Source organism: Heterocephalus glaber, unplaced genomic scaffold (genome assembly GCF_053883595.1).
Source record: "Heterocephalus glaber isolate CG9 unplaced genomic scaffold, H.glaber_assembly_v1.0 deba00001538, whole genome shotgun sequence".
Taxonomy (NCBI): Eukaryota; Metazoa; Chordata; class Mammalia; order Rodentia; family Bathyergidae; genus Heterocephalus; species Heterocephalus glaber.
The window spans coordinates 4,805,517-4,877,605 of NW_028258333.1; the positions used below are offsets into that span (position 1 = coordinate 4,805,517).

Sequence of the window (72,089 nt, forward strand, 5' to 3'; positions counted from 1 at the left end):
GTTGGTTGGCCTTGTTGCTTTCCATCATGGTGAGAGCATGAGGCTGAACAACATTTCTCACCTCAGGGCCAGGAAGCAAAAGGGAGAGATAGGAGGAGACTGCGGTTCCACGATCCTTCGCAAGGGTCCACCTCCAATGTTCAAAGACCTCCTACTAGACTCTACCCTTTAGGGTTTCCTGCGACTCCCGGAAGTGTTATGCTTGGGACCAAATCTTGATCCCATGGTCTTTGAAGGACATTCTTGATCCACACTATACCAGGGGGTTAAATTTCTAAAGTAGATAAAAGTCTGATTTGTTGTCTGTTCTTCATTAAGGGCAGAGTAAGCTTTAGGTTTCCTTTTAGTAATTTCCATCACCTGCATCCTCAGCAAAGTGGCACTTGTGTGATTGAAGGTGACACTGGCCAACTCCGAGAACACAGGTATCTCTCAATACCCTGCGCCCTCTCTTGGGCACTGCCTTATCCATTAAGCTATTGATTGGACAGGGCTCATTCAAGCGAGGCAGAGTCGGACTGCTAGGTGAGGAATGAGCCTTGCAGAAGAAATTGCTGTGTGGAATTCAATAGAGAGGCAAGCTGTTCTCTGGCAGACCCTAAAGGAGCGACATCTCTTTGCCTGTGAAAAGCAAATGTCCTTGAGTTCATGTGGTGTGTGTGTGTGTGTGTGTGTGTATGTGTGTGTGTGTGTATACCGATGCAGAGGACTTTTCAAAGTGGAAAAGTACCTTGAACAGAAAATGAACTGAGATGATAAAGGCAAACTGATATAAACAATATCACCCACTTTGTAGGGAGGGCATAGTGATGATCTCCTATAATTTATTTTTCACTGAAAAAATCACAGATATATTACCAAGCTCTTCACAAATGTAGTTTTCAATTTGGCTGGTTTAGATCTGGTCTTTTTCCTCACTGTCTCTACCATTCAGTGAACACTGGAAACATAGCTCAGTGGTAGAGCATTTGATTGCAAAGAGCACCATGCATTTTAGCTTTGGTGAAAACTCCCCTTAATGAAAATGAAAGCAGTAATGAACAGTCTCAGTAGCACAGCTGCCAAGAGTCTCCAAAGGCCATCAGGTGCCACATACCACCAGCCTACTGACATACACCAGCCTCCTTCCTCTTGTTTTCTATGTGGTTAGAACTATTTCAGGATCACTGATATTTAATCGCATGGTTTTAGAGAATTTTCATTATACTAGAAAACTGATGCATCAAATAGGTCTCTTAAATGCAAAACATACTTGTAAGAGGCATTTCAATGAGATGCTTTATATAAGGGTTTTGTCATCAGCAGTAGTCTTGAGGTGGCCAGGCCAGTATGCATACACGTGTGCTTAAGTGCTGGAGTATGCTGGCTCAGTACCTAACCATCCAAGGTGCAGCATTTAAGGTCTTACTCTCAGAGTTGTGCAGCTACAAGATGGCCACCTGGTAGTGAACACCTCCTTAAATTTTGGGCCTAGAAGTCTCTTGCCATACTCTAGTTCTGGCCAAGTTGTAGATTGTCTAAAGGAAGGTGTCAGGGGTAGAAGAATTGCTGGCTTAATTTCTTTTTTTCTTCTGGATAGTGAAACACAGCTGAGTAAATCTGTGACCTGGATTAGAAGTGGCAGGTTCTTATCTTTCCTGAGATATTGAAAATGAAAGAAGCAGGCTGGGGATTTAGCTCAGTGGTTCCACCGCTTGCCTCACAAGCACAAGGACCTGAGTTTGATCCCCGGTACCAAAAAAAAAAAAAAAAAGGAGGAAAGAAAGGAAATGAAAGAAGCTAAAGCAGAGCTGCAAAATTTGTGATGTAAAATGTTTGCGATTTAATTCACTGGTGCTTCAAATATAACTTACCAAACGTCATAGACTACAATTGTGCCATTCACAAATTCCATGATTTATAAAATAGGAATTCATAGCACACTTAGTTTACACAATTTATTAATGTCATTAGTGTTTAAGGTTATGAGTAAAAATATTCTTTCAAACCCAAGAGTGATTCTTGACTGCATGAATCCAACCGGCTTGTTGATAAAGCCAAGTGTCTACATTTGAGACTCCCCACCTATATGGGGCCAGAAGGAAGTGGCCATCAGCCCCTTGCTTCCTTTGCATAGGTCCCAAATTAGGAAGAAATAACTGGTGAACATCTATGGGCCAAGTCAGTGTTGAGAAAGAAACACCCAATCTGAGCAACCTTTCTCTCAAACTAGCTTCTCAGAGGAGCAATGCTGGGGGTGATTCCTTATCAGCAGCAGAAGGAAACTCTAGACAGGGTTTAACTTCAAGGGAGACTAACAGAATCATTTGCACTGAAAGGTGGCGACCTTCAAGTCAGGCAGTGGGCCTCCCGGAACCACCTGAGGAGCTATAAAGTATGTGGATGCCCAAGGGTCTCCCCAGACCCACAAAATCAGTCTACTGAGATGAGTTGGATGTTTCTATCTTTACAATGCTCTCCAAGTGATTCTCGTGTGCAGTGGGAATTGTAGGGTACCTTAGGATCAGCTAGCAGAGGCTGGGCAGGTTCCTTTATCACTTTTCTTTCTACAGAAATTTGTGACCTCTGTTTGACAGAAACAAGGAGAGAAGACTCTGGAGGGCAGGGAGAAAGGAGAATTATTGGAAAAGGTGCCATTTCCTGGCAAATGCAGCCTAGTAGATGGGAGCAATTATTTGAGGATGAATGAGAAATCCATCAGTTCTTTCAATGAGACATGGATGGAAAAAGGAAATCCTATTTCCTAGTTTCATTTCTAATCTTCTAACTTCCTTCCTACAGCTGCAATAATTTCTGAACACTATACCTGAAAGATGTGCAAGGACAGAGAAAAGCAGATGAAGCTCTTTCTCCTGGTAATCCAAGGGAGCTGGAATGATTTCACCTCCGTCATTCTCAAATGAGAAAGATCAAGTTGATTGGAGGTGAGGTGGGTTTCACGGTTTGAAACTTCTCCTCATCTCTCTGCCTTGGCTGATTTCAAAAGCAAAGGCAGGGCCAGGGATGTAGCTCAGTGGCACTGTGCCTGCCTCGCAAACGCAAGGTCATGAGTTTGATCCCGGGTACCAAAAAACAAAAAAAGCGAAGGCAGGTGCTGGGTATGGTGGCACACATCTGTAATTCTAGCACTTGGGACGATGTCTCAAAGTAAAATGAAACAAAGACAAAGACACACACACACACACACACACACGCACGCACGCACCCCCCCCCAAGAATTACATGAACTATTCTGGAAACCAGTGAAGACTTTAGGTTGTATGTGGAAAAGATGAAAAAAATTTCCAAACATACTTTCCCCATTGCTTTTCTTAGAATCCCAGGGACTGAACTGAAGTGTTTGTGGCAGGGCTTTGGTTAATACACGTTAGAGGTGGACCTGTCCTATGGTGCTATGCTTCTCGCACTGTGACCATGCAATTGCAACCTGGTGGCTTTGCCTTTGAAAATACTGTGCAGGTGTATTTAAAAACAACCAAGGGAAGCCCCTCAGCAGGCATAAGTGCCTTAGGTGACTAGGCAGGGGTTTCCTTTACAAAAGAGAGAAAAAATTCCTATTCTATATTTGACATTTTTCCCCCAGTAAAGTGTTCGTCTGCTTAGGGCTGTGTGCTGTAGAAAAGCAATTTTTCCAGTGTGTACCATGAGTGTTTGGAGGAAACCAGTAGAAAGAAACATGCTGGTTCTGTAAACCTGCTCTCATCTCCGACTGGGCCATTTACCAGCTGCGAGACTTGTTCCCTCCCCTCTAAGGTGTGATAAAGCTGGTAAGTAGCCCACTGTGAGTCATGCTCTCCCCTCAAAGGTGAAGAAGGAAAGAAGACCTGCCTGGCATTTGGTAGTCGATCAATACAAGCTATTTAATTTTTTCTCATCCAACATTAAATGAGACAACAGTAAAGTGCTTAGTACAGTGCTTGGCACATAATAGGTGTCCAGTAAATGGTATCATTTTGCCTTTGGCTCAAAAGCATTGCCTAGCATGCAGTATATACCAAAAGCCTTTTCTCAATGACTGAATTAATCTCCGTACCTTAATATCTAATCCTCAGTTAGTGAGCATTTTGTGCTAGGTGCTATTAGAACTGCTTAGCTTCTGTGGACTAATGAAATCTTAGTAGTCCTAACACATAGATAATATGAAAGTGTTTTATAGAAGGCAACATTAGGGCCACAAAGGCTCCATAAGTTTTTCTCCAGAAAAGACACCTGCTGTGTTTTCACCCCCATCTTTTGAAAACAAGCACAAACTGACCAACACAGTGAAACATTTCCTGGGGAAGACTCGATCCAGGGTTCAGAGAAAAGGGATCGCAGATGGGTAAAAGGTTTTTTCAGACTGAGATGAATTTTTTAGCTTTCCTCATATACATATTTAAGGGTTTTCCTAGTGTGAAGTCAAGTCAGTATCAACAGAACTATTTGCAGTGCTGGCAGTGGATCTGCCCTGCCATATAGGGACTTTTCTCCAGGACTATGTGCTCCGGTGACTGGTGGTCTCTGTCCTGGCAGCACCTTTCATTGTGACTTAGTGGGGGCACTGGCTGAGCACCTGGCCCCGCTGAAGCTGGCTGTTAGCCACAGTTCCCTGGGGCCAGAATTTTAGCATGTGAAATGCAGGGTGTCAGGGTGCACAGAAAAAACAGGTCCCAGTATCACATACGGATGGTGTGAAGAACCCCGATGAAGTAGAAATGAGTACTTTCTAGTGATTGGTACAGCTCGAGTCACAGTGCCCCTGACCTCTCTATTTTGACTCTCTGTGCTTCTCACTATCAATAAATGGAAAAGGTCTGGGTAGGTTTGGGTCATAGTGGGAAAAAATTACAGGTTTCACTGTCTTCCATTATCTAGCCTTTCTTTATACAAATCTAAGCCCTTGTCTTTTCCCCTCCCAAGCAAAATGCAGAGAGAGAGGGAGAGAGAGAGGGGGAGAGAGAGAGAGAGAGAGAGAGAGAGAGAGAGAGAGAGAGAGAGAGAGAGAGAGAGAGAGAGAGAGACTGTGCCTGTGTGTGTCTTTTCAATCTCAGCCAATAAATAAGAAGTTTGAGGAAGAAAGTGCTACCAGGTTAATGTTCTAACTGTGAGGAAAGGCAAAGGGTCAGTCTGATTATGATGCTGTATGTGGTAAATGGAAAGTTCTGATTTTTCTTTCATCAATCATCACTCTTCAAAAACAAACACATCACTGGTCTTTTGTTCCTTTCTGGCCTAATCTAGGGAATTACATTTTCTCAGTTTGTTCATTTCTTTTTTTTTTTTTTGTATTAAATTCTTTTATTGGTGCATTGTAGGTATACAACACAATTACATTTCTCATTGGGAATTGTACCTTTACATAATGCAACTTGGTTCTTATTTTTTCCCCATTCCTAGCCCTCCCTTCACTCCCTCCACCCTTCCCTATTTACAAAGACTTTATTTCCATTTTCTCCATTTCTCATCATTTTTCCTTTCCCTTCTTTCCTTTCCCCTGCCCCTCCCACTACCCCTATGCCTTTGGACCTTTTCTTCCTATTTTACATTATCGATTATTCATTCTAATCATTGGTACATTTTAGGTATACAATAAAATGACATTCATCATTGGAAATTTGCACCTTTACATAGTCTCTATTGGTTCTTATTTTTTCACCCTTGCCCAGCCTTCCCTTCAACCCCTCCAGTCCTCCCTATTTACAAAGATGTTGTTCCTATTTTTCCATTTTCTCATATTAATCCCATTCCCTTCTATCCTTTCCCATAGCCCTCCCACTTCCTTCCCCTTTGCCCCTTTTCTTCCTATTTCACATTACCTATTATACATTTAGTCCTTATTTACACTTTCAGTTTCTCACACTAGAGAAACTATTCGGTATTTACACATGTGTGTCCTATTTATTTCACTTAAGAGTATCACCTCAATGTGCATCCACTTAGCTATAAATGTCTCTAATTTCTCATTTTTTATGGCTGAGTAGTACTCCATTTTATAAAAAACCCCACATTTTCTTTATCCAGTCTCAGGTTGATGGGCATTTGGGCTGTTTCCAAGTTTTAGCTATTACAAACTGTGTTGCTATGAACATGGGTGCACATATATCACTGTGGTATGATTCTTTTAATTATTTGGGGAAGATCCCAAGCAGTGGAATAGCGGGGTCAAATGGGACTTCCAGTCCTAGTTCTTTGAGGTATCTCTATGCTGATTTCCACAGTGGTTGCACCAGTTTACACTCCCACCAGCAGTGGAGAAGGCTTCCTCTTTCCCCACAGCCCCACCAGCATTTGTTATTGGTTGATTTCATGATAGCAGCCATTCTTTCTGGAGTGAAGTGGAATCTCAGCATTGTTTTCATTTGCATCTCTCGAATGACCAGGGATGTTGAGCATTTTTTCATTTGCTGTTTCTACTTCTTTGTGTGAGAAATGTCTGTTCATTTCAGATGCCCATTTTTGGATTGGGTCTTTAAATTTGGGAGGTCTGATCTTTTTAAGTTCTTTATAGGTTTGAGATAGTAGACCTTTGTCTGAGGAAGAGCAGGTGAAGATTTTTTCCCACATTGTGGGTTGTCTCTTCACACTGCTGGTGGTTTCTCTTGCTGTGCAGAAGCTTTTTAATTAGAAGAGATCCCATTTGTTGATTGTTTGTGCTAGTTCATGGGCAATGGAGGTTTTGTTCATAAAATCTTTTCCTACACCTATGTCTTCAAGGGTTCTACCTAACCTCTGTTCCAACTGGTTCAGAGTTTCTATTTTAATATTTAGATCTTTAATCCATTTTGATTTTAGTTGAGTGGATGGTGAGAGATATAGGTCTAGTTTTAATCTTTGGCAAGTTGAAGCCCAATTTTTCCAGCACCATTTATTAAAGAAGCTATCTTTCCTCCAGTGAGGGTGTTTGGCTCCTTTATCGAAGATGAGATGGCTGAGTGTGTCTGGCCTTGTTTCTGCATCTTCTAATCTGTTCCACTGGTCCTCAGGTCTGTTTCTTTGCCAGTACCATGCTGTTTTTATCACAGTAGCTTTGTAGTAGAGTTGCAGGTTGGGGATTGTGATACCCCCTGCCATGTCTCTGTTACCTAGAATTGCTTTTGCTATTCTGGGTCTCTTCTTGCTCCAAATGAATTTTTGGATTGTTTTCTCGAGGCCTATGAAGTATGCTGGTTGGATCTCAATTGGAATTGCATTAAATCTATATAGCAGTTTTGGAAGTATGGCCATTTTCACTATATTAATCCTTCCTACCCAGGAGCAGGGGATGTCTGCCCATTTTCTGATATCATCTTCAATCTCTCTTTTCAGAATGCCATAGTTTTCAGAAAAGAGGTCTTTGATTTCTTTCGTTAGGATGATTCCTAGGTATTTCAGTTTTTTGGATGCTATTGTGAAAGGAATTATTTGCCCTATTTCTCTCTCAGCGAGTCTGTCATTCATGTAGAGGAATGCTATAGATTTTTTTGTGTTAACCTTGTAACCAGCTACTTGACTGAATTTAGTTATTAAGTCTAGAAGACTTTTGGTGGAGTTCTTGGGGTCTTCTATAGAGAGTATCATGTCATCTGCAAATAATGACAATTTGACTTCTTCATTTCCTATCTTTATTCCTTTTATTTCTTTCTCTTGTCTAATTGCTGTGGCTAATGTTTCCAGAACTTTATTGAACAAGAGTGGTGATAGTGCACATCCTTGTCTTGTTCCTGATTTGAGTGTGAAGGATTTCAGTTTGTGACCATTTAGTATGATATTGGCTGTTGGTTTTTCATAGATGGCTTCCATCAGTTTGAGGTAGAGATCATCTATTCCAATTTTTTGTAGGGTTTTTATCATAAATGCATGTTGGATTTTGTCAAATGCTTTTTCTGCATCTATGGAGAGAATCATATGGTTTTCATCCTTGGCTCTATTGATATAGTGTATTATATTAATTGATTTTCATATATTGAACCATCCCTGCATCCCTGAGATGAATCCCACTTGATCAGGGTGTATGATTTTCTTGATGATCTTCTGCATTCTGTTTGGTAGTATCTTATTAAAGATTTTTGCATCTATGTTCATTAGTGAGATTGGCCTATAGTTCTCTTTTTTCAGTTGGGTCTTTCTCTGCTTTGGGGATCAAGATGATGCTTGCTTCCAAGAATGAATTTGAGAGTATTGCTTCCCTTTCAATTTCATTGAAGAGTTTAAACAGTAGTGGCAGCAGTTCCTCTCTAAATGTCTTGTAGAATTCAGCAGTGAAGCCATCAGGGCCTGGGCTTTTCTTAGTTGATAAGTTTTTAATTACATTTTCAATTTCATTGGTTGATATTGGGTTGTTCAGAATTTTTAGGTCTTCTTCTTTCAACTTTGGTAATTCATATGTTTCTAGGAATCTGTCCATTTCTTCTGTGTTGCCCATCTTATTGGCATATAGGTTCTGGAAGTAGGTATTGATGATCCTCTGGATTTCTGCTGGGTCTGTTGTCATTTCACCCTTTTCATTCCTAATTGCATGGATTTGGGCCTTTTCTTTCCTTTTTCTGACAAGGTTGGCTAAAGGTTTGTCAATTTTGTTGATTTTTTCGAAGAACCAACTCTTGGCTTCATTGATTTTTTGTATCATTCTCTTAGTCTCCATTGCATTGATTTCTCCTCTGATCTTTATAATTTCCTCCCTTGTATGAGCTTTGGGGTTGTCCTGCTCTTCTTTTTCTAGAAGCTTGAGGTTCAGCATCAGGTTGTATAATTGGGTTCGTTCTATTTTCCTAATATGCGTATTCACTGCTATGAATTTCCCTCATAAGACTGCTTTCATTGTGTCCCATAGATTCCGATATGTTGTATTGTCATTGTCATTTAATTGAAGGAATTGTCTGATTTCTTCTTTAATTTCCTCTGTGACCCATTGGTTATTCAGAAGTGTGTTGTTCAATTTCCAAGTGTTTATGAAATTTTTTGAGTTTCTTTTGCTATGGATCTCCAATTTCATCACACTATGGTCTGATAATATACAGGGGATAACTTCAATTCCTTTGCACTTACTTAAACATGTTCTATGTGTGAGTATGTGGTCTATTTTGGAGAATGACCCATGTGCAGCTGAGAAGAATGTGTATTCTGATTTTGTGGTGTGGAAGACTCTGTAAACATCTGTTAAATTCATTTGTTCAAGAGTTCAATTGAGTTCTAGTATTTCATTACTTATTTTTAGTCTAGTTGATCTATCTATTTGTGACAGTGGGGTATTGAGGTCCCCCACTACAATTGTATTAGTGCATATATGACTTTTCATGTCCGTTAGTATTTGTTTTATATAGTTGGGTGCACTAGTGTTTGGTGCATAGATATTTATGATTGTCATCTCTTCCTCTTGGATTCTTCCCTTTACAAGGATGTAGAGTCCTTCTTCGTCTCTCTTCATCAGTGTTGGTTTGAAATCTACTTGATCTGCCAAGAGGATAGCTACTCCTGCTTTTTTTTGGGTTCCTGTCTCATGGAGTATTGTTTTCCACCCTTTAACTTTCAGTCTATGAGTTTCCTTTTGAATTAAGTGTGTTTCTTGTATGCAGCAAATTGTTGGATTTTGCTTCTTGACCCATTCTGCCAGTCTATTTCTTTTGATTGGTGAATTGAGACCATTAACGTTGATGGTTAGAACTGAAACATATTGACTTGTCATTGCCATGACTTTTTCTTTTTGTTGGGTTCTCCCCCTTTCCATTTAATTTCTTGTCATGCCAGATGGGTTCATTCTGCTTTGCTTCCTGGGGTTGTGATCCTCAATGTCTGTTCCTAGGATATTGTGTAAAATTCTTTGGAGTGCTGCTTTGGTATTCACAAAATTCCTCAGGTGCTCTTTGTCATGAAAGTATCTTATTTCTCCATCCATTTTAAAAGATAGTTTTGCAGGGTACATCAATCTGGGTTGGAGGCTGTTTTCTTTTAGGGCTTGGAATATGTCACTCCAAGCTCTTCTTGCCTTGATGGTTTGTGTTGAGAAGTCTGCTGTGATTCTGATGGGCTGTCCTTTGTATGTGATTTGTTTCTTTTCTCTGACTGCTTGGAGGACTTTGTTCTTCTGTTATGTTTCTGGAATCTTAATAATTATATGCCTATGTGTAGATTTTTTTTGATCAAGGCTATTTGGAGTCCTATATGGCTCACTTATCTGTATGTCAAGCTCTTTTCCCCTGTTTGGGAAGTTTTCTGCCATTATTTTTGTGAAGAGGTCTTTTATGTCATCTCTACTCTCTCCTGTTTCTTCATTGACTCCAATCAGTCTTATGTTATTCTTTTTTGCATCATCTAGCTGCTGCTGGATTGATTTCTCATGTTCTCTTATAATTTTGAAGCAATTTTTCTTTTCCTGGTCACTAATTGCAATCTTATCTTCTATATCTGAAATTCTGTCCTCACATTGGCTCATTCTGCTGTGTCGACTTCCAGTGGAGTTTTTCATGTCCTGGAAATCTATTTGCATCTGTTTTATGGATTCCATTTGTTTCCTATGTTGGGATTCCATCATGTTCCTGAGTTCCTCTCTAGATTTATTAATCATGTCTTGCACTAGGGGCACAATTTCTCCTGTTATCTGAGAAATTATTTCTGATTTCATTTTTTCCAGATCCCCTTTTGTTGCCTGTTGAGTGGGTCCAGGTGGTTGAGTATCAGAGTGTTCCATCTCATTTCCCTTTGGGGTTGCTGTAGGTGATCTGGAAGTCTGGTTTTGAGATGTGTTTTCTCATTTTGACTGGGGCGTGGGGCTGTTAGTGCCTGCACCGATTACCTCTTCTGAGCTGGGTGAGGTGGGACAGGGGCTGGGAGCAGCGGTAGGGATGGTGACCCAAAAGCCCTTTCCTGTGGGCTGGGAGCAGCGGGAGCGATGGTGACCGGGAAGCCCCTTCCTCTGGACCAGGAGCAGTGGGATGATGGCTCAGAAGCCCCTACCTCTGGGCCGGGAACAGTGAGACTCAGTACCTTGGTCTGGTGGTCTGGTGTCCTCTGCGTCTTTGTATTGTGGAATCAGGTGGCTACCTGTCTGCAGCCAGGTGATTTGGTGTCTTCTGCGCGACTCAGGACCTCGGTAGTGTGTGGGCAGACCTGCCTGTCTGCAGCGGGCTGATTCGGTGTGTGTTCCTGTTCATTTCTTTATCGATGGCAGATGTATTCCCTCTCTGCCTTTGCAGACAGTGTTTTAATCCAAAAGTCACTTGTTTTGATTGCATTTTGCTCATGAGATGAGTCATAAGTGAGGGGAATGGATGCATTTTTAATTTTTCTCCCCATGCCTAAAAGCATATATGAGAGGCAGCCTTCGGGGCACTTACAGCCCACATGTAACTTGTTAAATGTTCATTCAGAGACTGTTAAATTGAATTTGTTTATGTAGCCAGTGTTTGTATTGCTCTAGTTGATGATTTATCACAGCTACAGTAGCACAGTCCCCGTAAGACATGTGCAAGCGGTGGGCTTGTGGACTGTGACTCAGACTTGCCCATATTTCTTGATGTCCTGATTTTCAGGTCACCTGGATGTGGACCATCCAATTTGCTTGGAAGTTTCCTGGCTATTCTTCTAGAAGGAAATGTCCTTGAAAAGGCAGATTCTGTAATATAGGCAGTTTCAAGCACAGGGATTTAAGAGAGCAAATTAATGGTTCAGCCACTTTGTTGGAATAGTGGACTGAAATGTCATGATATTCTTTCATATGATGGGCTTAGCAGATCTGGAAAAATGCAATTTGCCCAGCCCTATTGCATTTGTAAAGCTCTTTCATGCACATAAATTCTGAGCCCTCCAAGCTCAGAATGGTGAGACAAAAAAAAAAAAAAAAAGAATGGTGAGACAAGCAGTCTGGGGACTGTTGTTTCTTGAATAAATGTGCAAAGGTTTCTTAAAGGTTAAGAGGCTGAACTCCATTCACTTAGAAGTTGCAGGGTTTCTAAATGGGTAAAGTGAAGTTTGAATAGAACTCTTCACTTCCAGGCTAGTATCTTTTATAGTAATTTTTGCTTTCCTCATCACAGCTGGCAGTTTTAGAATTTTAAATCCCACCAGGAAATGGTACTCTTATATAAAAGTGGAGGTGGAGGCCCCCATTCCCTTTACTTTGTTTTCGTGTGAAGCGGCTTCCACCAGGGTGCCGTTCCTGGCTTAATACTTTTGCTATTACTACAGGTATCTTACAAATTTGGGTGAAGTAACCATGCATACTTATATCATTTTTTTCCCCAGTAGTAAAGTTGACAACATGATACATGTCTATTAGATTCTGGCCTGGGAAGATGTGGTGAGTGATTCTTATTGGAACTCCCAATCTTTCTCCTTATTCATGGTTTATAGAACTGCAGCAAAACACAACAGTTGCTTTATTTTTTCTTCTCTCATCAAATTGTTGGCTTGCTAGTCATTGAAATTTTCAGATTCTCAGGGTTGGGAGAGTTTGGTAAGATTTTAAGATTTTTTTTAAACTTGTTATTGATATGTTGGGTTGTAACCAACCCAGGAACATTTTTTGGCATGGGTAGGGACAATGTCTTAGTCTTCTTTGTAGCTTCCTAGGCATAATTTACTTCCCATTGTTTAGGAGTTTGCATTGAATTAAAGGAGAGTGGTAATTACCATGACCACTCTCCTTGGGTATAATTATGCTAACTGAAAATTATGCTATCTATTTTTTTACATTACTTAAGTTATATCTTTTTCTGATTATGTAAGCTAGAGCTGCTTGTTGTAAAATGTAAAATATTTTAAAAATATAACAAAGTTATGAGCAGTCCTTTCAGAGACAACTACTATGAACAATTTGGTGTGTTTCTTTTTAGATTTTCTCTGTGTATATCTCACTGATATTTCTCTGTATTTGATTCCCCTTGTTTCTCCTGTTTGCTTTGCCTAAGTATCAATACCATTTTTGGTTATTTTCTCATTTACCATTATGAGATATGCATTTTTCTTGATTGTTAAATATTTCCTTGAAAAATAAATTTTAACAAGGTATCTTATCCCCTCATACTGTATTTTGAGTTCCATTTTGCTAGATGTTTAAGTTGTTTGGACTGTAAATGATGCTGCAGTGAACATCTTCAAGTATAATTTTGCATCAAAGTCTTATTTCCTTAGCTATGGTGTTACACAGCAAAATGATATGCCTAATTATTTTTCCCATTTTAGTTATTGGCAATTAATTTTCCTAAGCTTTGTATTCTGGGAGGAATAATCTAAGTCTTTTGATCTGGGTGCATTTTGAAAAGTCACCACCATGGGCTCTGGTTTCTCTTGTCACAGGGCTATTGGAATTCCCCTGGTCTAAAAAAAATATGTTTATAAGCAAGTAAAAAAAATGCATAAATGCTTTTCACTTATAGCGATCATAAATGCTCACAGAAAACCAATTTACAAAGGTTTATCTTACAACACATTTAATAAACAATAGCTGTAGTTCAACATTTTCACAATAGCAAAATGTATAAAATTCTCCAACTACCTTTCGTTCTGTGAGCTAGCAGTTGGAGGCTTCAGGAGATGAACAGCCAGAGAATCGTCCTCTCCAGCTGTCAGAGTTGTTTCAGTCTAACTGTTCCAAGGAGCCTTTGAAATGAAAACAGGACCCCACAAAAGTCTCCTCACTTGTTTAGAGTCAGAAGGTTGACAGAATTAGGCATAACCCAGGACAAATGGGATGAATGTTTTTGTATTTGTGTTTCCTCCTCATAGCTGAAAGAAAGCAAAACTGTATGTCTAAATGTTATTCTGTTGCCCAGGAAGGACCACCCCTCTTGGCTCTTGAAAGTAGAGAAATGTTAAGTTCATGGTGATGGCATAGTTTCCATTTTTCTATAGTGGGAAGTTTTCATTAAGTTCATCCCAAGTGCTTATGTTGGTTTTAAGGACACCACTGTGGTGGAAATGATTACTAAAGCATGGGTGGCAGATAATTGGCCTGCAGGCCACCAGCACCTCCTCGAGGCCATGGCAGAGATTGTAGAAATTTGCTCTATTTATACCAGAATCTTCTGCAGAGGATGCCAGAGCAATCAGTCATTGATCAGCCGGCCCAGAACCACTCCGTGAACTGGAACACGTTTGCTCTTCCTTATGTAAGCTCTGCATACACCAAGTTTGGAAAGAAGAGGTGGCCAAAGACACCTTTGCTGATGTCTTTCAAATAACATTAGTGTTTTTTTTTTAACTTTTAACTTTAAAAAGTTTAGTTGTGAAAGATACACATGATATAAAACTTACCATCCTAGTCATTTTAAAATACACACTCTGGTAGTCTTCTTGTGCATTCTTATTTTTGTAGAAGTAATCCACAAGACTTTTCATTTTGCAAAACTGAAACTTTATACCCATTAAACAATGTCCCATTCCTTCCTCCCTCTGGACCCTTGCAAATACCACTCTAATTTCTGTCCTTAAAATTTGAATATTCTAGGTATCTCCTACAAGTGTAATTGAACTTTGTCTTTTTGTGACTGTCTTATTTCACTTTAATGGCTTCAGGGTTTATTCATGTTGCTTACAAATTAGATCTTTTAAAAAAAGAATTTAAGTATAAAATAATTTTAAGTATAAATATTGTCACCAATAATTGTACGTGGTGCTTCTATATTTTGGTGATTGTGGGTAATGCTTCTATGAAAATGGGTATGAAGGTATTTGTTTGTGACCCTGTTTCCAATCCTTTTGGGTATATATGTAGATGTGAACTTGTCAGATCATATAATAATTTTTTTTCAATTTTTTGAGCAACAGCCATACAGTGTTCTGTAACTGCAAAATTTTCATTCCCACCAATAGTACAAAAGGGTTCTAATTTCTTCACATCCTTGCTAACACTTGTTGTTTTTAATAGTGTATACAAGAGGGTAAAATGGATTTTTAAACATTGGTATTTTTTTCCTTTAGAGTTGGGTTTCTTTTCCAACTTCTTTAGACTTAGAGTATAAATCACAACTTCATCATCTCCTCTTTGCAATAAAACCTCTTGCACACCTGAACACAGTGAGATGGAGATTTGAGGTAATAAGAGGCTCCTTTATCTGTTTCAGTGCTACATTTAAATAAATCTATCTTTCCATCAAGCCTTCCATGTTTCTTGGGGAGAGGAGAGGAGAGGAGAATGAATCTGATCACTCAGTAACAATAGCTGGGTAACAATAGTGAACATTCTAATGGGTGTGAGTTGGTATCTCATTGTGGTTTAGATTTGTGTTTTCCTTATGATTAGGGATGTCAAATATTTTTTCCTTTGTTTATTAGCTATATTTTCTTTGAAGAAATGTCTATTCAAGTTCTTTGCTCAATTCTGGATTTGTTCTTTTTGCATTTTGCTGTTGAGTTATAGGGGTTCTCTATTCTGCATCGTAACTCCTTATCGGCAATATGATTTGAAAACATCTTCTCCCATTCTATGGATTTCCTTTTCATTCTGCTAATTGTTTCCTTTGATGCATGAAAGTTTGTATTTTTAGCTTTATGTGGTCTCATTTGTTTACATATTCTTTTGTTGCCTGTGTTTTGGAGTTACATCCAAGAAATTACTCCCAAATCCAATGTTAAGAAGAACATTTTGCACTATACCTCATTATAAAAGTTTTTTAAAAATATAGTTTTGAGTTTTTCATTTAGGTCTTCAATCCATTTTGTGTTCATTTTTCATATAAAGTAAGGAACTTCTTGCTTTTGAAAGTGAATATCCAGTTTTCCCAGCACCTGTTTATTGAAGATTTTCAATAATTTTGACTCCTTTGTCAAAAAGGAATTAAACATATATGTGAAGGTTTATACCTGGGATCTCCATATAATTCCATTGGACTATATTTCTGTCATTATGCCAGTACATACTATTTTTATTATCATAGTTTTATAATAAATTTTGAAATCAGATGAAACCTAACTTTCTTCTTTTTATTTTATTTATTTATTTATTTTGTATTAAATTCTTTTATTGGTACATTGTAGGTATACAACACAATTACATTTCTCATTGGGAATTGTACCTTTACATAATGCATCTTGGTTCTTATTTTTTCCCCATTCCTAGCCCTCCCTTCACGCCCTCCACCCTTCCCTATTTACAAAGACTTTATTTCCATTTTCTCCATTTCTCATCATTTTTTCCTTTCCCTTCTTTCCTTTCCCCTGCCCCTCCCACTACCCCTATCCCTTTGGACCTTTTCTTCCTATTTTACATTATCGATTATTCATTCTCATAATTGGTACAATTCAGGTATACAATATAATGAGATTCATCATTGGAAATTTGCACCTTTACATAATCTCTCTTGGTTCTTATTTTTCACCCTTGCCCAGCCCTCCCTTCAATCCCTCCAGTCCTCCCTATTTACAAAGATTTTGTTCCTATTTTTCCATTTTCTCATATTAATCCCATTCCCTTCTATCCTTTCCCATAGCCCTCCCACTTCCTTCCCCTTTGCCCCTTTTCTTCCTATTTCACATTACCTATTATACATTTAGTCCTTATTTACACTTTCAGTTTCTCACACTAGAGAAACTATTTGGTATTTACACATGTGTGTCCTATTTATTTCACTTAAGAGTATTGCCTCAATGTGCATCCACTTAGCTATAAATGTCTCTAATTTCTCATTTTTTATGGCTGAGTAGTACTCCATATTATAAAAAACCCCACATTTTCTTTATCCAGTCTCAGGTTGATGGGCATTTGGGCTGTTTCCAAGTTTTAGCTATTACAAACTGTGTTGCTATGAACATGGGTGCACATATATCACTGTGGTATGATTCTTTTAATTATTTGGGGAAGATCCCAAGCAGTGGAATAGCGGGGTCAAATGGGACTTCCAGTCCTAGTTCTTTGAGGTATCTCTATGCTGATTTCCACAGTGGTTGCACCAGTCTACACTCCCACCAGCAGTGGAGAAGGCTTCCTCTTTCCCCACAGCCCCACCAGCATTTGTTATTGGTTGATTTCATGATAGCAGCCATTCTTTCTGGAGTGAAGTGGAATCTCAGCATTGTTTTCATTTGCATCTCTCGAATGACCAGGGATGTTGAGCATTTTTTCATTTGCTGTTTCTACTTCTTTGTGTGAGAAATGTCTGTTCATTTCAGATGCCCATTTTTGGATTGGGTCTTTAAATTTGGGAGGTCTGATCTTTTTAAGTTCTTTATAGATTTGAGATAGTAGACCTTTGTCTGAGGAAGAGCAGGTGAAGATTTTTTCCCACATTGTGCATTGTCTCTTCACATTGCTGGTGGTTTCTCTTGCTGTGGAGAAGCTTTTTAATTAGAAGAGATCCCATTTGTTGATTGTTTGTGCTAGTTCATGGGCAACGGAGGTTTTGTTCATAAAATCTTTTCCTACACCGATGTCTTCAAGGGTTCTACCTAACCTCTGTTCCAACTGGTTCAGAGTTTCTATTTTAATATTTAGATCTTTAATCCATTTTGATTTTAGTTGAGTGGATGGTGAGAGATATAGGTCTAGTTTTAATCTTTGGCAAGTTGAAGCCCAATTTTTCCAGCACCATTTATTAAAGAAGCTGTCTTTCCTCCAGTGAGGGTGTTTGGCTCCTTTATCGAAGATGAGATGGCTGAGTGTGTCTGGCATTGTTTCTGCATCTTCTAATCTGTTCCACTGGTCCTCAGGTCTGTTTCTTTGCCAGTACCATGCTGTTTTTATCACAGTAGCTTTGTAGTAGAGTTACAGGTTGGGGATTGTGATACCCCCTGCCATGTCTCTGTTACCTAGAATTGCTTTTGCTATTCTGGGTCTCTTCTTGTTCCAAATGAATTTTTGGATTGTTTTCTCGAGGTCTATGAAGTATGCTGGTTGGATCTCAATTGGAATTGCATTAAATCTATATAGCAGTTTTGGAAGTATGGCCATTTTCACTATATTAATCCTTCCTACCCAGGAGCAGGGGATGTCTGCCCATTTTCTGATATCATCTTCAATCTCTCTTTTCAGAATGCCATAGTTTTCAGAGAAGAGGTCTTTGATTTCTTTCGTTAGGATGATTCCTAGGTATTTCAGTTTTTTGGATGCTATTGTGAAAGGAATTATTTGCCCTATTTCTCTCTCAATGAGTCTGTCATTCATGTAGAGGAAAGCTATTGATTTTGTGTGTTGACCTTGTAACCAGCTACTTGACTGAATTTAGTTATTAAGTCTAGAAGACTTTTGGTGGAGTTCTTGGGGTCTTCTATATAGAATATCATGTCATCTGCAAATAATGACAATTTGACTTCTTCATTACCTATCTTTATTCCTTTTATTTTTTTCTGTTGTCTAATTGCCATGGCTAATGTTTCCAGAACTATATTGAACAAGAGTGGTGATAGTGGACATCCTTGTCTTGTTCCTGATTTGAGTGTGAAGGATTTCAGTTTGTGACCATTTAGTATGATATTGGCTGTTGGTTTTTCATAGAAGACTTCTATCAGTTTGAGGTAGAGACCATCTATTCCAATTCTTTGTAGGGTTTTTATCATAAATGCATGTTGGATTTTTGTCAAATGCTTTTTCTGCATCTGTGGAGATAATCATATGGTTTTCATCCTTGGCTCTATTGATATAATGTATTACATTAATTGATTTTCGTATATATTTTTTCTGGTTATAATATTTATTGACAAATTGTTAAACTGTTCAAGAAGGCAGAACATCACTTTTTTTGGGTTCTTCTGACCAGATCCTAACTTAAATTCTAAACATAATCCTATTTAACAAGGTCATCATGGCTTAATCTAGAGATAGTACCCAGCAAAATGAAGAAAATTGTTATATTTTTTTCTTCTCTTATAAGAGGCTGGGATTTGTAGAGAAGGAGGAATATCTCAATTATAGAAATAATAGAAATTATGGCCATAGAATTGGTGTTTCCTCCCTGAATGCAATTTATGTCTGAGGTCTTTATGGTCTTCTAGAATTGAATTATGAAAATGTTTTTGTGCGCCAGATTTTGAGAAAGAGTTCTTATTAAGATCCAGCAGGTTGGTGTGAGGCTTGGTCACTCCAGCTCTGGGAATCCAACCCCAAATAGGACTTGTTTCTTCATCACTTTCTATGTTCATGCCCAGCTGTTCTTTTGGTGTACTTAAAAAGTGTTCTAAAGTGCAAGCTTCCATGTCTGGCATATTTTGTAAAAGACTAGGCTCACTAAGGTTACTACAGTTTTGATATATAGTATATGGATCACGTAGAGTAGACTTAAAGTGTTCATAGTTAATGTAATCATTTGATTTACAGTAATGTATGGGTGGGGGTTTTAATGACAGCTGTCTCCAATACAAATCTTCTGTCTTTTGAGTATCTGTGATTTTTGGAAATGGTTTTATGTCATAAATGTTCCTCAGATCTTTTGTTGAGTTACCAGATGGGAGTGTATAGGTAGACAGCAAGCTTTGTTCCTTAATCTTCTCTTCGATATCCTGGTTTCTGTGGGTCACACTAGATGGTATGTTATTGCTTAGTGCCAGCATTTCTGTAGAACTGGGTAAAAAGCTATGAAAAGTACACAAGACTCTAGGAGTACAGTCTGGACAGGAAGCTGGTCTTTGCTGGACAGTAGCCTCCAGAGGACGTCGGTTCTGATTAAGTTGGGCAATTCTCCCTTCCAAGGGTCTGGAAGGCTTAAAGACAGGATGAAATTTTTCTTGAGGCAGTGGGTCAAATTTTCTCTGTTGTGTTAAGTCTGCTACTTCTTTTTCATGGTAATCATCCAGTTCAAGGGGGTTCATGGGTCCCAGACCTGTAAAATCATGATTGTATGAAGTGATCCAATGTGACCTTTTAAGATTTCTTTGTATGTTGGCTTCTTTTGCAGAGTTAAGAGCATCCCATGAGTTTAAAGAAGTGTTAGGAGCAAAGGTTTTAGGTGGCTTTGGGTAGAACACTGGCTTATTTTTCTCAGCACATTTAGGAAAGTCATAATACACACCCTGACCTGGCCAACTCAATGCTTTCTTCTTTGAATCCATAGGAAAATCAAGTAGTTCATATCTGTAAGGATTACCTCTTGTCTTCAAAACTGTTGTATCATAAACCTTGATTGGCACTGTGGGAGGAAATGGCCATTGGGTGTGGGCTTCAATGCCTGTGTAGAGCTCCTTTGGTAATGTGAAGGTTGGGAACATGGCACCACGAGAGGTGTGTGTATGGTATGGATGTTCGATTGGATATGGAGAGCAGATTTCTCTAATGATCAGTGAATAACTTCCATAACTGGTAGAAGCAGATGATATATGAATTTTTTTTGATATATGAATTTTGTAGTTTTTAGAATATACAGGAAGAATTTCTACTTGCTTTTAATTCTTGTTTTTAAAGGACCAAGGGACTTTATTTTATGGAATGTTTTGGGTGTTTAAACTCAGTAATATAACCACCTTGGATTAAACTTTTATTCCAGATTATCTACTTCTTGAAGCAATCAACTAACAAAATTATACTGCTCATTTCCATACACAGACTGTTTTGAAACAAAAAAGCCAAAAATAGCTAGGCCACTGTTATGGTTTATATCTACATGTCCCCCCAAAGCCTCATGTGATCATAGGTGGAGCTTTTTGGAGGTGGCTGGATCTAGGGTGTGTGATGCTGGGATTGATTCAAGATGCATGCTAGGATTAAGGCTGCCCCCCCACCCCCCCACCCCGTGGGTAGCCTGGATAAGATATAGGGGACAGAAAGGGATGCTGTTGTTTGTTGTTTGCTGCTTCTGCTGCCTCCTGCCTTCCACTTTCCACACCACGAACTGTTTTTTCTCCTCTGTGATGCCCCTCTGCCATGTGCCACCCAGCCCTAGAGGAAGAGCTGATTTTCGTATATTGAACCATCCCTGCATCTCTGGGATGAATCCCACTTGATCAGGGTGTATGATCTTCTTGATGATCTTCTGCATTCTGTTTGCCAGTATCTTATTAAGGATTTTTGTGTCTATGTTCATTAGTGAGATTGGCCTGTAGTTCTCTTTTTTCAGTTGGGTCTTTCTTTGCTTTAGGAATCAAGGTGATGCTTGCTCCCAGGAATGAATTTGGGAGTATTGCTTCCCTTTCAATTTCATTGAAAAGTTTAAACAGTAGTGGCAGCAGTTCCTCTCTAAATGTCTTGTAGAATTCAGCAGTGAAGCCATCAGGGCCCGGGCTTTTCTTAGTTGATAAGTTTTTAATTACATTTTCAATTTCATTGGTTGATATTGGGTTGTTCAGAATTTTTAGGTCTTCTTGGTTCAACTTTGGTAATTCATATGTATCTAGGAATCTGTCCATTTCTTCTGTGTTGTCCATCTTATTGGCGTATAGGTTCTGGAAGTAGGTATTGATGATCCTCTGGATTTCTGCTGGGTCTGTTGTCATTTCTCCCTTCTCATTCCTAATTGCATGGATTTGAGCCTTTTATTTCCTTTTTCTGACAAGCTTGGCTAAAGGTTTGTCAATTTTGTTGATTCTTTCGAAGAACCAACTCTTGGCTTCATTGATTTTTTTGTATCATTCTCTTAGTCTCCATTGCATTGATTTCTTCTCTGATCTTTATAATTTCCTCCCTTGTATGAGCTTTGGGGTTGTCCTGCTCTTCTTTTTCTAGAAGCTTGAGGTTCAGCATCAGGTTGTTTAATTGGGCTCATTCTGTTTTCCTAATATGTGTATTCACTGCTATGAATTTCCCTCGTAAGACTGCTTTCATTGTGTCCCATAGATTCCGATATGTTGTATTGTCATTGTCATTTAATTGAAGGAACTGTCTGATTTCTTCTTTAATTTCCTCTGTGACCCATTGGTTATTCAGAAGTGTGTTGTTCAATTTCCACATGTTTATGAAATTTTTTGAGTTTCTTTTGGTATGGTTTCCAATTTCATCGCATTATGGTCTGATACTATACAGGGGATAACTTCAATTCCTTCGCACTTACTTAAACATGTTCTATGTGTGAGTATGTGGTCTATTTTGGAGAATGACCCATGTGCAGCTGAGAAGAATGTGTATTCTGATTTTGTGGGGTGGAAGATTCTGTAAACATCTGTTAAGTTCATTTGTTCAAGAGTTCGATTGAGCTGTAGTATTTCATTACTTATTTTTAGCCTAGTTGATCTATCTATTTGTGACAGTGGGGTGTTGAGGTCCCCCACTACAATTGTATTAGTGCATATATGACTTTTCATGTCCGTTAGTATTTGTTTTATACAGTTGGGTGCACTAGTGTTTGGTGCATAGATATTTATGATTGTCATCTCTTCCTCTTGGATTCTTCCCTTTACAAGGATGTAGTGTCCTTCTTCATCTCTCTTCATCAGTGTTGGTTTGAAATCTACTTGATCTGCCAAGAAGATAGCTACTCCTGCTTTTTTTCGGGTTCCTGTCTCATGGAGTATTGTTTTCCACCCTTTAACTTTCAGTCTATGAGTTTCCTTTTGAATTAAGTGTGTTTCTTGTATGCAGCAAATTGTTGGATTTTGCTTCTTGACCCATTCTGCCAGTCTATTTCTTTTGATTGGTGAATTGAGACCATTAATATTGATGGTTATAGCTGAAACATATTGACTTATCATTGCCATGACTTTTTCTTTTTGTTGGGTTCTCCCCCTTTACATTTAATTTTTTGTCATGTCAGATGGGTTCATTCTGCTTTGCTTCCTGGGGTTGTGATCCTCAATGTCTGTTCCTAGGATATTGTGTAAAATTCTTTGGAGTGCTGCTTTGGTATTCATGAAGTTCCTAAGGTGTTCTTTGTCATGAAAGTATCTTATTTCTCCATCCATTTTGAAAGATAGTTTTGCAGGGTACATCAATCTGGGTTGGAGGCTGTTTTCTTTTAGGGCTTGGAATATGTCACTCCAAGCTCTTCTTGCCTTGATGATTTGTGTTGAGAAGTCTGCTGTGATTCTGATGGGCTTTCCTTTGTATGTGATTTGTTTCTTTTCTCTGACTGCTTGGAGAACTTTGTTTTTCTGTTGTGTTTCTGGAATCTTAACAATTATATGCCTATGTGTAGGTTTTTTTTGATCAAGGTTATTTGGAGTCCTATATGGCTCACTTATCTGTATGTCAAGCTCTTTTCCCCTGCTTGGGAAGTTTTCTGCCATTATTTCTGTGAAGAGATTTTTTTATGTCATCTGCACTCTCTCCTGTTTCTTCCTTGAGCCCAATCAGTCTTATGTTATTCTTTTTTGCATCATCTAGCAGCTGCTGGATTGATTTCTCATGTTCCCTTATAATTTGGAGGCAATTTTTCTTTTCCTGGTCACTAAGTACAATCTTCTCTTCTATATCTGAAATTCTGTCTTCACATTGGCTCATTCTGCTGTGTAGTTTTTCAATGGAGTTTTTCATGTCCTGGAAATCTATTTGCATCTGTTTCATGGATTCCATTTGTTTCTTATGTTGGGATTCCATCATGTTCCTGAGCTCCTCTCTAGATTTATTAATCATGTCTTGCACTAGGGGCACAATTTCTCCTGTTATCTGAGAAATTATTTCTGATTTCATTTTTTCCAGATCCCCTTTTGTTGCCTGTTGAGTGGGTCCAGGTGGTTGAGTATCAGAGTGTTCCATCTCATTTCCCTTTGGGGTTGCTGTAGGTGATCTGGAAGTCTGGTTTTGAGACTTATTTATGTGTTTTTTCATTTCAACTGGGGCGGGGGGCTGTTAGCACCTGCAGGGATTACCTCCTCTGAGCTGGGTGAGGTGGGACAGGGGCTGGGAGCAGTGGTAGGGATGGTGACCCAAAAGCCCTTTCCTGTGGGCTAGGAGCAGTGGGAGGGATGGTGACTGGCAAGCCCCTTCCTCTGGACCAGGAGCAGTGGGACAATGGCTCAGAAGCCCCTACCTCTGGGCCAGGAACAGTGGGACTCAGTACTTTGGTCTGGTGGTCTGGTGTCCTCTGTGTCTTTGTAGTGTGGTATCAGGTGGCTGCCTGTCTGCCACGGGGTGATTGGTGTCTTCTGCATGACTCAGGACCTCAGTAGGGCATGATTTTCTTCTTTTTAAAAAATTGCTTCAAACTATCAATATTTTAAGCAACATTTTAAATGAAATTTTTAGTATTTATATCATGGCAATTTTTCTGCTCTATTCAATTTCCCACTGAGATGAATTTTTTAGACTCCAAATAACTAAAAATCTCCAAATAACTCTTGAGATACATTGCTTGTTTGAAATTATTTGAATGTTTTTGTGGCTTATTGTAAAGAACACTGCATGGGCTCCAGGCCTGAGTCTGCCATCAACAAGCAACTGTGCCTTCATACAAATCACTTAACTTGATAAAGTTCTCAGGTTTCCCCTCCATGAAATATGAAAGTTCAACAAATTGAGCCTTAGGGCCTTTTTGGCTCTCAATGTCCAAGACTTTATAAGGGAGGTCAGAATTCAGATATTTGCCAGAAGATTCTCATGTTACTATAAGTGTTCATGTTCCTGTTAAACTTTTCTACTTGTTTATTATAACGCAGAGACAATGATCTCCACATATGTGGATTTGTGATCTTTGAAACTCTTTTTTAAAAAGAAGTATAACCGGGAACCTCAAAGTGGAAGAACCCACTAAGGTTCTAAGCTGCAAAGAGAATGCAACTTTATTCTTTTTCACCACTCCGCATTAAACTTAATCCAAGGATTAAGCTCTTTCCCAGCTCTGGGAGAAGTCTTGGGCACCCAGCACACCTGATCTCTTCTAGACAAAAGTCCACTCTACTTAAAATACCAATAATACCACATATTCAGTTCTCCTTTAGAGTTTCTACTCTTCTCTGGCTTAGGATAGCTTCCTAAATCAGACTCCTGTGTTGGGGAAATGCTGTTTCTTTCTCTATGAGAGAAACTGCTCCACCTGATTCTTCACTCACAAGCTGCTGTTGGGAGCTCTGGTAGATGGTTTAGAAGTCAAGGTACAGAAGGTTTTACTTTTTTGGTAGAGTTGTTATCAGGTGCTGGCTTTGTATTCTTTGATAGCTTCTAAATGTTGATTCTTTCTTAGGCCACATGCATCTTTGTTTCTACAAACACTGGAAGTTCAGGTCCTTACCTGAATGATCCCATCTTCTCATGTTTAAATAGTCATCTAAAGACACTTTCAGGTAATCATCTTGTCTCCCAAAGTCTAGGGCAGTGGTGGCAAACCTACGTCACGCGTTCCACAACAGGCTGTTTGTTGTCAATGAAAACTGAAAGGTTCGCCATCACTGAGCTAGGTTGATGTAGCCAGGCTATGTATGGAGTTCTCTTGACATCCTCCTAAACTGGCTTCCAGGAAAGAGCAAACAGCTAGAACAAATCGGGACAAGGGCTGCAAAGTGGATCCTCCTGATGAGACTCTTCAAAGATGCAGAGGATTCTGGCTTCTGTTGCACAGCTTGGAGGGCGACGAAGGTACTATATCTACACAGCTGATTCACAGTCTCCTGGCCTCTCTCTCTGAGGTGCTCTAGACTCTTTCTTTTCAAAGAGCAGTCATGGAACATGAGGATTGGCTTCACCTGGGAACTTTTTGGTTATGTGAACATTGCACTGTAACTAGATCACCAGATAATTCTCATGCATGCTAAAGTTTGAGAGGCATCAACCAAAAATGCAGAAATAATGGCACCCATGGAATGTGCCTAGGAGTCTGCAGTGGTCAGGAAATGTGACAACCATCAGCACTCTGCCATATGAAGGCAGCATTAGATTATAAACAATGAAATATTGAGACAGAAAATGGATAAAGTGAATGAAAAGAAAAGACGAGGTAGCAAATCTCTTAACACTCATTAGGCCAGATGGGATGAATTTTGGGGGTTAGGAAGAGTTGCAACTGATGCCATCACATCGGCATTTGTTGAAGTCTTAGTTTCAGCTTATTTTTCACTTTGAGTCTTGGTTGCATGTTGTTTTTTTCCATCTTTTTAAATTGCTTTTCCTACCATGTCTTAATGTTCACCCTCCTAACCCTCTGATGCTAAGTCAGCAGTTCGAGTTCTTTATTTTGTTTAGTTTATATGATTCAAGGATTTCTTTTTGTAAACTTGGTAAACTTTTCCATATTTCCAGTTATATTGTTAGTGGGTTTGGAGCATTTTTCCATTTATAGAACCCTTGTTGAAGTTGTTGAGTCTTGGAACTCTTAAACTATTCAGTTGTCATGAAAATATGGCATGTGTGTGTGCATGTGTGTATTTCTATATGAGTGTTTGATGAGAGTAAGTTAAAATAATTACAAAGAAATTCCCTGAATTAGAATCTTTTGGTTGAGTCTAAATAAAACTTCAATTTGTCACTTTGTCAGTAGGCCAGCATTCACTACTTACACATTAAAAACGTACACATTAAAATCATACACATTTCAACATTTTTGTTTCCTTTAATTTTAACTGACTTATCTGAAAAGCTTTGGGCTGAGCTTAATTTCTGCACACCATCTGTTACTACTGGATTTTAGGCCATTATGTTTGGCTCAGGCACCAGAAGTGTAGCTAATTTCCCCATCATTCATCTTAATGCAACTATTTATATTGTAATTTGTCAAGCTAAACTTATTTCATTCTATTAACTTCTCCTTTTGGCCAACAAAGCCTTTACTTTGGAATTTTTAATAGTTAGAGATGTTTAAGGTAAGTGAGCACCAAGAGAGATTAAGACTCCTCTTTACTTAGCCTTGTTAGACACACACTTGCTGAAATGTGTCTCTGACATTCAAATATTATAATTTTCACTTTGTTTCTCTCACTGTCTGTTATTGAAGGACTAGACTGGAGTAGAACTATACAATTAGTCTTTTGCAATATGTCTTTTTTTAAAGGCCTTTTTATTTTGAAATAGTTTACATTTACAGAAAAGATTTCCCATATCCTCTTCACCCAGTTTCTCCTATTGTTAACATTTGACATAATTGTGATATATGTATCACAACTAATCAACTTGGTTCATGACTATAACCAAACTATGTTTTATTTGGATTTTCTCTTGTAGGATCCCATCCAACAGACCCCATTACACTGAGTTTTGTCCTCCCTTACTCTCCTCTGTCTCTGGAATTTCTGAGATTTTCCTTGCTTTTCATGACCTATGAGTTCAGGGATTTTATAGAATGTTCCTCACCTTGGGTGTGTCTAGTGGTTTTCTCATGGTTGGGCGGGGGCGGGGTGTGAATAGTTGAGAAGAATACAACAAACACAAAGCACCCCTCTCATTGCATCTGTGGGGCAACCCTGACCTGACTCTCCACTGGTGAGGTTCACTTGCCCCTTGCCTCAGGTTGAGTCTGCTAGGGGAGCCTCTTATTTTTAATCTTTGCTCCCTGCAGCCCTCCATCCACGCCAGGTACCCCTCTCTCTTACACAGGGCAGAGAATGATACTCTTTCTCACTGTAACATGTTTTTCAGGAAAATTTTTGAGAGACAGACATACCCAAAAAACCATTTACATATTATTTCCTCTTCAGGGGTATTAGATCCCCAGCTGTCTTTGTGGTATATTTATTACTGCTAATAAATTATCCATTTTGTGCTACTATATCAGAGTACCAGAGATTGGACAATTTTTGTAATAAATAGAAGTTAATTTCTTATCATTCCAGGGACTGAGAAGTCCCAAATTGCAGGACCTGCCTCTGGAAAGTGCCTTCTTACTGTGTCATCCCTTGGGAGAAGGCAGAATGGCAAGAACACACACTTGGGGAAGAGAGAGGAAGAAAGATAAAATCATCTTTTTATCAAGAACCTGCTCCTGTGGTAAGTGACCCAGTCTTATGCTAACAGCATGAGCTCTGTCATCTGGGCAAAGTGCTCAAGACCTCATCACCTCTTGAAGGTCCAGCATCCCAACAATGGTTCATGGGAGAGTAAGATCCCAACACAAGGACTTTAGTGGACACAATCAAACCATAGCAGCAGCCTCTCTCTAATGAGGAGTTCATGGAGGAAATAGCTTTGTCTCTTGCTAGAATTACTTTAGCCACCGAGAAGTTTGACGTGTTTCTAGGCAAAGTTTAAGCCTTTCCTGGACTACGAAGCAGGCTCAGGGGAGGAGGGAGAGGATCTTGGACATCTGGGTTTCCTTTGTCAGAGCTTTGGACACTACTCTAGTTAATCTGCTGACTTCTCTTTTAAGCGGGTGGTCCTGTTCTAGGTTCTCATCCCTCATTTTTAATGCTCCTTAGAAAAAGTAGTAAGCTATGGCCTGGGGCAAGGTCTAAGTGAAGTCAAGTTTCCGTTTGAGAGAGGAACAGGCTGGGGAGTGTGGCTGCAGGATTGGGTTTCCCAGCGGGAAAATTACATAATGCAGATGTTTTCCAGGCATCCTCCTTTGGTATCCAGGCAGTTCATTGTTGTTTTGACCAGGCAGTGTGTTGTGCTTTGTCTGTGACTGTTTTCTCAGATGGTTGCTTGCTTTTTGCCTTCTTCCCTTCCTCCTTTTCACTTGGCCCCCTACCCCAAATCTTTGTGTTTTTCATGATTTCTGATTTGAATGTAACTGTAGCAGACCCTTGGTGTCCCACATGCCTGCCGCCACCTAGAAGTCGCCTGCTGAAAATACTTCTACACTCAGTCCCTGTATCTCTGCTTGAAAGAGGGCTCTGGCAGAGGGAGCAGGCTGAACAGTGAGGCAGCCAATGCCTCACGAGTAACTCTTCCAATACAGATGGACAATTATCCCCTTTTCCTGCCCCTCAGATGAGGCATTTCTATGCCAGGACCGACACCAGCACAGTCTCATAGGACTGTCCAGCGTCATAGCCACTGATCACATGTAGCTCCGGAGCACTTGAAATGTGGCTAGTGTGAGTATGAAACTGAATTTAAATTCAAACTTCAGTAGCTGGGTGTGACAAGTGGCTTTTAGGCTGGAGAGTGCACACAGTCTGCCAGAAGGTGTCCAGCACGATGCAACCTCAGTTTCCCGTTGTGGTCACGCACCCACCACCCCTCACTGGCTTTCCTTCTCTCCTGCGCTTCCCTGACTCCTCTGCGCTTTCCATGATCACTTCTCAAGTAAACTACAAGCTTAACAACGCTTTTTTCAGAGACTACTTTGAGGGGTTCCTCATCCAAGGAGCACTTGTACTCAGCCTCTCTTAGTTCCACTCTGTCTCTCACATGTGTCTTTGACTTCCCCTCTGATTTCTACAAGCCCTGGGGTATAAATATGTTAGGGTGCCAATGGGGAACTTCCCCCCCACACAGCAGAGGCACAGATACAGCATCGTGACAAGCAAATACAAATCATGCACGTTTGTACACATTCTCAAAGGCCACTCTCTGAAACCTGGAGTACACTGCAGAGAAAATACAAAGGAGATCCTTTTCTTTATTCCTTCCAATTTTTATTTTATTATCACTGAAAACTATGGAAATGAAGTCATCTCTGCCCTTGGGCTTTTGCAGTCAGTCAGATTCATCTCTTAAAGGGAAAGTAAAAGGCAGTGAAATGGAAATAGCTGTTGCATATTCAAAGAGAGATTTTTCAAAAGACTAGAGCAGTCTCCTTGTTAAGAAAGATGTATTACCTTGTTCAAGCTTTCCATTTCTCAGCTCTTGACTTGCTTAGGATCAATGTTTGCTGTAGGGAAGGATATTCTCCCCCAGGAGGAGCACCAGCCAGGGCACTGCAGATACAGGAAACACCAGCTTCAAAGGCACTCGATGCTCTCACCTCCGTGCACACCCGTAGGTGCCCCTCAGTTTGCACTGGGCAGGCCCTCCCTCCTCGGGCGGTACTCATTTCTCTACCTGTTGACTGCTCATAGTCATCGCAGGTTTGCAAAAGCAAAAACTTCTAAGCCAAAATGCACTCTGGGAATCCCATGATAACATAGAAAGCTACAACAATATGGAGAAGGGGGCATCTGAATTCCAGCCGAGGTGAAGTGTGGCCAGCCAGGAAAACCACCACGCAGCCAAAACCACTAGGACGTGAACATTGTCGTGAACATAAAGACATGTTACTTTTGAATTTGTTTGGAGTTTTCTGTTATCTATTATAATTTTTCCTGCTATCATTATGCCTTACTTATTTTAATTCTAGGATTGGAAAGAATAAAACAAAATGACCATTATTTTCAGATGATATAATTGGGTATGCAGAAAATCTAAAGAATCTACAGGCAAAATATGTGAACACATAAGTGAATTTGGTGTGTATACAAAATCTATTATATTTCTGTATATCACCAGAAAAATATAAAATTGGAAATCTTATTTAAAATAAAGCATACCTTCGAAAACAGCATCAAAAACATCTGATATGAAACTTGGCATGTTATTATTACATATTACAAGTATATACTAATAAAAATTCACAAAAACATCTGACAAAATATCTCTTCACTGCAATCTGTAAAATGTTATGGAAAGAAATTTAAGTCTTATAAATGGAAGGGCACATTGATTTAATGGACTAGAAGACAATATTATTAAGACATCAATTATCTCCAAATTGATTCTTAAAGAGATGTAACCATAATTCTAAATCCCAGTAGGGTTCTTTTCTTAGTGGAAATTAAAAAACTGATTATAAAATTTATTTGAAAATGCAAAAGGCCAAGAATACAAAAGGCAGCTTTGAAGAATAAAAGCAAAGCAGGAGCACTTAACCTAAATTATGACAACTAGAGCTGAGTTATTTGTGTAAGAAGAGACAAACTGACCAATAATGGAAGAGAAGAAGCTATAAACAGAAGCCAACCTATACATTTATTTTTCCCATTAAGTGTATTGATACATTTTAGATATAAAATACAGTTACATTCCTCATTGGGATCTTGTACCTTTACATGATGTATCTTGGTTCTTACTTTTTTCCCCATTCCCCTGCCCTCCCTTCACTCCCTCCACCCTTCTCCATTTGCAAAGACTTTGTTTCCATTTTTCCTTTTCTCATATTTTTTCTTTTCCCTTCTTTCCTTTCCCCTACCCCTCCCACTTCTCCTACTCCTTTAGACCTTTTATTCCTATTACACAATATCAATTGTACATTTTTAAATTATATTATCAAAATTTAGAGGAAATTACCACAGATTTTACAGAATTTAAAAGGATATAGAAAGTGTGTTACAAAAATCCTTTTTGAAATAAATTTGACAACTTCTAAGAAGTACCTTAGAAGACAAATTAATGAAACTGACTCTGGAGGAAATATAAAATTTGAATAGCACCTATTAAAGAAAGTATATTCCTAGCTTGAAAACCTACCTATATGACAACAGGCTCATATACATTTTAACTAATGAATTATAACAAACATTTAAAGCAGAAAAAGGAAGAAACACTTCTCCCCTCATTTTAGGAAATCAACATTGTGCCAATCCTAAAACTGGATAAAGATAATAGAAGAAAAAAGTATGAATATAGACAAAAATTTGTTTAATAAAACAAACTATTAGAAGTCAGATCTGGCAGGATGTAGAAAGTGGTTTTGTTATAGGGATGGCAGTGTTGGTTCAGCATTGGAAGATCCACCCCCATAAGTCATCATTTTAACAGAGGAAAGGAAAAAGCCATATGATCCTGTCAGGAGTTGCAGAAAAAGTATTGGACTAAATTCCACAGCTGTTCATGGTAAAAGCCATCAGGAGACTAGAAGCAGAACAGAACCTTCTCAATGGATAAGACACGTACTCCACACTTCATATAAGGCAAAAACGCCTTATATGAATGGAAAAGATGCTACAGTGCTTTCTCCCTAAGGTGAGGAACAAGGGCAGATATGCTTACTCTTCATCTGTCCATTAAACTTTGAAACATAGGCCTAAACCAAAATAGTCTGGCAATAAAAAGAAACAATTACCATAGGACTGGCAAGGTATAAGTAAAATCTTTAAATGTAAATGAAATGATCATCTACAGAGAAAATACTAAGAAATCTCTAGGAGCCCCTAGAACTTGTATTTGAATTTAGCAGGATTAGAAAACACAAGGTATATATTAAAATTCAGGTCTGTGTATACTTGCTATAAATGAAGAATTGGATATTGGAATTTGAAAGTTATGTAGGAGTACAAAGGACATAGAAAAGTAAAAAGAAAAAAAAAAGGAAAATAACAGTATTGGAAGACATTTATTACCTAATTTTTTTTTTTTTGTACTGGAGATCGAACTCAGGACCTTGTGCCTCCAAGGCAGGCGGCAGAACCAGTGAGCTAAATCCCTGGCCCTTATTCCCTAATTTTAAGTCTTCCTCTAAAGCTACAGTAATCAAGGCAGTGTTGGCATAAGGAAAGACATATAGATCATTGGAATAAAACAGAAAATCTGGAAATAGAACCACACATATATAGTCCACTGAGTTTGGAAAGATTATTTAACATTAATATTTTATAGAACATAAACTCAACTCAAGAGCAGAGGAAAAGGTAGTGTTTTCAGCAAATAGTACTAGAACACCTGTTATCTGTATGTAAAAAATTAACCTCAACCCTTTTTTTCCATATGAAAATAACTTGAAGGGATCTATGAACCTAAATATGAAAGACTAAAACTATAAAATTTTAAGAAGAAATTATAAGGGAAAATGTTCATGAATTTAGGGTAGGCAAGAATTTCCTAGGATACAAAAAAAATGATGTATAAAAGAAAAAATTGATAAATGAGACTCCATCAAAATTTAGAACTTTAAATAACATCATTAAGAAAATGAAAAGTAGTCCTTAAACAGACTATATTTATAATACATATAACCTATAACCAGACTATATAAAGAACTCTTACAGCTCATTAATAGACAACCCAATTAACAAGAAGATGATAAATAGCCAGTACAGCACAAGGAAAGGTGTGCAACACTAGAATCAGAAAAATATTAATCACTACAATAACAAGATAGTATTATACACTCATTAGGGAGATGAAGTTAAAAGGTAAAAGAACAGATTTCAGCTTAGGTGTGAACCAGTTAGAACTTTTGAATGGTGCTATTGTGAATGTAAAATGATGAATCCATTTTGGAAAAAAATATAGAAATTACTTGTATTACTATTAAGAACCAACAGTCCTGTTCTTAAATTTTTACTTAAGGGGAATGAAAACACATGTTCACAATAGATTTGTACATACAAGTTGACTATCCCTTATCTGAAATTCTTGGGACCAAAGTGTTTCAGATTTTGGTTTGAAATCCAGTTGATCTGCAAAGAGGATAGGTGCTCCTGCTTTTTTTTTTTCAGGTTCCTGTCACTTGGAGTATTGTTTTCAACTCTTTAACTTTCAGTGTATGAGTTTCTTTTTGAATTAAGAGTGTTTCTTGTATGCAGCATATTGTTGGATCTTGCTTCTTGACCCATTCTGCCAGTCTATTTCTTTTGAATGGTGAGTTGAGACTATTAACATTGATGGTTATGACTGATATGTGTTGACTTATCATTGTCATGACTTTTTCTTTTTGTTGGATTCTCCCCCTTTGCATTTAATTTCTTGTCATGCCAGATGGGTTCATTCTGCTTTGCTTCCTGGGGTTGTGATTCTCATTGTCTTTTCCTAGGATATTGTCTAAAATTTTTTGGAGTGCCGGTTTGGTATTCACGAAGTTCCTAAGGTGCTCTTTGTCATGAAAGTATCTTATTTCTCCATCAATTTTGAAAGATAGTTTTGCAAGGTACATCAATGTGGGCTGGAGGCTGTTTTCTTTTAGGGCTTGAAATACATTGCTCCAAGTTCTTCTTGCCTTGAGGGTTTGCATTGAGAAGTCTGCTATGATTCTGATGGGCTTTCCCTTGTATGCAATTTGTTTCTTTTCTCTAACTGCCTGTAGAATTTTGTTCTTCTGTTGGGTTTCTGAAATCTTAACTATTATATGCCTATGTGTAGATTTATTTTGATCAAGGCTCGTTGGAGTCCTATATGCCTCGCTTATCTGTATGTCAAGTTCTTTTCCCCTCCTTGGGAAGTTTTCTGCTATCACTTCTGTGAAGAGTTTTTTTATGTCATCTGCACTCTCTCCTGTTTCTTCATTGACTCCAATCAGTCTTATGTTATTCTTCTTTGCATTGTCTAGAAGCTGCTGGATTGATTGCTCGTGTTCCCTTACAATTTTAAAGCAATTTTTCTTTTCCTGGTCACTAATTGTAATCTTATCTTGTATATGTGAAATTCTATCCTCACATTGGTTCATTCTGCTGTGTAGACTTTCAAAGGAGTTTTCAATCTCTTGGAAATCTGTTTGTATCTGTTTTATGGATTCCATTTGTTTCCTATGTTGGGATTCCATCATATTCCTCAGATCCTCTATTTTTTATCTGTGTCCTCTCTAGATTTATTAATCATGTCTTGCACTATGGGCACAATCTCTGCTGTTACATGAGAAATTATTTCTGATTTCATTTTTTCCAGATCCTCTTTTGTTGCCAGTTCCGGGAGTCCAGGTGGTTGAGTACCACATTGTTCTATTTCGTTTCCCTTTGGGGTTGCTGTAAGTGATATGAAAGTCTGTTTTTGAGGCTTGTTTATGTGTTTTCTCATTTCCACTGGGAGTTCGGGTGCTGCTGGTGCCCACACGGGTCAACTCCTCTGCCCTGGGAGGAGTGGAATGGTGGCCAGGGAGCCTCCTCCTGGGCCCTGGGATTGGTTTACCTCCTCTGCCCTGGGAGCCATGGAATGGCAGCCTGGAAGCCTCTTTTCCATTCTATACATTTTTTTCCCCCATTAGGTTTATTGGTACATTTTCAGTATAAAATACAGTTACATTCATCATTGGGATCTTGTACCTTTACATGAGTATCTTGGTTCTTATTTTTTTCCCCTTCCCTTGCCCTCTCTTCACCCCCTCCACCCTTCCCTATTTGCAAAGACCTTGTTTCCATTTTTTTTTCCTCTTTTCATATTTTTTCCTTTCCCTTTTTTCCCTTCTCCTACCCCTCCCAATTCCCCTGGTCTTTTAGACCTTTTCTTCCTGTTACACAATATCAGTTATACATTTCTAAAATTACAATATTAAGATCTAGGAGACATTACCACAGATTTTACAGAATTTAAAAGGATATAGAAAGCATATTACAAAAGTCTTTTTTGAAATAAATTTGACAACTTCTAAGAAGTACTTTGGAAGACAAATTAATGAAACGAACTCTGGAGGAAATATAAAATTTGAATAGCAACTATTAAAGAAAGTCTATTCCTAGCTTGAAAACCTACCTATATGACAACAGCAGGCTCATATACATTTTAACTGATAAATTATATCAAACAATTAAAGCGAAAAAAAGAAGGAAAACTTCTCCCCTCATTTTAGGAACTCAACATTGTGCTAATCCTAAAACTGGATAAAGATAATAGAAGAAAAAAGTATGAACATAGATAGAAATTGGTTAACAAAACAAACTATTAGAAGTCAGATCTGGCAGGATGTACAAAGTGGTTTTGTTATAGGGATGGCAGTGTTGGTTCATCATTGGAAGATCCACCCCCAAAAGTCATCATTTTAACAGAGGAAAGGAAAAAGCCATATGATCCTGTTACTAGTTGGAGAAAAAGTAATGAACTAAATTCTACAACTGTTCATGGTAAAAGCTATCAGGAGACTAGAAGTAGAACAGAACCTTCTCAACAGATTAAAGACATGTACTCCATACTTCCAGTGAGAATGCCTTATATGAATGGAGAAGATACAATGCTTTCTCCTTAAGGTGGGGAACAAGGGCAGATATGCTTACTCTTTATCTGTCCATTAAACTTTGAAACCTAGGCCCCACCAAAATAGTCTGGCAATAAAATGACACAATTAGGATAGGATTGGCAAGGTAGAAGCAAAATCTTTATATGTAGATGAAATGATCATCTGCAGAGAAAATACTAAGAAATCTCTAGGAGCCCCTAGAACTTGTATTTGAATTTAGCAGGATTAGAAAACACAAAGTATATATAAAAATTCAGGTCTGTGTATACTTGCTATAAATGAAGAATTGGATATTGAAATTTAAAAGTTATGTAGGAGTACAAAGGACCTAGAAAAGTTAAAATAAAAAAGTGTTGGAAGATGTTTAGTACCTAATTTTAAGACTTCTTCTAAAGCTACAATAATCAAGGCAGTGTTGGTATAAGGAAAGACCTATAGATCATTTGAATAAAACAGAGAATCTAGAAATAGAACCACACATATATGGTCCACTGAGTTTTGAAAGATTATTTAACATTAGCATTTTATAAAATATAAACTCAATTCAAGAGCTGAGGAAGAGATAGTGTTTTCAGCAAACAGCACTAGAACACCTGGTATCCGTATATAAAAAATTAACCTCAACCCTTTATTTCCATACATGAAAATAACTTGAAGGGATCTATGAACCTAAATTTGAAAGCCTAAAAGTGTAAAACTTTAAAAAGAAATTATAAGGGAAAATGTTTATGAATTCAGGGTAGGCAAGAACTACCTAGGATACAAAAGACATGATGTATAAAAGAAAAGAAAAGATAAATGAGATTCCATCAAAATTTAGAACTTTAAATGACATCATTAAAATGAAAAGTAGTCCTTAAACAGACCATATTTACAATGCACATAATCTATGACCAGAATATATAAATAATTCTTAGAGCTCATTAATAGACAACCCAATTAAAAAGTAGACATAAGAAGATGATAAATAGCTAGTACAGTACAAGAAAAGGTGTGCAACTCTAGAATCAGAAAAATACTAATAAGTACAATAACAAGACTGAATTATACACTCATTAGGGAGATGAATTCAAAAGTTTTAAAAGCCTTGTCATGACTTTTCTTTTTGTTGGATTCTCCCCCTTTGCGTTTAATTTGTCATGCCCAGTGGATTCATTCTGCTGGGTTTCCTGGGGTTGTGATCCTCATTGTCTTTTCCTAGGATATTGTCTAAAATTTTTTGGAGTGCCTGTTTGGTATTCATGAAGTTCCTGAGGTGCTCTTTATCATGAAAGTATCTTATTTCTCCATCCATTTTGAAAGATAGTTTTGCAGGATACATCATTCTGGGTTGGAGGCTGTTTTCCTTTAGGGCTTGAAATACATCACTCCAAGCTCTTCTTGCCTTGAGGGTTTGGATTGAGACATCTGCTGTGATTCTGATGGGCTTTCCTTTGTATGTGACTTGTTTCTTTTCTCTCACTGCTTGTAGAATTTTGTTCTTCTATTGGATTTCTGGAATCCTAACTATTATATGCCTATGTGTAGATTTGTTCTGATCAAGGCTAGCTGGAGTCCTATATGCCTCACTTATTTGTATGTCAAGTTCTTTTCCCCTCCTTGGGAAGTTTTCTGCCCTCACTTCTGTGAAGAGTTTTTTTATGTCGTTTGCACTCTCTCCTGTTTCTTCATTGACTCCAATCAGTCTTATGTTATTCTTCTTTGCATCGTCTAGCAGCTGCTGGATTGATTTCTCGTGGTCCCTTACAATTTTAAAGCAATTTTTCTTTTCCTGGTCACTAATTGCAATCTTTTCTTCTATATCTGAAATTCTATCCTCACCTTGGCTCATTCTGCTGTGTAGACTTTCAATGGAGTTTTTAATCTCCTGGAAATCTGTTTGCATCTGTTTTATGGATTCCATTTGTTTCCTATGTTGGGATTCCATCATGTTCCTCAGATCCTCTATTTTTTTATCTGTGTCCTCTCTAGATTTATTAATCATGTCTTGCACCGTGAGCACAATCTTTGCTGTTATCTGAGTAATTATTTCTGATTTCATTTTTCCCAGATCCTCTTTTGTTGCGTTTGGAGAGTCCAGGTAGTTGAGTGTCAGATTGTTCCATCTTGTTCCCCTTTGGAGTTGCTGTAGGTGATCTAAAAGTCTGTTTTTGAGGCTTGTTTACTTGTCTTCTCATTTCCACTGCGGGGGAGTGCTTTTGGTGCCCATGCAGCTCTCCTTCTCTGCTCTAGGAGCTTGGGATGGCAGCAGGGGAGCTTCCTTCCAGGTGCTGGGACCGGCTGAGGTCCCATACTATTTTTTTGATAATGGCCATACTGTGCTAATTTTCATTTCCACTAGGACTGCACAGGGTTCCCTTTTCCCCACACCCTTGCTGACACTTGTCATCATTCACCTTTTTGACAAGGGCTATTCTAAGAGTGTGTGGTGATAGCTCATTTTGGTTTTAATTTGCAGTTTCTTTGTGATCCATCATGATGATGAACATTTTCTTCATATGTCAGCCATTTTTGTCTTATTTTGAGAAGTGTCTATTCGGGTTTTTAAAAAAAAATTTGAATGAGTTATTTGTTTTCTTACTTTTGAGTTTGTTACAGTTTGTTATCAAATATACGGTTTGAAAAAAAGGTTCTCTGCATCTGAGGGCTCTTTACTTTCTTCATCGTTAAGTCTTATTTGTGGCCCAGCATATGATCTGTCCTGAAAAATGTATCACACATGCTTAGTGTTGTTCAAGTCCACTCTTCTCTCTGATTTCCCTCTAGAAGTGAAGTCTTGGAGTTTTTGACTATTATTGTTTTACAGTCAACCTCAACCCTCGGATCTATTAATGCATGTTTTGTATATTGAGGTACTCCAATGTTGGAATGCCTATCTATTTAAAATTGTTATAGCCTCTTGATAAATTGATCTCTTTCAAATAATGTAACAACCTTTTTTCTCTTTTTATTATTTTTGATTTAAAGCCTCTTTGTCTGATGTAATCCTTGCATCTCCCTCCCTTTTCATTTCCATTTGCCTGGAATATCTCTTCCAATCTATGTGTCAAGTCTAAAATGTACTTCATGTAGGCAGCACACAGTTGGATCTTATTTTATTGTGCATTTAACCATCCTATCTTTTTTTTTTTTTTTTTTTTTTGGTACCTAGGATCAAACTCGGGACCTTACACTTGTGAGGCAGGGGGTGGAAGCACTGAGCTAAATCCTGGCTCTCAACCACTCTGTCTTTTGACTGGGGAGACTTATCTCTTTGCATTTAAAGTAGTTATTGATGGTGAAGGACTTCCTATTGCTATTCTAGGAGTTTCTTTCTGCTATGGCTCTGATCTGACATGTCCTCCAAAAGTCTGGGCATCAAAGGCTTGATGCCCAGGGCAGCAATGTCAGAGTTGGGGCTTTTGACAGGTGATTGGATCATGAGGGCCCTGATACCATGAATGGATTCATAACTAAGTGGGCTACTGGGAGGTGGTGAAAAATTTAGAAGGTGCAACCTACTTGGAGGAAGTTGGAGGGCATATTTTTTCCCTGGCCTCTTTCTCTCTTTGCTTTTCAACCTCCACAGGATGAGCAACATTGATCTCCCATGCACTACCCACATCATCGTAGGCCTGGAAACAGTGGTCAGGTGTCATTGATACCTTGAAGCTGTGAATCAGAATAAATCTTCTCTCCTTTAAGTTGATTTTCTCAAGTATTTTGTTGCAGCAATGGAAAGCTTGGTAATGTGTTTTCCTTCTGTCTTATAATTTTTTGTTCTTCTTTTCCCTTTTTGCCGTTTTTATCTCATTGCTTTTTGTAGTGGTATGCTTCAATTTCTTTTCTTTATTTTTCTTTTTTTTTTGTTGGTACTGGGGATCAAACTTGGGACCTTGTGCTTGCGAGGCAGGCATCGGAACCACTGAACTAAATCCCTGACCCTTTTTGTGAATCTTTTATAGGTGTTTTCTTTGTGGTTATTATGAGACATACATAAAATGTCTTATGCAGTGTATTTGAAACTGAGTACAACCCAGTTTTAATCACACACAGACCTACCTCTCTTTTCCTCCTTACCCTAATCATTACATGACTGATGCCAGAAATGATATCCTTCATACTGTGCATCCAATAGTAACTTTTTATAGTGTTCTTATTACTTTTAACTTTATACTAAAATTAAAAGTGATAGACATATTGCAATTATGATATTTTAATATTCCATATTTGTCTACTTATTCACCCTTACTATTGAGTTTCATACTTCCAAATGCTTCCATGTTGTTGGTTAGTGTTCATTGGTTTCAAAGTAAATAACTCCCTTTAGCATTTCTTATAACACAGGTCTAGTGGTGATGAACCTCTTCAGCTTTTGTTTGTCTGAAAAAGTCTTTATCTTTCCCTCATGTTTGAAGGATGGTTTTGTTAGGTGTAGTCTTCTTAGTTGGCAGTATTTTTCTTTCAGTACTTTGAGTACATCAGCCCAATCCCTCCTATTCTACAATTTGATGTTATATTGTGGTAGCTCCTTGGTATCTGACCAGCTACTTTCCTCTTGCTAGTTTTGAAATACATCTGTCTCTGACATTCAGTTACCATATGTGTCAGCATTTATTTCCTTTGGGTTCATACCACGTGGTGGCTTTTGGGCTTCATGAATCTGGACATCTATTTCTTTCCTCAGATTTGGGGAAGTTTTTAGACATTATGTCTTTAAATAACCACTCTGGTCCTTCTTTTGGATAATAATAATGTGTATACTGGAACTCTTAATGATGGCCCATAATGCCTATTGGGTTTCTTCACTCTTTAAATTTTATTCATCTGTTCTCAAGAATTTTTATTTGTTTCCACTTTTATGAATTTTATTTGTTAATATTCTCATTTATCATTTTTCTTGATGTATTTTAGTTGTTTATATGTGTTCTCTTGTAACTCACTGAACTTCTTTTTGAGATTGTTATTTTGAATTCTTTTTGGGCAATTCATAGACCTCCAATTCTTTAGGTTGGTTATTGGAGATTTGCTTTTGTGCTCTGGTAGTGTCATATTGCCATGATTCTTCCTGTTCTGCTTACCTTTTTTTGGTGTCCCTGCATTTGAAGAACAGCTATTTCTCCCAGACCATACCGGCTGACTCTGACAGGGCAAATCTTTGCTAATCAGTCTGGGTGGAGATTTGGGGAGCTTTTCACAATTCTGTGGATGTGAATACCCCACCACTCTCCTTACCTTTTGAAGAACTCAGGGTTGTCTGTCTTCTTTCAAATTTAAAGAACTGTGCTGATTACAGAAAGCCACCCATCTCTTTCTCTAAGTCAGTGTGCTTCAAGGACAGGATGTCTTCTCCATTTCTCCTGCAGGAAAAGTCTCAGGGGTGTGATCTCTTTGAATTTTGCAGAGCACTGCCAGTTGCAGTAAACTGCTCCCCACTTTTCTTTGTTCTCAGATGTCCTTTGCCAATTCCCTCAATCTCTTGGTGAAGCAGGACAGAAGCTGGCAGCTCAATCAGTGCCCTGAAAGGCCCAGGACACCAGATGGATGCTCCATTCTCTCTGTCCCTCTGCAGTAGTCATAAGTCCAGCTCTGCTGTCTCTTGGCTCAGAGCTCTGCTGTCCTGGGGAGGGTTTCAGATGGAGCTCTTCCAATATCAGTGTATCTGTTCTCAGGGCTTCACTTATTTAGGGTACTGCAGCTTTGCCCCTGAGACTTTGAGCTTCTTTTTGTATTGGTGTTTTGGTCTGTGTATCATTGTTAAATCAATATTTCTGCGGGAGACACAAGAGCTGGGACTTTCTATTCCACCATTTTGTTGATATCATTCTTACAGTCCATGTTCTAGTGTTAAGGGAAAAGAGCAAAGAAAACAGTAAGTATTCCGATGAGACATAAACCTGCAACAAAAAGATTCTTCTTCCTCTTCCTCCTCTTCCTCTTCCTCCTCTTTCTCTTCTTTCTCTTCCTCTTCTTCCGCTTCCTCTTCCTCTTGTCAAGGGTGATTAAGAGAAAGAAGAAGGAGTAGGAGAAGAGGGAGGGGAAGGAGACAAACAAGAAGGAGGAGGAGCAGGAGGAGGAAGAAGAGAGAGAAAGGAAGGCAGCAAGGAGACAGATTTTTTTCTTATGAAGCATTTCAACCTTGTACGTAACACACTGTTTTATTTATATATCTTTTTTATTTTTTATTTTTTTTTTTTTAAAATTTTTTTAATTTTAATTTTTAATTTTTATTTTTTTTGGTTTTTTAAATTTTTAAAAATTTATATATCTTTGAAGTGGATACCAAGAGAATAAAATATCAAATTAATGTGTCATTAAACAAAAGGGATAATATAGATCATTTTGTCAAATTTAATTCTCTGGTAGAAACAAGCCTTTAAATAATCTGAAGGTTCATTTTGCTCATGGATTTGAAGGAAACACACTCTTCCATTTAGAATTTCAGAGAAAATCTGATTGAAAAGTACATGGAGGATGTGGACATCAACAATGGATGCTCTCCTATTTTCATCTCCTGAAACAACAAGGGCTTTGGCCTTATCCAATTAGTTATATGTGAAATAACATTGAGGTCACAGATATAGATGGAATATTCTATAAATATTGAATGATCCACATAAAACATTTCCATATTTCTGTGCTATAATTCAGTGATCATCCATAAGGAAAGTACTACAGGTCTCTATAACATTAACCTACTTATTTAGAGGATTTTAGTGATAAAGGTAAAGTATGGTCAAATTCAGATTACTTTAATATTGAATAAGTGGGCTGTGAATGACTCAAGTCTAAAATAAAAAGTTAAAAGTCTAATATAAAAGTTAAAAGACAAATGTATCAAAACAACTATAGATTTGAACAATTATTAAACAAAAATACAGATGTAAAGAATGACAATAGCTATAAATGTGTCATGTAACTCTCATCAAAATAAGAAAGAAAAATATCTTGTAGATACTCAAAAGAGAAAGGGTGAGGACTCAAGCTACACCACTATGAAAGTATAATAAATTCCAAAGAAAGACAAAATTAAGAGAGACAAAACAAAAGGGTTACAAATCAGAAGGCAAAAAATTAACAAAATGATAAGACTGAAACTTATGGGATACATAAAAACAGTACTAAGAGAGATGTTTATAATATAAAACGCCTTCATAAAAGAAAACAGAGCCCCCAAACCCTAATTTTACACATAAATGTACTAGAAAAAGAACAAATAAAGCCCAAAGCAGAAGGAAGGAAGTAGCAGAAGGAAGGAATTAATAAAGATTACATAAACCAGAAACATTAGAAAATAAAGAATATTAAAAGAATTGAAAAAAATCAATACAACTAAGTTTTTTAAAAAAATAAAGATAAAATTGACAAACTGCTGGTTAGACTGAGAGGAAAAAGATTTAAAGATGCAAAATTAGATATAGAGCAGAGACATTGTAACTGATGCCACAGAAATAAAAAGGATTATAAGAGACCACCATGAACAATTGTATACAAAAAATTGGACAATGAAGATAAAAGTAACAGTTAAATCCCTAGAAACTTATAATCTACCAATATTTAGCCATGAAAAAATAGAAAATCTGAAAAGACAAATCAGGTTTAAGGAGACTGAATCAATAATTAAAATATGTCAACAAAGAAAGGGCCAGAACCAGATGGCCCCACTAATTAATTTTTTAAACATTTAAAGAAAAAAAACTACTAAAGTTTTCAAATTATTCTAAAATATTAAGAAAAAGAAAAACTTCCAAGCTCATTTTGTAAGGCTAGCATAATCCTGATGCCAAAATCAGATAATGACAGTAGAAAACATGAAAACTACAATCTCATATCTCTGATGAACACAGTTCCAAATATCCTCAGATTAAAAACTAGCAAACTAAACCCAATAAGGACATTAAAATGACCATACACAGTCATAAAGTGAAATTAACCCCTCAAAAGGAAGGATAGTTCAACATACATGATTCTATAAATGAGATCACTATATTAACAAATTAAGAGAAAAAAGTGCCCACATAATTATCTCAATAGATATAGAAAAATTATTTGAGAAAATTCAACACCCATTCATAGTAAAAAATTTACAAAATAGGTATAAAAGGAACATATCTCACCATAAGAAAGGCCATATATGACAAGCCCACAGCCACCTTCATACTCAGTAGTGAAATGCTTAAATGTTTTCCTTTAAGATCAGGAAAAAGACAAGCATGCCCACCTTTGTCATTTATATTCAGTGTGGTACTACATGTTCTAACTAGAGCAATTAGACAAGAAAAAGAAATAAAAGGTTCCCCAACTGGAAATGAAAAAGTAAACTTGGGTCTGTTTTCTGATGACGTGATCATATGTACAGAAATCCTTAAAGAGTCACAACTATTCATAATGTGTCAGAACTAAAAAATGTTTAAATAAAGCTGCACAATATCAAACCAACATGTAAAAATCATTGTACATTAACAACAAACTATCTGAAAATAAAATCAAGAAACTAATCCTATTTACAATAGTATCAAGAAAAATACTTATGAATAAACTTAGCCAAAGATAGAAAATATTTGTATACTGAAAGGTAAAAGTCACTCATGAAATTAATTAATGAAGACATTAAAAAACAGACCTCCCAAGTTCGTGGATTTGTAAATAATATTGTCAGTATTTTAATACCACCCAATGTGGTATATACTATCCCTGTCAAAATCACAAAGATATTTTTCCATAATCAGGAAAAAGAATTCTAAAAATTTTTTTGAACCATAAAACCCTTCCATAACTAAAGCAATTTTGAGAGAGCAGAACAAAACTAGAGGCATCACATTTCCTCATTTTAAAGCCTGTTGCAAAGCTACAGCAATCAAAAAGGCATGGTACTAGCATAAAAACAAACACATGACCCATCATACAGAATAGAGGACCTGGAAATAATTCCACACATGTTTGGTCAACTTACATTGGACAAAGGTGACATATGGAAAATGAACATCCTTTCCAACAAATAGTGTTGGGAAAACTGGGTATACACATACAAAAGAATGAACTAGGGCCCCACCTTATATCATGCACATCAATCAACTCGAAGTAGATTAAAGAGCTAAACATAAGGACTGAAACTAAAACTTCTAGAAGGAAACATAAGAGAAAAATCTAGGTATTTTCTTCGTAATGATTTCTTGGATATAACACCAAAAGTGCAAGCAACAAGATAAAAATAGACATGTGGGACTATATCAAACTAAAAAGGTTCTGCACAGCATAGTAAACAATCTACAAAGTAAAAAGTTAACCTACAGAATGGCAGAAAAAATATATAAACCATTTATCTATCCAAAATATACAGGTAGCCCCTATATAGCAATGATATAACCTGATTAACTTGATTAAACCCATAACTCGATTAAAAATAGATGAAGAATAGATAATAAGATGTACAATAACTACCTGTAGAATGAAAGATGCTTAATATCACTAATTATTTAACCACAGTGAGATATTTCCTCATGTGTCATAGGATGGCTATTTCCAACCAGAAAAAGATACTAAGTCTTGGTGAAAATGTAGAGAATTTAGAACACTACCATGCTGTTGGTGGGAACGGACAATAATGCAGTAGCCATGAAAAACAGTGAAGGATGCGGGGTTCATAAAAAAATTAAAAGTAGAACTAAGATATGATCCATCAATCCTTTTTCTGGGATCCTTGAAATTAGGGTCCTTGAAGAGATATCTATAATCCTGTGTTCATTATTAGCATTGTTCACAATAGATAATATATGAAATAACCCAAATATCAATGGACAGATTAATGTATATATGGTACACACAATAGAATATTATTCAGCCTTGAAAAGAGAAAAAATTTCTACTGTTTGTGACAAGTTAGATGAACCTGGAGGAGATTTTGCTTAGCAAAATAAAACAGACATAGAAAAACAATACTGCCTGAGTCCACTTATGTGAATTATCTAAAATAGACTCATAGAAGCAGAAAGTATCATGGTGGTTACCAGGTACTGGAGGGGGAGATGGAGACTTGTTCAATGGTGTAAAGTTTCAGTTATGCAAAGTGAGTAAGCTCTAAAGGCCTGCCACACACTGTTCTAATACAATTTCCTAAGTTAGGGATACTGTATCTCAGAGGTGAAGTCTTGGGTCTGGGTGTTTAGCTCTGAGGTACAGCACTTGCTTGCCTAGCCTGCATGGGGCCCTGGGTTTAATCCCCAGAATAGGAAAAACAGAACTAAACCAAACAACAAAAATACCAACCAAAACAAAACCAATTTAGATCTCATGCTGTGTTCTTACCACACAAAACTCCAACACCCAAATCATCAAACAAACAAAAAACACCAAGGGCAATGAAAAAAAACTTTTGGAACTGATGGATAAAACTATTGCCTTGATTATGATGATGGTTTCACAATTATATGCATCTGTCCAAACATCAGATTGAACATGTGAAATACAGATAGCTTGTGTAACAATTATACCTCAACAAGACTGTTAAAAAACAGAAAATGAGTAATTATTATCCCTGCTCTATCTCCTTCACGGGATTTTCTTATATCATCCTGTTTTCTTGTTCAGCCAATCCCGGTTTAACTTCTGGCTACTCTTCCCTTGTCCTTGTGCTTATATCACAGCGGATTACATGGAGTGTTCTAACTTTTTCCCATTTCCTCTGTCTTTTTAGAAAGTTGATTCTTCTTCCTTCTTTGGCTGGGATTGGCTCCTGGCATCTCCCCTCTTTTCTACTTCCACAGGTAGACTCTTTCTTCACTGCCCAATTCACAACCTTAGAAACTTTCTCCAGTGTCTTTTTTCCAGTTCTCCCCACCACATTTCTTAAAGCATCTGTCCGTTAACCTGTGTTTGGATTTGTTATCTGTTTCTTCCACAAAAATGGAAGTTTTAAAAAAAATGGATCTTGGTAATTGCCACTACCTAATATGCTTTTCATGAACTAGTTGCTTAAAACTTTTTTATTTTATTTAGTTATAGATTTATTTCAGAAAATTTAAGTTAATAAAGTTTGGGTGCCAATAATATTCTCAGAAGTAAATGAGAAACTGGCCGGGGATTTAGCTCACTGGTTTTGCCGCCTGCTGTGCGAGTGCAAGGACCCGAGTTCGATCCCCGGTACCAAAAAAAAAAAAAAAAAAAAAAAAACGAAAAAGAAGTAAATGAGAAACATTATGATTAAAGTGGCTTCTGGGGTACTTGTTAAAGAATCCTAAACCAGAATATGTTGGAACTAATGTGGAGGAATCACAAAAGGGTGCAAATTTGACTGGAATAATGTGTCTTAAATTAGGAAATTTCTGACACTAGGAAATATGTATCACTAATTCAGGTAAATGAGAGAAGAATGGCCCATATGCTAGATAAATAAATAACATTTGGTTACTATCAGATGCTTCTGACTACTAGAAATAAGTATATTAAATGTTGACAACTAAAGCATCTTAGTGACTTTTTCCAAAAAAGGTAATTATTTACAAAGCATATATATTGGTATGTGTGAGCAAAAAGGCACTTCATAAAAAGTGTAAATAAATTTGTTGTCATAAAGAGGTGAAATGTACCACTTTTTTCAAACCATTTTCTGTAGTTATGCATGAACTTTGCCACAAATCACAAATTCCAAATTAACAGCAGGTCAATTGATGGGGATTTTGCCAAAAGCACTTCAGAGTTTACAGACATACAAATCAAAACGTCAAACTCAGAATCAACCACACTCAATTCTGAAAATGTTTCCATTAAAAAGAAATAAATATGTAATTCCACTGAGTGATGATTACCTCACATTAAAGAGCTATGCTGTTCCAAAGTACTGGCCACCAAATTCATAAATATGATATTCATTGCCCAAAGTGCCATTCTTTTATGCTGTGAATAGAGGAAATTGGAGAAACCAACTAAGGAGTCCTGCACAGGTTAGATGTGCATGAACTTCCTTGAACTTTAGTTTTCTCTAAGCCTCAAAGTTTCTTACTTTTAAATCTTGTTTAGTTTTGACAAAACGTGACTACATTGCTTCAAAGTAAACAGCCTATAAAAAGTCTCATAAGTCATCTTGGGACATAGAAAGTTCTTACTAAACAAAAATCTTAATGGGTTCAGTGTCCACGGTTCAAAAACATGTAGATTGAATTTCTCTTAAAATACACACGAGCTTAAAAGTTAAGGGTGAAAGTGGTTGTCCAATTGCACTTGAGGTTTTGTGGGAGCTAAGAACTTTGGAAAGGCACAGAGGATGGTTTCCGTATTCTCATATTCAACCAGGTTTCCCAATTCAGAACGAGCTCCTCATCTTGCAAACAATGTGTGTATATAGCTTGAAATGTCCCCGTGCCAACGTACAAGCCTTGCTTGTTAAGACCAAGGGCATGTGGCATCTTAGGTAATCGAGCCAATTTGGTCTCTTTTATGAAGACGTCAACAAACATCACTCATTGCCTTTTATCCCCAAGATGAAAGAGCTGAATCTTCAATGTTGTTACAAGTTCCGACACAACAAAATTATGTGTCCTAGTAGGTAAATATAATATAGGTGATACATATCACTAGTTTAGACAGCTTTTGCATTGCCATACCATGTATACTTTCTTTCTGAAGTGGGAATATATATATAAAGTATTCTTTGCCCAGAGCCTAGGTATTTCCTAACTGTGTGATCATGAGTTTATATTTCTCTCAAATATATATTTATAATATTTATTTATATATTTAATTTATTGCTGTATTAATAAATATGACCTTATAAATATTTATTTATATATAGTAAGTATATAGAATATATAGATAGAATACAGGAATATAAATATATATATTTATTTCAGTAGCCTGAGGATTGATCACATTTTCTTTTACAGCCATTCTTAGTATTAGTATACTTTGAATTGATGAAAAGAGTTGTTCAAAAAAGACAGTAATTACAAAGTCTCCTTCAAGTCTGGAAACATTTCAAGCTACACACACACACACACACACACACACATATTGTTTGTAACTCTGAGTAGCTCACTCTGAGTTGGAAAATCTGGTTGTATGAGAATACAGAACAGCATCTCTGGCACCTTTCTGAAGATATTGTATCCACAAAACTTCAAGTGCAACTGGACAATCATTCACCCTTAACTTTTACACACACACACACACACACACACACACACACACACGGCCACTCATGGTATTATCTTTGAAATCTAGATGTGGTTTCTTTCCTGATAAGGAAGAGGAAATGCTAATTACATTTCTTAATGTTAAGATGAGATCATTGAATGAGATTGTTAATGTGATGATACTTAGCAATTTGGTCTGTAAACTTTGGTGGCAAGATATTAGGTTTGGAGTAGAATCATTTCAACAGTGTATTTTAAAAACCCTCTTTGGATGAGACACAGGGTGCACGTATTTAATCTGATAGAATACCAAGGAATCCCTGGTTGCACAGCCAATGTGACAAGAGCAATATGCAGGCTCTGCCTGCCAACTCCTGGGTGGTCAACGATGAGGCCCAGAGACAATTACGCTGCCTGGGAACTGAGATGATCTCATCCTCCTTAGTCAGTGTCGCGCTGCCAAAACGTGGTTGTCTTGATGGCTTTATGGGTTAAAAAGTTTTGAGTTACGACATTCATATGAGTTGTTCTGAAACATTTTTTTTTCTCAATGGAAATTAAATTGTAAGGTGAGATAGTCCTCTTTGAGAGAATTTCTGTATATTTTGGGTTGGGCTAGGTGAACAATTTTTTAAAGCTCCTTGATTCAATTCTTATGGCTTCAAAGACTTCATGGAAAGAAAATTTATATCGAGGATCTGGAGAAAGACAAGAAATACATTTACCTAAAATTTTTCTAGATAACTTCTGTGCATAACTATGTGAATCAAATTGTGCCGAGACATAAAAGCAACCGCCGTATCTCATTGGCTTAAAGTCACACAGGTTGATTTCCTACCCCCTTGGGAGCTGTCTGGGGGTTCTGCCCTAACACGGGGCACCCCAGGCTGGCCTTCAAGGCCTTCAGACAGAGGGAATGCGGAAGTAGGGAGGCCTCACCTCAGACTTCCAGTCGCAAGGCCTGCCGGCGGAAGGGTGCAGTTCTACAAGTGTCCAGAGGGGGGAGCTAGGGTAATGATGAAAGGCACAGTGGCTCTCACAACTTCATGGGCTAATAATCTACACAAATCAATTAAATTTTCTATTCATTTATTATTTCTTTACAATCTATTATTATCAGATGCGAAAGATTTGGGAGCTTTGGAGAGCAAGCATTGTCCCTCCTTAACACAGCAGAGAATCATGGCTTGTCAAAAGTATGGGCGTAATTGACCAGAGGAAGCCATTTTTATAAACCGGAAAGCTACTACTTCCTTTAGACACGTAAGAGTCTGGCTGAGGGCGCTACACACTCTTTAAAAGGGAAAAATGCTCTGTAGACACATTTAGAATTTCCATCTTGAAATGTGTTTTGGTATGTAGCTTGAAATAAAAGTCATACTAATGGCATTACTTTTAGGTAACTATCCAAATATTAGTCTAGCCTCCATAAAATTATTTATGATTAAATATTAATATAGAAAATACTTATAGAATTTGTCTTACACACATTTTAGAAAGTTTAATTAATTTTTAAACTTGCTTTAATTCTAATTTGTCTAACTCCAGAGTCTTATGATCTCTTCATTTGAATTACTTGATATTTTAATCTTTCTGTTCACCTATCACTTAACTTAAAGCTCTGTGTTTCAGAATAACTGTCACCATAGCTAGAGAACCACACATTCATGCAAATGGGTAGTACTAGTATATTTATAAATAGGCTGGGATATAAAATATTGAGATCTATTACACATACTAAAGTGACACCATGAGACTTTTGTTAGAGTTAATCACATGCATGACTCCATGTGGATATTTGTGGGTCAAGGTTGTGATCTTAGCCCCTGTCAAAAAATTTGAAAAAGGCTGGGGATTTAGCTCAGTGGTGCAGCTGCCTGCCTTGCAAGTGCAAGGTCCAGAGGTCGATCCCTGGTACCAAAACAAAACAAAACAAAAAGTTTGAAAAAATTAGATTTATCTTATTAATGAGAAAATTCAAATTATAATCTGAATAATCAATTCAAACTTCAGGTGAGAAAAAGGCAATGGAAGAAAATATTTTGGGTCAGAATTTATTTAAACATCTGATTATTAACCAGAAAGAAACTATGAAAAGAAAAGCATAAGGTTAAATTCAGAAAGTGTAATTAGATATGTAATTTTTGCAAAACTCTGTAGCAAAGAACAGTTATATTCTTGAATCATGGTTCTGTTTGCGTATCTATTCTGGAATCCAATTAAAGTTGAATCAGAAGCTGACAGATTATGGTGTACTCTTGGTTTGGTTAAAATTAAAATGCTGAAATAGAACATGCTTTCATTTGCTATAATTAAAACAAATGATTTCTGAGATTATACAAGGAAGCCAATAAGGTCCAAGCCCACAGGAGGTATACCATGTCTTATACTCCAGGCTAAACTTCTGTTCTCAAGGCGGTTGAGTGCTTCTTTCTCTGTTGAGAAGAGATTCTACTTGATAAAAATCCACAAATGTGCTTAAGTTGGAAAGCATCTTCCCCATAGATAAGCTCTTCTTTCAGTGTCCCAGGAGAAAATCCGTGGTGTACTCTAAAGAGAAAATTGAGGCGAGATTGATGAAGAGGGTATTTACAAGAAGTGGAAAAGATTATGGGGAATGGATGAGGGATACAAAGCAAACTTTACCTCCCCATGTAGGAACAGGCCAGGAGAAGAACTGAGGACTAGATAGGCACGAGCTTAGCTGAAGGGGAGCTCCCCCTGGAAGGACAGCAGTGGCTCTCCATAGAAGAGCACACTGCTGATAAGCAACAGCCTGGGAGGAAGGCAGCCAGAGAAACAAACATGCAGTGTGAGTGGCTGATCTCTGATCTCCTGTGGAGTCCTTGCCTTGGGCAAATCATCTAGAAACCAGAGGATAAGAGGGTCATACTGAAGCATTCCATACAGGTAGACAGAGGCATGTAGCCAGGTGTGTGAAGGTGGAGAGTAGATATGAAGGAGTAATGAAGGGAATACTACATGAGATTCTAACATTGACCTACCAGTCAGTATCTTTAAAACTCCTATGAAGATATCTATTGCATCTTATGAAAATTGATGTTTACTCCTTTTGGGGTAACGAAATATAAAAAGAAGGCAAGTTTAGGAATTGGAATTAGGAATTTCAAATTTAGGAATTGGTGGGTAAGTTCAGGTCAAGATACTTGAAGTATTAGTTTGAGGTGTTATGATACAATATGAGAAAGGGAGCTGAAGAAAAGTGAGCTGGGGCTAGTGTGTTTTTGAAAGTGGAGACAACCAAAAACTTGTGCTCTGGAAAAAAATTTAGGATGAAAGCTTAGAGTCGTGCTCCCAGGAGGTGGAAGCTGAAGCTAGTAGAGGGAAAATACCTACCTCATGTGTTCTGGGCTGTGGAATGCAGCCACCCTAAGAGGAGCTCAGGCTACGTGCATTAGGAACTTAAGAAAAATCTACTTGACAATGCAGTGTAGGTTAATTTAGATCATTCAATTGTTTTTCCACCCCAAGTATTTGAGTTTCCTCTGGGACATAGAAAACCATGTTGGCAGTTCAGAATCATGGAATTAAGAAAGCTTGATCATTGAATGAGTAAGCTACAGAGAAAATAATGCTTTGATACCCATGATATTGCAGTAAACCCTGGCATATTTACTAGGAAAGATTTGAATAGATAGGGAAGGAGAATCCCTTGAATGAATAAACAACAGAGTGTTAAATAGAAACTAGTTCTTATTATCAGGCTAAGGAGAATAAAACACTATGAATAACCTCTGACTGAGGTTTCCATGTTTATTCTAGTGATTGGAAAGTATGTTGAAAAATGCTCTGAGTGCATTCATGATTTTGCCCTCTAACTGTATGTAATTTTGCTTAAGATCTTTAATTTCTCAAAACTAACTAATTCACTGTGGGTATCTCAAGAGTTTTTAACCTGAGATTCTCTGCTTTGAAGACATAAGTGCATATTTACCTCTAAGAGTGGACACATCAGCAGATGCTGTTTTTTTTTTAACAGTACATGTTTGCCATACATAATGATCATCTTCATCATAGGAAATTTGTACCTGTACATAATATATCTCAATTTTTCTTCTTTTTCTCATTCCCTTCAACTTCCTAATGATTCTGATGAATTTTACTGACTACATTCTTCTTTATGTGAAACTTGAAAACTGGCATTTTATCACTTTCTGACATCTTGCTTTTTCTTCAGGCTGGATGGCATTCAACTTTTAGAAATAATGAATCTGTATCCATAGATTCAATAAAGTCTTTTGTCTTTGCTCAAACATTGCCATCAAGGGTATAGCTTGCTATTCTTGAAAACATAGTTTTAAAAGACAAAATGTCAGATAAGTAGTGCTCTCTGAGGACATGCCAAATCCTGTAGTTGGAGAAGTCCTTAATTTATGTGTCTACTTCTTTGTTTTACAGTATTCCCAAAAGGATTGGTCAGACACAAAAGTGTGAAGTGGATTTTTTATGTCTGGAACTCACTGTCTTGTTTTGGATTCCCTCTCACTCAGCTGTTGCATTCATTAACCAGCTAGGTGTTTTCATTATGGGTTTATTTACCATCTACTAGGTACAGGTCACTGGGGCAGGTAGATGGGCCATGGGGAACCAAAATTTTCAGTATGTTGCTAAAGTTGTCATGGAAGTAAAAAATGGTTCTGCTATTTCCATACTTCAGAATTTCTGTGGTACCTCAATGCACACAGAATATTATCTTCAAATTTATCTTGTTCAAATTCCTTTCTTTTTTGCTCCAAACTGGGTGCTTTTAAAATGGGGTTACAACTTTTTTTTGCTTAATTCTCCTCTTCCTCAACTCCATGTCTCAATTGTCCTATGTTCATATTTTCTCTAGTTTTAAATTTCTATTACTTAGTATGATTTCATTATACATAGTTACTTTAATTCACAGTTAACTGGTTTAATGTAGTATAAAGATATGGGACATGGGTTAAACAACACATTGTGGCCCTGGAGCCATTTGTTTGTTCTAGATGGCTCTTTCTGTGAGCAGCTAGAGGACAAGAATATTATCATTACATTTTTACACCCCCCAATCTTGGCATACAATAACCCCTCAGTGGAATAAAGGAGATAATAGAAATGCACACATAATTACTGTATAAACCAGTATGTTATATACCAAATGCTACAGAATATTAAAGATTTGGGGACTGTCTTTTATTATTCATTAAGTTTACTGGTACATTTTAGGTATACATCATGATCACATTCATCATTGGGAATTTGTACCCGTACATAATATATCTTGATTCTTCTATTTTTTCCCCAATCAACCTCCCTTCCTTCTACCCCTCCACCCCTTCCTAGTCACAAAATACTTTGTTTCTTTTCTTTCTTTCTTCTTTTCTTCCTTCCTTCCTTCTTTCTTTCTTTCTTTCTTTCTTTCTTTCTTTCTTTCTTTCTTTCTTTCTTTCTTTCTTTCTTTCTTTCTTTCTTTCTTTCTGGTACTGGGGATCAAACTTGGGAACTTGCACTTTCGAGGCAGGCAGCAGAATCTCTGAGTTAAATCCCTGGTTCCTCTCTTTCTTTTCCCCTACCCCCAGTCCCACCTCTCCTTCTCCTTTGGACCTTTTCTTCCTATTTCACATTATCTATCATACATTTTGGTCCTTATTTACGCTTTCAGTTTCTCACACCAGAGAAACTCTTCGGTATTTACACATGTGTGTCCTATTTATTTCACTGAAGAGTATGGCCTCAATGGCATTCCATTTAGCTATAAATGTTCCTAGTTTATCATTCTTTATGGCTGAGTAGTACTCCATGTTATTAAAAAAAACACATCCTCTTTATCCACTCACCAGATGGGCATTTGGGCTGCTGTCAAGATTTAGCTATTACAAACTGTGGAGACCGAATCTGTAAGGTGAGCAAATTCAGAATAATTTCAAAGATGGGATAATTATTGAAATGGTCTTCAGATCACCAGGACTTTAATGTATGGTGATGGGGAAAAATACTTCTTTCTTTTATCACTTTCATTTTCCTCTCTCTCAGGAATTACTGATGCAGAAAAGCCAGTGTAAATTTCATCTCCAGTGCTGCCAGGAGCACGGTGCTGAGAAGGGTGCTGAGGCCTCTCATGTGTGAGGCAGAATTATCTCCTAGGTGCTGCTCAGTTGACACAAACTGGGTCACATTTATGCCACAGGCTGGAGTAGTGCCCTTTAAACATCAGAAAGAGCTTTTGGGCTAGCTTTTGTACTGTAAGGAATGACGAAGAAGTTCTGATACAAAACATCTCCTCTCATGATAACCCCAGTCTACTCTTATTAGCTTATTTTTTATGTTAAAAGTTCTCCTACCTGTAAGACAACTTCACCTGTGATTCCAGAGGCCGGAATAACATACAAGGGATTCCTAGGCAAGGGATCTTCCCTGAGCTGTGCTGTGTACACTTTTGTACATCTCATGTTTCAAATTAAAGAACTGTGCACAATAACAGGTACCCCCCACCCCTACCCTACTGCCCGCAACCATTGTGATTCCAAAGTCCTGCTAAAGATTGCAAGCCGGGATGTGTTGTTTCCTGCACGTGGCTGGACAGAAGTCCCAGGAGAGAAGCAGAGCAGTTGCTGACACCCGAGCCTGTGTTGTCAGCTCGGGTGGAAGCCTGTTCCGTCCCTATCAGCACAGAGACGCATCGTGCGTCCAGACTGTCATAATATTTATCTGGGACATCTGGAATGTGACGGGGTGAGGCCTGTGCCTTCATTCAGATTAGACCCATGGCTTGGTTTATTTGAACTGGTACAGAAGAAGAAAAAGCTTTATACAAAGTGACATCTGGGAAGAGATGTACTCGCCTTTCAAAACACGAATGGCATCATAAATTTGTACATTTCTAGGATGGCAGCAGATGTCCAGGAATAACACACAGAGAAGAAATTGAAAAGCAAATCAATTTAAAGTGCTTAATACACTGGCTCCTTGGATTGTTGTTGTTATCGTCATTGTTGCTGTTGCTTGATCATTTATTTTGAGACGGGGTGTTGCTGTGCAGTTTAGGCTGGCCTTGAACTCACTATGCAGCCCAGGCTGACCCTCAACTCCTGGCGACCCTCCTGTCTCAGCCTCTCAGGTGCTGGGATTAAGGGTGTGCACCACCAAACCCAGCTCCTTGGAGGTTTTTCACTGGGGCTGGAATGAACTGATTTTCTCTCTTTATCTGGCGGGGGAAGGGGAGGAAACTGTGGCACAGTGAATCTAATGCCATAGTGGTCATGGCCATCTGTGTGCTGATTGGCATTTGGGAAGCATCTGGCTGGGTAGTGGGCAGGGAGGGGACATTGCCCACCTGCAGTAGGGTTCCAGGCAGTGGGAGAGCAGCTGTTGGATCCCTTGCAGGTGAGCTCTGCTGGGAAGCTGGCGGGGCTGCACCTGTGGGTGTCCACTCAGGGTCACTGGTGGTCACTGGCTTATCCTAGCACTGCTGAGCTGCTAGAATTGTTCCTGCTCCTGGAAAACCTCACTGTGTGACCTCACAGTCACTTCTCATCTCAAACTGGGAGAGGACAAGTGGCCACAGAGACAATCAGAGTCTTTGGGGTGCAACAAGTGCACCCATGAGCCTCTTGTTCTTTTATTTCCCAAGAACTTTTGGGCAAATGATACTTAGCAGTGCTAATTGATTCGCTATTTCCAATTTCCTTATACTTGGGCTTTTTCTAATTCTATCAGAGGCTTCCATTTCACAGGAGAGGGTTAGGATATGGGTATAAGAAAAAATCCAAAGAGAAAGAACCTATAGTTTCAGAATTTCAAAATAGATAATTAAATTCTTACATTTCTGGGCAACTTAGCCACGTAGTGAAACCGTGTCTCAAAATAAAAAGATCCATGCAAACGCTCTGAGTTTAGAGACAATAGTTTTGGAGAACTACAAAACTTGTATCTGTAAGTGCTATTGGAAAGCTATATTGAATGTTGAGTTTGTCAAATAAACACAGCAAATAAATACAGAAATAACTTAATCTTTTTTTTATGCCATGGTTTCCTCTGGAAGTTTGGTGAAACTTATGGACCAGTTCTCAGAATAATTTTTTTTAAAGCATAAAATATAGTACATTGATTAGAAAATTATATTTTTTTTACAGTCACCAAACTAGTAAGAAATGACAGATATTCATTGGATAACATGTTCCCTTCCTTTTTAATGGATCAGATGACAGGATTTAGTGGTAGATCTAGTAGCTTTGTCTTTCAGACTACTGATAAGCACAAATGACATTTGGAGATGTCTCAGCATCTATAATGTGACATGAAAAGATGTGATGTTTTAAGGAGGAATGTCACAAATTCTTTTAACTACTCAGCTTCTTTGCCTGCGTTGATTTTACTGAAAAGTTTAAATACCAGTTAGAGAGTAGTGAAAACACAAATTTGTTTATTTCCCCCACATAAGTTCATAGAATCCATGAATTTTGTGGTCTGCAGAACTTAGGTTAAAAACTCTTGATCTAAAGGCAAGGTTTTTCTGGAGCTGGATCTGAAGTTATTTATTTGCAATAGAGGCTGACTGGTGAGAGAGACCCTGTGCCCTGATAGTTGGAGACCTAAGGAGTTAGATGACAGAGGCTGGTGTTAAGGTTTCCTGTTCTGAAGCCAGCTTTGCCTCTATTGAGGAAGTTCAGCCTTGGCATCCTCAGACATAATGCAGTACTCAGCTGGTGCCTACAGGTGATCCCTCACCGTAGAGCAAGCGCGGTATATTTTCTGAGATGCAGATCTAGAACTCAGAAGGAACAATGGCAGTAGCAATGGTTGTGTCCAGCTCACATAGCACATAGCCATCCAATGTTTAGTCAGCAGTAGTTTCTTGAGCATCTGTTATATGCCAGACTGTGTGCTAGGTGCTCAGACACAGCTATAGGGAACACATTCACAATGCCTGCTCGCGTGGAGAGGGCAGACCAGTAATTAATGAGTTACAAGATAGGCAAGTACAAGGGGAGTGTTGCTCAGGTGTTGCTGGGGTATCCACCTGGTGTGTAGAATCAGGAAGACATTCCTGGAGGAAGGAGGCAGTGGAAGCAAAGGCTGAAAATGATTCCTCCAAGAGGAAACTAGAGCAGGAGAGAGAAGACAGGTTCAGTGAATCTGAGAAGATGGGTGCTTAGACTGTGAGGAGGCCAGCACAAGGGGTGGGGCTAGAAAGGGAAGGGTGAAGGTGAGCATCAGGTCATCTGGACCCTGCTGCTGTGTTGAGGTTCCTCTCAGAAGGTTGAGGAGGCACTGAAGTGTCTCAAATGGTGGAGGGATGAGGCAGATTGACATTCCAGAAGGATGGATCTGTCACAGAGAGGATAATGGGTTGATTTAAGGTGAGAACAGAGGCTCTGAGTCCATAGAGGGCACTGATGTGAACATTCACCTTTGTGGTGGTGGTGATGGGATTTGGAATGGAGAGGTGTCAGCAGGTTTAGGAGACATGCTGGAAGTAGCATCATCAACTGATGACAATTTCTATTAAGAAATGAGGAAGAAAATGGTTCCAAACTTCCAAGTTTATGGTTCAAGTCATTTACTAAAACTGCAAAAGGATATTATCACTGGAGGGAAGAAGAAGAGAGAGAAGGAGAAGAAGAAGGAGGAGAGAAAGGAGAAGAAGGAGAGAAAGAAAAAGGAGAAGGAGAGGAAGAGGAAGGGGTAAAGGAGGAGGAAGAAGAGGAGAAGAGGCACAAAGTTTCCTAAGAAGGAATTACTGAAGTATTAGGAGAAAAATAAAGAAAACCAGAAGCCCAAGGAGCGTATTTCCAAAAGAGAAAAGTGGTCAGTAATGCTAATCAGGTTCAACAAGTTTTGAGAAGTGACCATGGCACTAACTGCAGAGTCTGTCAGGAAACATGGTGACAGATATTTTTTTTGGCATGGTGGGGGGCAGTGAGAATTAATAATGTATGATGGGTAGGAAAATGTAACAGAGTTTTCAAGACATTTGGCTACTAAGCAAAATAGAGAAAGAGTGATAACTGGAAGGAGACTTGTTTGCTAGGAATCTTTTATTCCAAGAAACAAAAAACCCAAAGCAAAATGGCAAGAAACAGAAAACTTAAATCAAAGTGGCATAAACACAAATGGAATTTATTGTTCCATGTGGCTGAAATTGGATGGTGACATCATCTGACCCTGGAAGGGACATGATGAGACATGCTTGAGAAGGCTATGGGGGCACTACTTCAGATGATGGGAAGGATGGCCAGCTAGGGGAAAAGTCCCAGCTGCCCGGGGTGGTGGTGGGGTGGTGGGAAAGAAAAGCAAGGAGTAAAATCAAGCACTGCATTGCTTTTGAGTTGAAGTATTTCAGCATTTTCTAATTTTGCAGACCTTGTTTAAATTGGGTAAATCCAAAGTATCACCATACTGTTCCTATTGAGTTTATATTGTCTTTCTGTGTTAATTTTCTGTTGCTGTTTGACAAATCACTCCAAATTTTAGCAGCTTAAAGGTTTGCAGCTGTATTATCTTACAATTCCATGGTGTAGGAGTCTGGGCACAGGTTACCTGGGTCCTCTGCTCAGTATATGGACAGGAGAAAATGAAGGTGCTTCCTGGGGCTGCAATGACAAATGAGATGCAGGCTCCTGTCGGTAGAATTCAGTTCCTTGGGGTTGTAGAACTGAGGTTCCAGTTTTCTGGCTGGCTCTTGGGTGTGACTCCTCCAGTCCTCAGAGGACATCTCAAGTCATTGCTACATAGTCCTCTTCTATGTGGCAGTAGAGTGGTGCCTCGGTTCATGAACTCAATTCTTTTCACGATTCTGGCCACAAACTAGCAAGTATTTGGTTGTAACCAGAATTGTGGAATGAATACTGTGACTAGAATCATGGAAAGAATTAAGTTTGTGAACCAAGGCATCACTTCTTAAGAGTCACTGGAAAGTCTGAATTCTTTGAAGGGCTCCTGATTCAGTCAGCCATACCCAGGATAATCTCTCTTTGGATTACCTCAGAGTCAATTGATCAGCAACTTGATTGGGCGTGGGAATATTGGGGTTATTTTAAGATTCTCTGATTGAGTTTCTTTGTAATTTTTCACATGATACCATTATATGTTATTTTTCAGTTTATTACTTCAGTAAATTGAATAAATTCCTGGTTTCACTGTAGAAGTGTTATAATTACATATCTGCATACTTGCCATACTGTAAAAGTAGGGCAGGAGAATTTCCCATCCCTTGGTTTTGGGACTGACCAAGTGACTTGCTCATGAAGGATAAAGGAATGGCACTGAGCATGTGGGAAGAGTTTTTGGTTCAGGAAAGAGGAGGGCAGAGGACTGGGGATAACACAGACTGTGCTAGAATTTGAGGAAAGTTTTGGCCAGGCTGGTGGTGAGGTCTCAAGCCAAAGTCACCCCATTGAGTGACTTGAACCTGTAATATTAGCTGCCATTCTCATGCCTGGTCATTGGCTTGGAGCAACCTGGGGAAAGTGAGGCCCCAGCATAGATGTGGGTATATTAGTTAGCATTTCCATCACTGGGACAAACTACCTGACATCATAACTTAAAGGAGGAGAAATTTATTTTTGACTCTTGGATTCAAAGGTTTCAGTTCATGATCTCCTGGTGCCAGTGAAGAAACATCATGGTGGAAGAGATTGGCAGTGCAAAGCTGTGATGGTTAGGGAAGCAGAATGGTTGGAAAGAGAATCAGAAAGGGAAGGCACTAGGAGCAAAGTATGTTCACCAAAGTCACACTCCCATGACTCACTCCAGACACATCTGAAAGTGTGCTTTGCTAATTCCTCACATGTCTCTTAGTCGAGTACATTGACAATTTCTGCACAACTAATGATCACTTGGCCATAAGTGCAGAAGAGCAGCAACTGGTGTCTTCCTTGCAACACGATATCTGAGTGATGTATGGCCATGCCCGTATGAGGCAGAGAGAAGTTATTTGATGTGATGTGGGTGGAGGGTTGCAAAGTCCTTGCTTGGGGGGCTTTCTACCTGATTTTTCCCCATCATCATCCTCCTGCCCCAGCAGCCAACATGAGACATGTGGAGCAGAGCCTTTCTTATAGTCATGAGTATATGTGTTACACAGCAGTGGCTGACTGATAGCATCATAAACTAACAGATGTTAAGTTTTATATTTTGTGAAGAAAGCAGAAGAGTTAAATCAGACAGAATCATAAAATAAGAAAAAAGGAATATAGGTTGAATATCCCTTATCTGAAATACTTAGGACTAGAAGCATTTCAGGCTTTGGACATTTTTTATTTTGGAGTATTTGCACATACATAATGAGATATCTTGGGGATTGGATCCAAGTCTAAATAGGAAATTCACTTAGATTGCATATATACCTTATACACGTGCCTGAAGGTAATTTTTATATATTTTAAAATAATTTAGTAAATTAAACACAATTTCATATTGTGGAATTTTCCACTGGTGGTATCCTGCCAGTAGTCAAAAATTTCAGAATTTGCAGATCTCCAGATTTCAGACTTTTTATTAGGGTTGCTCAACTTGTGTTTCTCACACAAATGAGTAAACTAAAATTGAAAGAGGTTGAATGAAAGGGCCTACATCACACAGCAAATTACAAACAAACAAAAAAATAGGTCAGATGAATATTGTTGTCCTTAGATAATTGTATGGTCTACAATACAGATATGGGAAGTGGATATTATTTCTTAACTAGGAAAGAGATTTTAAATCTCTTGAATAATGTTTGCTAATAATTCTTCCCAGGGGATAACTTTAAAATGGAATGTCAATTTTATTACAAAGTTAATTCTGATTTTATATATTTTGGCTTTCTCAGATAAAAAGTTGCCAAAGAATTAAAATGAGGAGAAGAAACATATATAGGAAAATACATAAAATTATAGAGATCACAATATGGCAGCCATACATTCTTTAGGGATATTTCACTTATCAGAGAGGTTTTAAAATTAAAATCAGTGCCTAAATTGGCATAGATATTCTCTTATCCAAGTACTAACCAGGCCTGACCCTGCTTAGCTTCCGAGAAGGGGGGTAGATATTCTCAATTCTTTAAACCCTACAATTTCCTGTTCATAGTGGGCATTAAACTTGGCTCATTTCACTCATGTATTGCACCCTCCTGGCTCCTGAAATTATTTTATTTTGCTAGCCCAATCCAGCATTATCTAATCTGATGTTTTCCTTGTCCACTAGTTTCTGCTACATTGCTAACTTTTCAATCCACTAATTCATTTATACATTCATTTGAGAATATCTAATAAGCATGAACTTTGGGCAGATACTATTCAGAGGTCTTAAACAAAAATGACAGTGATTCTTACCATTGTGGAGCTTGCTTTAAGTATAAATAATAATGAGTATAAATTTACTACATAATTAGTAAATTATGTAGAATGTTTGAAGGTGATAAATAATATTGCAAAAGAGAAAGCATGTGAGGGTGAGGAATTGGCTATGTCATTTTAAATAAAACAGCTTCAGTGGCAGTGTAGTCCTCATTGAGAAGATAATATTTGTGCAAAGACTTGAAAGGAATGAATGAGATGATTTTTGAAATAAAAAAATGAGTAGAGGAGTCTTCGTGGATTGGAACATATTTTTATCTAAAATGTTTTTCCAATGATAGTAGCTCTTTTGTTTATGGAAGAATAAAAGTATCCACTGTTTACATTTTTAAAGTTCATTTTAAATGTCCATCAATTAATGAATGGATAAAGAAAATGTGGTACATATATACAGTAGAGTACTATTCAGCCAGAAAAAAGAATGGAATCCTGTCATTTATGACAATATGGATGGAACTGGAGATTATGCTGTTAAGGGAAATAAGCCAGGTCAGACAGACAGATACTACATGATATCACTGATGTGTGAGATTTTAAAAGGTTGATCTCATGAAAGTGGAGAGCAGGACAGCGGTTAGGTTAGCACAGGCCAGGTGGGTAAGGGAAAGGAGAAGATGGGAAGAGAGGTGTCAGTGGGTGCAGAGTTGTAGTTAGATAGCATTAAATTCTGATCTATTTCATAGTAGATAATATAGACAACAATATTGAATTGTGTATTTCAAAATGGAAGAGAAAGTTTAAAATTTTCTTTTCATAAAAACTGATAAATGTTCCAGGTGATGGATATGCTAAATACCATGATTTGGTCATTATAGAATGTATATATGTATCAAAACATTATACTCGATCTCATAAAAATGTATAATTTTATATATCAGTTAAAAATAAAACATTAAAATATTTTGGGGAAAAGTATAGGTTTTTGCCCTATTTCTGAATTTTCCTAATATTTCAACCACAATCATAAGAAGTCAGTAGCTTGTGTCTTCTCTTTCCTAGGGTTTCTGTGTCACCTGGCTTATCCTAGCCCTCTTCAGTGACATGTGGACATTCTTATGGCTTCAATGGTTCTATTATGAAAGAGGTACATTTTACCTTCGCGAATAGTTTCGTGGAACAGAGCTGGAACTGAGCCACAGACAGAAACCAATTTATGTCAAAGATGGCATAGGAAAACACTGACAGTCAGTTGAAACACAATCGTAGTCTTTGACTAGGGTAGCCGAGTCTAATTGAAGCCATCATTTCACGACTGAGAAGGAACTTTCTCTCTGGAGAAGCTGAGGTATGCATTATCAAAACAAATCCGATCCAGAACTCGGAATTTCTGAGCTACAGAATTTGCTAAGTTGGAAAAAAAGTTTCCTTTTTGGACAGCTGTCTTGTACTAAAGCCCCCAGGGTTTACAGCTGATAGCTGATCTGGCTAGCATTTAATACTTACTGGAACACGGTATTGGTATCCAGACCCTGTGGCCTAACTCTTGGGATTTAAAGAGGTGGTTAAAATGTTTATACTTCAGACGAGGAGGCGATGAGAAAGGGCACCATTTCAAAAATGTTGAGTTTGGAGAAGTAATCCAACATAAAGGCTTTTTGTTTCTGTCCCTTAAGATGAAGTGGCACTGTCCAACCCTTGCTGAATTATTGCAAGGACTGTTTTGTGTGCATTTTCTCTCAGTTGTCAACACCAAAGCAAAATATAAAGAAAGCCTTGTCACCCTTGAGGAATTTCTAGGATGTAGTTCACATTTAACTTTCCAGGGATGCTAATGGGCCCTTGTGATAATTCAGTAGTTTTTAATCTAAGAAACTACTTTCTTTGAATCTGATAATGGGTAGGAAACAAGAAAGGGGAAGTGTCGGCTGGATGAGGGACTCTACTGAGAATTAAAATGGGTCTCACATCTCTTTTGCAAGTGATCTTTGCTGTCCTCATGCAGAAGAAGAGAGTCAAAGACAAGGACCCAGAGCCAGCTACATTCAGGAGCAATGAAATGAGAGGTTGAGGACAGTGTCTTGGGTTTCTGCCTAAGTAGGTCCTGAGATAAGGGTTCTCCAGCAGATAGTTTATTTGGGAAGCAGTAGGTCAGGGAGGGGATAGTAGCCTATAACAGGCAAGGGACCACCGTAGGCAACTGGAGTTTATTTCCTGGGGGAGATTCTGGGAAATGGCTTGAAAAACAGTGAAGCCAGTGTTTTCTGTACTCTAAGATAGTCATCAATCCATGTATTCAAATATTTTTGAGAGCTGCTAAAGCCAGACACTCTTGTCTGGATAGAGGCAATGTGTCAGTTACCAAAATAAATATGTATTTCATTTTGTAGCTTTGTTCTAGAAGGAGGAAAATAATAGCAGGACAAATTACAGATCCCAGTCCAGTGTTGCCCAGTATGGCAGCCTCTAGATGCATGTGGATATTGAGCACTTAAAATATGACAGTCTAAGTTGAGATGTGCCTTAAGGACAGATTACACATGACTTTTAGAGACACGTTATGAAAAATAATGTAAAATATCTCATTCATACTTTTTAATTGAAAACATGGTGAAATGTTAATTAACATTTGGGGGTTATTAAAATATATTATTCAAGTTAATTTTACTTGTTTATTTTTAAAATGTGGCTACTAGGTAATTTAAACATCATGTGCACCTTGCTTTATATTTCTATATGGAAGTGCTGATTATGCCACTAGACCTGACTACTTGTTAGAAATGGAGACTCTCTGGCCACAGCAGAGATATTACCAAGGAATAGACCTACTCAATCAGAATCTTTCAATTAACAATGTTCCCAGGCAACATGTAGTCACATTAATATTTAAAAATGAGTGATACATAGAATGCACATTTTATTTTTGCTGTCCAGGAAGAAAAAGCATGGAAAAAGGATGTGACATACAGGTATTTTTATGGTACTATTTTTGTCGAATTTTAGATATGATGTCTGAAGGACGACATCACTAAATCTAGGGAAAGTTCTCACCAGGATAACAACAGTTAAGTAAAATCTAAAAGAGTAGTTACAAAGGTGATCTGGTCTCAGCACCTGGAAGGAAGCTCCCTGCTGCCATCCCAGGCTCCTAGGGCAGAGAAGCTGAGCCAGTCTCAGCACCTAGAAGGGAGCTCCCCCGCTGTCATCCTAGGCTCCTAGGGCAGAGAAGGTGAGCCACATGGGCACCAGAAGCACACCACACCCCCCACCGTGGAAATGAGAAGATATGTAAACAAGCCTCAAAAACAGGCTTCTGGATCACCTACAGCAACCCCAAAGGAAAATGAGATGGAACAATCTGATACTCAACTACCTGGACTCTCTGAACTGGCAACAAAAGAGGATCTGGGAAAAATGAAATCAGAAATAATTACTCAGATAACAGCAAAGATTTTGCTCATGGTGCAAGACATGATTAATAAATCTAGAGAGGACACAGACAAAAAAATAGAGGATCTGAGGAACATGATGGAATCCCAACATAGGAAACAAATGGAATCCATAAAACAGATGCAAATAGATTTCCAGGAGATTAAAAACTCCATCGAAAGTCTGTGCAGCAGAATGAACCAATGTGAGGATAGAATTTCAGATATAGAAGATAAGATTGCAATTAGTGACCAGGAAAAGAAAAATTGCTTTAAAATTGTAAGGGAACATGAGAAATCAATCCAGCAGCTTCTAGACGATGCAAAGAAGAATAACATAAGACTGATTGGAGTCAATGAAGAAACAGGAGAGAGTGCAGATGACATAAAAAAAATGTTCACAGAAGTGAGGGCAGAAAACTTCCCAAGGAGGGGAAAAGAACTTGACATACAGATAAGTGAGGCATATAGGACTCCAGCTAGCCTTGATCAAAAAAAAAATCTACACATAGGCATATAATAGTTAGGATTCCAGAAATCCAACAGAAGAACAAAATTCTACAAGCAGTTAGAGAAAAGAAATAAATTGCATACAAAGGAAAGCCCATCAGAATCACAGCAGACTTCTCAAGGCAAACCCTCAAGGCAAGAAGAGCTTGGAGTGATGTATTTCAAGCCCTAAAGGAAAACAGCCTCCAACCCAGATTCATGTACCCTGCGAAACTATCTTTCAGAATTGATGGAGAAATAAGATACTTTCATGATAAAGAGCACCTCAGGAACTTCATGAATACCAAACCGGCGCTCCAAAAAATTTTAGACAATACCCTAGGAAAAGACAATGAGGATCACAACCCCAGGAAACCCAGCAGAATGAATCCATTGGGCACGACAAATTAAATGCAAAGGGGGAGAATCCAACAAAAAGAAAAAGACATGACAAGGTTTTTAAAACTTTTAACTTCATCTCCCTAATGAGTGTATAATTCAATCTTATTATTGTACTGATCAGTATTTTTCTGATTCTAGCATTGCACACCATTCCTTGTGCTATACTGGCTATTTATCATCTTCTTATGTCTACATTTTAATTGTGTTTTCTATTAATGAGCTCTAAGAATTCTTTCTATATTCTGCTCATAGGTTATATGTATTGTAAATATGGTCTGTTTAAAGACTACTTTTCATTTCAATGATGTCATTTAAAGTTCTAAATTTTGATGGAATCTCATTTATCAATTGTTTTTCTTTTATATGTCATGTCTTTTGTATCCTAGGTAGTTCTTGCCTACCCTGAATTCATAAACATTTTCTCTTATAATTTCTTCTTAAAGTTTTATACTTTTAGGCTTTCTTATTTAGGTTCATAGGCCCCTTCAAGTTATTTTCATGTATGGAAATAAAAGGTTGAGGTTAATTTTTTATATAAGGATACCAGGTGTTCTAGTGCCATTTGCTGAAAACACTATCTCTTCCTCGGCTCTTGAATTGAGTTTATATTCCATAAAATGCTAATGTTAAATAATCTTTCAAAACTCAGTGGACCATATATGTGTGGTTCTATTTCTAGATTCTCTGTTTTATTCTCATGATCTGTATCTCTTTCTTTATACCAGCACTGCCTTGATTACTGTAGCTTTAGAAGAAGTCTTAAAATTAGGTACTAAACATCTTCCAACACTGTTTTTCTTTTTGTTTTTGTTTTAACTTTTCTAGGTCCTTTGTACTCCTACATAACTTTTAAATTTCAATATCCAATTCTTCATTTATAGCAAGTATACATAGACTTGAATTTTTATATATACCTTATGTTTTCTAATCCTGCTAAATTCAAATACAAGTTCTAGGGGCTCCTAGAGATTTCTTAGTATTTTCTCTGTAGATGATCATTTCATCTACATATAAAGATTTTGCTTCTACCTTGCCAATCCTATCCTAATTGTGTCATTTTATTGCCAGACTATTTTGGTGGGGCCTAGGTTTCAAAGTTTAATGGACAGATAAAGAGTAAGCATATCTGCCCTTGTTCCCCACCTTAAGGAGAAAGCATTGTATCTTCTCCATTCATATAAGGCATTCTCACTGGAAGTATGGAGTACATGTCTTTAATCTGTTGAGAAGGTTCTGTTCTACTTCTAGTCTCCTGATAGCTTTTACCATGAACAGCTGTAGAATTTAGTCCAATACTTTTTCTCCAACTAGTGACAGGATCATATGGCTTTCTCCTTTCCTCTGTTAAAATGATGACTTTTGGGGTTGGATCTTCCAGTGCTAAATCAACACTGCCATCCCTATAACAAAACCTCTTTCTACATACTGCCAGATCTGACTTCTAATAGTTTGTTTTGTTAAATGAATTTCTATGCTCATACTTTTCTCTTCTGTTATCTTTATCCAGTTTTAGGATTAGCACAATGTTGATTTCCTAAAATGAGGGGAGAAGTGTTCCTTTTTCTTTCTACTTTAATTGTTTGATATAATTTATCAGTTAAAATGTACATGAGCCTGCTGTTGTCATATAGGTAGGTTTTCAAGCTAGGATTGTACTTTCTTTAATAAGTGCTATTCAAATTTTATATATCCTCCAGAGTTAGTTTTATTAATTTGCCTTCCAAGGTACTTATTAGAAGTTGTCAAATTTATTTCAAAAAAGATTTTTGTAATATGCTTCTATATCCTTTTAAATTCTGTAAAATCTGTGGTAATGTCTCCTAGATCTTAATATTGTAATTTAAAAAATGTATAACTGATATTGTGTAACAGGAAGAAAGGGTCTAAAGGAGCAGGTGAATTGGGAGGGGTAGGGGAAAGGCAAAAAGGGAAAAGAAAAAATATGAGAAAAGGAACAAAATGGAACAAAGTCTTTGCAAAAAGGGAAGGGTGGGGGGGGTGAAGGGAGGGCAAGAGAAGGGGAAAAAAATAAGAACTAAGATACTCATGTAATGGTACAAGATCCCAATGATGAATGTAACTGTATTTTATACTTAAAATGTACCAATAAAGTTAATGGGGGGGAAAAATAGTAGTTATAGCAGCCATGCCGAGATGTATTTAGAAAGTTAAATCCAGGTAGAAGAAACACACAGTGCAACATGCTGAGGCATCTATAGGTAAGGATATAGGGATATGGAGAAAGGGTGGAGTTCAATGATTGCAGGTGTGATGGGAGATGTTTGGGTCCAGATCCCATAGGTCATTATAATGACTTTAGCTGTTACTCCGAATGGGATCAAAGCCATAGGCAGGTTTTGAGAAGTGACACAGCATGATCTGACTTTCAGTTCAATGGGGAAATTCTGGATAAAATGTTGAAAAGAGAGTATCATGAGTCAAAAATGAGAACAATGAATCCAATCATGATTCAATAATCTCAGCAAGAGACCATAATGCCTTGCTACAGTTATCTAACCCAGAAATAGGACATGGATTGAACCTGAGTGATAGAAACAGAAGTAATTAAAAGTGAACCAACTCATGGTTTATTTTGAAAGTGGGGTCAGCATGATTCTTTGAAACAGTAATCAAGGATAATTCAAGATTTTTTTGGTTTGCAAAAATGGAAGAGTACAGTTGTCATTTTCTGAGATGATTGAGGATAGAGGAAGAACAAATTTTGTGAAAATATAAACTTGACTTTAATAGATAAAGACAGAGATGCTTATGGACGTGTAAGAGGGGTTTAGATAATCAGGTTTATATATGAATCTGGTGTTCCAAAGAGAGGTCTGGGTTGTGAGTATAAATTTGACAGATTTTGGCATACAGATCATAAGACTGAAAGAGATCACAAAGGGCTAAAAATAGAAATGCAAAAAGGTAAAGCACTCAGTTCTAGTTCACTGAAGTATGGATGTCAGGCAGAAGGAAAGAAGCCAGTAAAGGAGGCCAGGATTAGCCCGAATGTTAGGGAAATCAGATGAAGGTAGAGGCCTGGAAATTTACTGATTTGGGGAATAAAGAGTAATCAACTAGATTAAAGAATGGTGATGGTCAAGCAGGATTGAGAATTGAGCTGTAGAATTCAAGTAGCAGAGAATTGTTCCATGATTCTGAGAAGTGAAGTTTTGTGGAGTGCACGTGAGGAAGCCAGACTGAACTTGACACAAATGAGAAGGAGAAGAGAGAAATTGACAATAGAGATAGATACAGATGTTTCTGGTGGTAACATGAAGGCCAGAAGTTAGAAGATAGTTGGAGAAGAGGAATATGGAAGTTAAGAGAATATTGATGTGGTGGGAGAAATAACAGCATGCTTGGTAGTAAACCAGAAAAAGGAAAGGTAGATGAGGTGAGGGAAAGAGAAGCGACCACTGCTAGACTAAAGTCCTTGAGTAGGTGACAGGGTATATGATCTCGTGAACAAGTGAAGGCTTTCATTTGCTGGGAACACAGGCCATTCACGTAGGAGAGAAGATAGTGACTGAGAACCACCGTCTGGGAGATACGAATGCAGATATAGGGGAGCCCGGGAGACTTCCTTTCTGTTTGCCTCTAAGTTTTCAGAAGGTCAGGAAGCAAGCCCTGGAGTTGAGGATGGGGGAGATGTCGATTTAAGATGAGAGGGTGGTGGTAGCTCTTCATGACTAAAAGAGTAGGAGAGAGTAGCAGACAGCAGGAGTGCAGGGAGGCATTAAAAACCCACAAGATTCATGATGGTGGCAGTGGTGCCAAGTATCGAAATCTCTTCTCACATCCACACTCCCACAGAGTTTTAGCCAGATAGCTGGCTTCTCAGCCAGTTTTACTTTCATGAATTCTTTTGTAGTTTCATGTGGTCATTTTACCAAGTTCTTAAAAAATAAACTATAAGAAATGGTGTGTGCTGTAATGACATCTAGATCTGAAACAGTGCAAAATATATAACCATGATTTTCCTCTTATTCTGGCTGGATTGTTGACATGAAAGTGTCAAATGTAAAGGAGCCAGGTCCTTTTCAAGACCTTCCCAAGACCTCAAACAATTTTCCAAGCAAGAAAGAGCCTCAGGTTAAAGATAAAATCTAGAGAGGAATTGTAACACTTTTTGTTAAGCACTACATGAAAATCTAAGATGGTAATTTCTAGACTCTTTCTCTGGCTGTTGAGATCTTTAGGAATCTTTTTTTTTCAAGTTTTATTTTTATTAGTGCAAGGATCTTAAAAAATAATTGCCTCATGGATTCTCACCTTTAAATAACAGGACTTGTCAGAATCTTGAGGGCATCATCTAGCAACATCTTCAAAGGGGCATAGAGAAAGCCCATCTTAACATTTTTTGTGGTTTTGGCTTTTGTCTAGCAGAGAAAATTCCTATAAGATTGATTTTAAAAACTCACAATGTTTTAGAGAATTTTCTAAAATAAATATTTTCAAAATGGACTAAAAGAAAGATCTAGTGTAGAATAAGAGGAGGCTTTTTACTGAGAAACTTCTATTCATCAGGCTGAGAAAATTACTCAGCTTCAAACCTGGGCTGCTTTTAAAGGAAAAGGAAAGATATCCCAGAAGGAGAAGAACAAAACTATGGAGGATAATCCCAAGGAATAGGATTTAGGACTAATCAAGCAACTGGCAATATATGCTTAGCTGGATTTCAGAATCACTATATGCCCCAAAATATGATGAATATGTAAATTAAAAATTATTACAGACAAAGACACATGTGTTGTTAATTCCCCTCAAAATACTACTCCTGACTTTGAACACTCTCACCATGTCCTTCTTGCCACTTTCTGCAGCAGTTCTGTAAGTCCTTTTTTGTGAGTATCTTCAGTTGTGTGGTAGTAGCTGGCTCAATGTCTGGGGAGACAATGGCAAGAATGACGGAATAAGTGGGCTTGAAGCAAGAGGGAAAATTCTGAGGAAGACTAATGGCAATGTGTTCTTTTGCTGCAATAATGTTTTCTAATTTAAACAGTGACCGTATATTTCAGTGACGCTTTGTAGATCAGTGACTGCTGGATCCCACCTATTTTTACCATTTTGGGCAGGAAAGTTGAAAGTGGTCATCCCATGCCTTCCCTCTCCTTGCATGTTGGTTGTGTGTGTCATGTCTTCAGAACGAGAAGAATGGTACTTAAAAAGCTATAACTGAGGGACTGCACATGAGACGTCTTGTTCACACCTGGATCTGATTTAGGAGAAGACACTAAACTTTAAGCCTAAACTATGCTGTGGCATGAGACTTGAGGTCTAAAGGGAATGGCTGAATGTATTTTGCTTGTGGGAGGGATGTGAATTTTGTGGTCAAATGGAGGATTGTATCAGATTACATTGTTTCAAAGGTGGCTGAAAAAGCATCTCTCATCCTATTCATTCTTACGGAACCTTACCTTTTTTCCATTAGGGGTGACATCTGTCTCCTTGCTTTGAGTCTGAGGGGTGATTGGAATTTAATTGACCAATGGCTTATGGTAGAAATGATGCTATATTATATCTGTAGGTTATAAAATCCCATGTATTTCTGCTCTGCTTTTTTAAGATGCTTGTTGTTGAAACCCAACCACCATGCTGTGAGGAAGCTCAAGCAGTGCATAGAGGCCCTGCATTGGAAGCACTTGTCTCTCATATGAGTGAACTCTGCTTTAGGTTGCTTTTTCAACCCCCAGCTGAGACTCCTTGTCTGAAGTTTCATGAGACAATGATGAGAATTCTTGTCATACCTTGCTAAAAGTGTAGATTCTTGAGTAAATATATGATTACTGTGGTTTTAAGCCAGTAAATTTTGGTTTGATTTGTTATCAAGCAATAAGTAATTGAAACTTAATTATACCAAGACATTTT

At 37.9% G+C, this 72,089-nt stretch overlaps 1 protein-coding gene across 1 annotated transcript; it reads right to left on the bottom strand.

Moving 5' to 3' along the window:
* Window positions 1–18,786: 18,786 nt before the first annotated feature.
* Window positions 18,787–25,126, bottom strand: LOC147824469 (sperm-associated microtubule inner protein 4-like). Its single transcript, XM_087189210.1, has 2 exons — window positions 25,071–25,126; window positions 18,787–20,173 (listed from the first exon to the last, which is right to left on the bottom strand). The coding sequence occupies exons 1-2, from the start codon at window positions 25,124–25,126 to the stop codon at window positions 18,787–18,789; spliced, it is 1,443 nt and encodes a 480-aa protein (XP_087045336.1).
* Between the last annotated feature and the right edge of the window lie 46,963 nt (window positions 25,127–72,089).

Bases quoted from the DNA above. Each gene is read 5' to 3' on its own strand.
- LOC147824469 (XM_087189210.1), bottom strand. From the start codon at position 25,126: ATGGCGAACCTTTCAGTTTTCATTGACAACAAACAGCCTGTTGTGGAA. The intron at 20,174-25,070 runs GTAGGTTTGCCA...TGCTTCTACCAG, and splicing joins CCTGTTGTGGAACGCGTGAC to TTATGGAAGTTATTCACTGA.